The following is a 72,089-nucleotide window of genomic DNA, read 5'->3' as shown; positions in this document are numbered from 1 at the left end:
TATATATATACACATACATATATAATCACTGTTTACACACACAAACTATATATATGTGTGTGTGTGTGTGTGTGTGTGTGTGTGTGTTTGTGTAAAAAGTGATTTTATGTATGTATATATATATATATATATATACACACACACATATAATCACTTTTTTTTCTACATAAAATATATATTATATATAATATATATATGTAGTATTAGATATAATAAATACTGGCGCTCAAACTCGAAATAGGTGAGTAAATAATAATATGAATAACCAATCTTGGTGTACACTATTCTTCATAAGAGTAGGCAGCCTCCCTCTCAATTTTCGGATGGTACTCCGATCGAGAAATAAACAATGTTAATATAGAAAGAGGGAAGATGGCGCCAAATACGGTAGTGTTAGCTGGTACAGATCGTCCAGACAGTCAATATTACTGTATATAGAAATGCAAATACAAAGTGTTCATCATGTCAGGCTGGTATAAGCAGTATTAACCAATGTTCATAATTCCTGAACATATGCCGAAATACAGACAGAAGGAAGCAGAAAGCAGCGTTTCAGATGTATCCGTGACAATCAGTAGCAAGTGATAGGTGGCAACGTACCAAAAAGATATAAATAAACAGCTTATCTGTATCAGAGGTGCTTGGAAGTGGACTCCAGTCAGCTTCAAGAGGTCAGGAACAGGCGTGTAGATATCTTATGTAGGTATATGGTAACTGGATCATCAGCCACAGCACAGTCACTGCTCACAAACTCCACTCATACGGTGTATTAAGAGAGGAAAAAGCCATATAGTGTAGTACTTATGTGCAATAATTTATTCAGCATGTATCATAATAAAACACACTCACAATGTAAACAAGGTATAAAAGCTTATCTGTAATCCTGTGGACATAGGATACTGCTACACGTTGTAGATCACTGGGATATATAGGAAGTAGACACCAATGGGCTCCGCACAGAAGTTCTCAATGGGGTGACTTTTCAGGGATCAGGTAGACAGTACAGCCTTATGTTTACCAGGAGTAGTATATGGAGAACAGCCTCAACGCGTTTCATCGTATAGACTTCGTCAGGAGGAGTATTCTAGAACAGCACTTATTGCTGTCTTAAATAGCGGTGGCGGGCGCCATTTTGCGCATGCGCAGTACAGCGCGATTTTCGCGCATGCGCAGAACACACTTCCGGTTCGGCGCTTACAATGTATGTGTAAGAGGGAAGTGTAGTGCCTGTTATAAACAGGTATTTGGCCATAAAGGACACAGGAATGGTGTGTATAGAGGATATCTAAAGGTATATGCCCAAAAGGATGTATGGGCTGGAAAAAACACTTATAATCGATGGCGGTGGCCATCTTGGAATGGGGCAAAGTGTACAAGAGTGGAGGGATAATGGATTATCACAAGTCAGCATGTGATTCTAAAGTCAGATGGCGGTGGCCATATTAAGTCAGGGCAGGGGAGTAAACTATGATAGAGAACTCCTGGCAAATAGCCCAAGGTGCATAGATATGAATATGAATAACATTACATATCAGAAGTACAATATGACTAGGAAATATTCCTCTAAGGACTAAATATAACATACTTTAAAATCTATTTTTAAAAATAGAGATTCTGCAGGATATCCTGTAACAAGACAGGCATAACCGTGTGATTATGTAAATATATATGAGGTAAATACAATCCTTTTAGGCAGAATATATAATCAGCAGAGACACATACATAAAATTAGCTGATAAAATATAAATAAATATATATAAAATAGAGATAAGAACTAGAATAAAATAATTATAAATAATGTATAAGCATACAGGCATATATTATCATACAATCACAAATGTGTCAGTATGATGCTTCATAAAAAGATATATAAAGGTATCAGTCGTTAATAAATATGTCAATACAGTAGATTAAGAACTTATATAGTATAAGTCTGAGAGAATTATAAAAAAGGTGCTATCTCATAACCTTCATTTAGCCCAGAGGGGCTCAATGTATTTAACTGGAAAATCCAGAACATTTCCCGTTTAGAGAGTTTGCCTTGGATGTCTCCTCCACGTGGTCCCAATTGGACATGTTCAATAGCTTTGAATGAGATAAACCGTGGATCTGAGTTATGTTTTGTGAGAAAATGTCTGGATACTGAGTGGCTTTGAACTTTGTTTTTTATATTGCGTACATGTTCTTGTATTCTAAGTTTGAGGGGCCGTTTCGTTTTGCCCATATATTTCAGACCACAGGGGCATTCCAGTAGGTATATCACAGATGTTGTGACGCAATTTATATAATTTTTGATATTAAATTTCTTGCTATTGTCATGATTATAAAAAATCTTTCGGTCTTTATGTGCAAATTGACAAACATTACAATGGTTGCATTTGTGAAACCCTGTAGGAGCAGGAAAGGTTGTTGTGGTGGTAGCTTGATTTTCTCTTAACATACTGGGCGCTAGGATATCCTTAAGGTTTCTATTTTTTCTGAAGATAATATCAGGTCTTTCTGGTAAAATGTCTCTCAAAACAGGATCCATTCTCAGGATACCCCATTGTTTGGTAATAGAGGTTTGGATTCTTTTTTCTTCACAATTGTAGTTCGTAATGAATGGGATTTTGTCAATCTTATCTGTCTTATTCTTATATTGTAGTAACTCGGTTCTTTCTACCTGTAAGATTTTGTCGCTAGCCTCGTTAATAAGTGAATCAGGGTAACCTCGGTTTCTGAATCTTTCAGCATATATAGAGAGTTGTTCTTGGCATTGAAGTTCGTTACTGCAATTTCTTTTAATCCTGTGGAATTGTGAATAAGGGATATTGTCTTTCCACCTTTTTACATGTCCGCTTTTGTAATGAAGATAACTGTTGGTATCTACAGTTTTAATGTAATTCTTTGTTTCTACTTTGGTATCTGTCCATGATAATACTAGATCCAGAAACTCAATGTGTTTTGTATGGTGGTTTGCAGTGAACTTGAGATTATACTCATTTATACTGATATATGATAAAAAATTGTTGATTGTTAACACGTCACCTTCCCATACTATTAGAATGTCATCAATGTATCTTTTATATATTTTTATGTTGTTAGAAAAGGGGTTAGAGTTCAAAACTGATTCTGTCTCCCAACATCCCATAACCAAGTTCGCGAAGCTCAGCGCGAAAATTGTGCCCATCGCAGTCCCGCAGGTTTGGATGTAATGTGTATTCAAAAATTTTAAGCAGTTATGTGTTAAAGTGAACAGTATAAGGTCACAAATAAAATTCTTGTGTTCAAGAGTAAGAGTAGTGTCTGCGTCTAAAAATATATATATATTGTATTGGGGACCCATTAACTTACCTTTCAATTGCCTAAGTCTGACCCCCTACATGGAAGAGAGGACCAGGGAGGGAGCCGGATCCTGACCACAAAAGGTACGGGGTTTTTTCGGGGGTTTTTTTCTACAGGATTTTTTTTGTTCATTGCCTTGGGCCCCCTTTCCCCCTGGGCCCCCAGGCACCTGCCCATCGGGCCCAGTCGGAAAGATGGCCCTGGTTCATGGGGGGGTCATCGGGGGGGGACCCTGCCTGCTTCATTGTACTGGGCCCCACGATTTGGAGGATCTGCAGGAAACTTCATCTCTGCCACTCTGGTGTCTAAGCTTCGCATACCCTGCACTCCATTGCCGCAACCCCTGGTTCTTACTGCAGTCGACGGTAACCGTGTCAGCAACGGTTCCATCACTGACACTACTGCTCCAGTTCAGTTGCAGGTAGGGTTTCTCCATCAAGAGTGGATTCAGTTCCTGGTTATCCCACAGTCCGTTAACTCCATCATTTTAGGGCTACCATGGCTCAGAAAACATTCACCACAATTCGATTGGGCTCACGCTCAAGTTACCTCCTGGGGTTCCTCATGTTTCGATCAATGTCTCTCGAAAATATTTCCTCCTAACCAACTTCCTTGTCTCTCTCTGGACTCTCACCTCAAACTACCAGAGCCGTATTTAGATTTCATTTAGATTTGATTTCATTGATGTGTTTAGCAAGACCGCTGCAGAGACTGTTCCTCCACACCGAGCATGTGATTGTCCCATTGAGCTAATTCCCGGCAAAACCATTCCCAAAGGTAGAGTCTATCCCCTGGCTCTCCCTGAGACAAAGGTGATGTCTTTATATATCTCAGACAACCTTCAAAGAGGATTTATCAGAAAGTCTACCTCGCCAGCAGGAGCTGGATTCTTTTTTGTAAAAAAAAAAGATGGTTCATTAAGACCTTGCATTGACTACCGCCGTCTTAATGATATTACCATCAAGAACCGCTATCCGCTCCCATTAATTACAGAACTGTTCGATCGGATCAGAGGAGCCAAAATCTTCTCTAAATTAGATCTCAGAGGGGCCTACAACTTGATCCGCATTCGGAAGGGCGTTGAGTGGAAAACGGCATTTAACACCCGTGACGGGCACTATGAGTACTTAGTTATGCCGTTTGGACTTTGCAATGCCCCAGCAGTTTTTCAAGATTTTGTCAACGAGATCTTCAGGGATCTTCTGTATCAATTTGTGATTGTCTACCTGGGCGATATTTTGATATTTTCATCTGACTTACATGTTCATCGTCTCCATGTCAAGACTGTTCTTTCTCGTCTCCGGAAACATTCCTTATATTGTAAACTGGAGAAATGCCTTTTTGAGCGTTCACAAGTTCCATTTCTAGTGTACATAGTTTCAGGCACCGGCCTGCTGATGGATCCGCAGAAAGTGGAGGCCATTGTCAACTGGCCATTACCTATTGGTCTCAAAGCTACCCAACGCTTTATCGGCTTTGCCAATAATTACCGGCAGTTCATTAAAGGCTTTACATCCATTATTTGTCCTATTACAGCTTTAACTCGAAAAGGTGCCTGCAGCAAACCATGGCCTGTCGAAGCCATATTGGCTTTCAAGACTCTTAAAGAAGCATTTCTTTCGGCCCCTATACTCAAACAGCCAGACCAGGGGAGACCATTTTTCATTGAAGTGGACGCTTCTTCTGTCGGAATTGGAGCAATACTTTCCCAGAGATCTTCTTCAGGAACATTAGAGACTTGTGGATTCCTGTCTAAGAAATTCTCTAGCACTGAACTAAATTATGGAATCGGTGACAAGGAATTATTAGCCATCAAGATTGCCCTTGAAGAGTGGCGCCACTTACTAGAGGGTGCCTTACATCCCGTCACGGTCATGACAGATTATAAAAATCTTACTTATCTCCAGGAGGCACAATGTCTTAACCCCCGTCAAGCTCGCTGGTCTCTCTTCTTTGCCAGGTTCCAACACATTCTTACCTTCCGTCCCGGTTCCAAAAACTCCAAGGCCGATGCTCTCTCCAGGTCCTTTGATAATACTGGTATTCTCACTTGTTTAGACAACAAAATGATTCTAAATCCAATGCAAACAGTGGCCATTACCAATTCTTCAGTGACCTCTCCCCCTCCAGGGCGTTCATTTGTGGAACCTCATCTCCGCTCTAAACTACTATGTTGGGCTAACGAGTCCAAATTTGCCGGCCATGCCGGTTACAAGAGAACCAAAGAATTCCTCTCCAGGTACTATTGGTGGCCTAAACTGGCTTCAGAAGAAAGTTAATCCTTCTCCAAGAGGGAGGAGGGGAGGGGGTACTGTCAGACGCCGTCCCCGCTGATTCCCTCTCAGACGGGGAACGGACGTCTGACTTCTCTGTCGGCTGCCGCGGGACTCACTTCCGGGTACTCGGGCGCATGCGCCCTGTCCTCAGTCCCGTTGCTAGGCAACGGGACGCCGCTTCTCCTTCCTGTGACGCCTCCTCCTCTCCGCCAATCACTGCAGTCAGCCCTCTATTTAAACCTGTCTCTGGCGCCATTAGGGTGCCAGAGTAACAGGTTCACCACCAGTGTTCCTGGCTTCCACACTCCCTTGTTTTTCCTGAGTATCCTGCTTCCTGTTTACTGTTGTGACCCGGCTTGGCGACCATCCTCTTTCTCTGTGTGACCTATTCTGTACCGTGACTTCGGCTTGGCGACTACTCTACTGGATTTCCCTTTTGTACCTGATATACCTGATTGCTGTGACCCGGAACCGTCTGACCTCTCTACGCTACACTGGTAACTGGCTAATAGGACCGCGACCTGCGTGCTCTCTGCTGCGAAGTCCAAACCTCCTTGCGGGGGTCCCTGGTGAATACCAGGGGCACGTTAGAATCCGCGCCTGTTTGGCCAGTTGCGCTAATACCGGTTAGTGTCTATTTATCTTCAGCCTTCATAGGCCTACAGCGTGACAATGACGTTGGAAAGATGATGTGGCAGAGGCCTTAATTGGGCTGGCCCACAGAAGAAATTGGGGTCCTTTTAGAAGTGGACACATTTGCACTCCGAACTTCACACACTTCAGCCAGATAAATCACATCAGTCCAATGTCTTGGTACCATCTCCTGGGGTTAAACTACTGCACTTCACACATTTCAGCTAGATAAATCATACCAGTCCAATGTCTAGTTTAACTAGCCTCAGCTACATTTTTTCTCCAAAAATAAAAATAAACAAACAAAAACAAAAGTCCTGCCTGTCCAGCTTCTAACATAACACACAGGTACTCCCTCTCTCATGTGAAGGACCTTGTGTCCCACAAACATACACAATACAGTTCTTACTGCTCATACATTGCAGTGTCTCTCAGGAGACATCCAACCTCCTCCCCAGGTCTGAGAGTCTGATTGAGCTGCTTTGCAGCCTTTTGCCAGCCCCACACAGGTACAGCTCCTGATTACTAGCAGAATGAACTACAACATATTCTGGTAAAGTGGAAGACCTGGATTGGGCCTTATGAATGGAGCACACCCTTCTCTCTCCATTCATTCTTCTGGGACCCTTATACCGGCTGTTCCTGTAGCCAAACACACTGTTTTTGTGTGGGAAGGAGCTTCCCAAATAATCTCCCTGGGGTTTTAAAGCATGCAAGACAGAAAACCTGAAACACATACTCTGCAATTCACCACTTGCCTAGTGTTTCTGTCACAGCCCATATCTTCAGCCTCAAGATGCATCCAGGACAAAAACAGTAGAATTTGTGCCAGTCAAGCCTGTATACTTATGCCCCATGATAATGTAGAGATGTGGCTTAATAATGTTATTAAAAATTGTGAAAGTTGCATTTTCAGTATAAAATATAATTAAAAGCAATCACAAATTCAAAATACAAGTACAAACTAATTTAATAAAATTCGAACTTCTGTTGCTTTCCCCATAAAACAAAATGAGACACTTCATTCTTGCAGTAGTCCAAATGGAAAGGTCAGTTAAGTAATGCATATAGACTTGATGTAATAGAGCAACATCAAGGGAAGGGGTGGCAAATTTTAGCCCAGGGGGCAAGACTGGACTCAGCAGCCTATTAGGAACATTTTAAAAGAAAAAAATGCAGGTGACCCAGCGATCAAGCCCAAGGTAGCCCACTATGGGACAGGCCCGGGGGGCAAATACCCCCCAGCCTGCTCCTGGCCACATCACTAAGGAGCAATCGCTAGAACAATCAATATACAATCAGCCAATCAGAAAGGGTTAGATAATATTGCTGATAATCATCATCATCATTACATATCATTGCACCAGTCCTCTGCAAGAGAGATGCCTCCAAAAAGGTGCATCTGTGAATGCACCCACATGTAACGGTGCTGCAATTATACTGTACTCAGCATACACTTGCCAGCCCTACATTTTCCGGTTCCAGGCATAAGCAGACACGAGTAAATAGAATGCCAATATCTACATACGAATGTATGCATATGCATTTGTGGTGCACTTGTGCAGTACAGAAATGCGCATACATGCTAACAAAAAAACAGATGTACTGTATGTCTAACTCTAAGTGAGCCCCATTGTACGCTGATGGAGAGGTTAGTTGTATATACATGTTACTAGAGCAGTAGAACTCATCTTTTTTCTAAGCTGGGGCCTGAAGTCTTGGTGTCAAATTGTGCCATTTTCTGGGATCCTAAATGTATTGCACATCAAGAGAACTGGGGCCACCCAAGTTGTACCTCTCTGTATTAGAGTGTATATAGCAAACAGTTACAGATAGTATAAGGGTTGTCCTTTCACCTCTAAAAAATACTCCAAGGAATTCTGAACTTGAAGTAAACAGGAGAACAAGTAAAATATATTTTCAAAATTGTAATTTAGTTGTTCATCAGTATCCTATAATTGAAGTAATTGTTCTGTTTAGCACTTCCCTTTAGTTGTTTTACTTCTTAGTCATGAGGTATTATGCAACTGAAAAGGAGAAATGTGTTGTCTAATATCAAATATAAAGTACTTACCTGAAAAGACAGACCCCATTATTCCTGTTCAGTGTCTATAAGTAAATAAAGATTCATATTAAGCATCATGTGATATTTGTCACTGATTCTGAAAAAATACAATCAAATCCCATTTTACAATTTCCTGAAATTGACATCTTTATCATGTTTACTCATTCCCTAATGCATTTCAATATTACCCTATTTACGGCTCCGTCTTCCTGCCTACTAAAGGATTTTACCAGTTTATTGTACATGTTTGTCATAATATTGTAGAGTAGTTTTTTTGCTTTGTGTTACTGCAAGTTAGGACAGTAGTTCATGGAAAGTTTCCAAATATTGTGCACTACAATAGAAGGCACTGGACATATTTCTTAACCTAGCATTAACATTTTATTTTATTGTACCAATTTGCATGGAAAGACCACCATATGTAGATATTTTACACCCTTAACAGAATAATCCATGGTAACAATGTTTTGGATGTCGGTAGACTATTCTCTAGTTTTACACCTCGCAGAATAACTGTATCAGTTCTGCAAAGATTTTAGGTGGTTAAAAAGAATAAAGCCATTTCGAGGCCTACCCAATGAACTGGTAAAAAAACCTAGCTGGTTGTAACTATTTGACTACATTTGACCTAACAAAAGGGTATTGGCAAGTCCAACTTACTTCCTTAGCGGAGCAAAAGACCGCATTTTTCACCCCTGATGGTCTCTTCCAATATGTTTTGTGTTACTGCAAGTTAGGACAGTAGCTCATGGAAAGTTTACAAATATTGTGCACTACAATATAAAGTACTGAACATATTTCTTAACTTAGCATTAACATTTTATTTTATTGTACCAATTTGCATGTTCATGGAAAGACAACCATATGTAGATATTTTACACCCTTAACAGAATAAACCATGGCAACAATGTTTTGGATGTTGGTAGACTTTTCTCTAGTTTTGCTCCTCGCAGAATAACTGTATCAGTACTGCAAAGATTTTAGGTGGTTAAAAATAATATCCCAGTTCAAGGTCTAGCCAATGCCATCAGTGGACGAACTGGTAGAGAATATAGCTGGTAGAAACTATTTGACTACTTTTGACCTAACAAAAGGGTATTGGCAAGTTCCCCTTACTTCCTTATTCAAGCAAAATACTGCATTTTCTACCCCTGATGAAGTCATCCAATGTAAAGTTATATCCTTTGGCTTGCATGGGGCACCTACCACCTTCCAAAGGTCCATAAATAAATTTCAACAACCCCATACAGCTTCTGCAGCCACTTACTTACGTGACATAACTTGCCAAAGTTGAGGCAGTCTTAACTTCTTTGAGATCTGCGATATTGACAGCTAATCCAGAAAAGTGTGCCATAACTATGAAAGAATCCAAATATTTGGGATACTTTGTTGGGTGAGGGCAAGTAAAACCCCAACTAGACAAGGTGGAAGCAGTGAAAAACTGTCTAAGACTGGGAATGAAATCACAGGCCATTTCGCCACTAAAGCTGTTCCACTTATGAACATATTAAAAAAAGGTTATCCTGGTCTGACTTTGCACAGGCTGCTTGGTCAGATCTTCATTTTGCATTCTGTTCCTCTCCAGCACCACAAGCACCTGACTTTAACCAGAGCATGAACACCTTTCAGTCAATGCACACACAAACAACTTCTTGCTTTAAACATTGCTCTATGTCAGGATGGCAAAGTAGCTTATAAAATAAAGTTCCACACACTTTCTTGTGACCCTAATAATATGTTATACAGAGACCAACTCCCTAGTCACAGGCCAACTTGTTCAGCATTGACCAATGCTGAACAACCTACATAATGAACAACTCAGGCTTAAATCATTATCATCATCATCATCGTTATTTAAATACACTCCTCAAAAACTCACCAGCCCTAGTTTGATGGACAAGTGGCACTCCCACCTTGTCTCAAACCTCTACAATCTATTTTGCACGCTGCGGCAAGACTGATTTTCCTTGCAAATCGTTATTCCTCTGTTGAATCACTCTGTAATTCTCTACACTGGCTGCTTGTTTTGTACCGAATCCAATATAAAATACTCTTACTAACCTACAAGGCCATCAACAAAGCTGCACCAACATACATCTCCTCTCTTGTCTCAAAATATCTCCCAACTCGGCAACTCCGTTCTACACAAGATCTGCGGCCACATTCACAAGAGCTCTCAATGTCTACACGAATTGGAAGGGGATTCTTGGCTCGTTAAGCATCAGCACTTCTGACACCAGTTGTAGCATGGGTGTATATGATGATATACACACAAACAACTTCTTGCTTTGTACTTTGCTTTTCTTGTCAGGATGACAAAGTAGCTCATACCATAATGTTCCACACACATTTTTTTGTTACCCTAATGCTACATTAACCGGGACCAGCTCCCTAGACTCTGGCCAACTTATTCAGCATCGGTAATAACTATATATTTTTTATGATCCCTGGCTATGTCTGACTACAATTCTGGTTCTGACCCCTGGCTACATCTTACTACAATTCTAGTTCTGACCCCTGGCTACATCTGACTACAGTTCCGGTTCTGACCCCTGGCTATGTCTGACCATTTGTGGTCCAGTTACCTGCCTGGCTGACAAATACTCAGCGCTCCCTTACTGTCTGAGGTGGTCATGCCCGGAGAAAGCCTTGACAGCGTTACCATTACCGTTTATACAACCCATTCTGTTTTCTGATGTCTGGTGATATATCTCTCTGGTGTTCAGCTACTCCACATCCATTCTGGCTTACATCCTGACCATCAGTTGGGCAGCTCCACATAAATGGAGTGGTAAGAACTTGGATTGACTTTTGTACTGCTTCAAGTGCTATTATGGTCAAGTGATCTGATGAACTCTGGGTCTGTATCAGAATACTTGGTATACTCTGGACTTTGTTATACACTGCTAATAAGTACACTGTGACATTCCTCTGTACCATGTCTTCTGATTTTGTTTAATGTCCTGCTCTGTTATTGGAACTTTCTTTATCCTCATGACATACAGAAACAATTCAGAATAAGATATGACATGGAAAAATAGGATAAAGGACACTGCCCTTGAAGGCTTACATTCTAGAGAAAAGGTGTAGTGAGACTATAAAGGGACATTAAGATTAGCAGTCCAGATGGGTAGCAGAGGAGGTGGAGGCTAAACAGTAGAACTGGAAAGAGGGTGGGTTGACTTAGGAAAGGATATTGGGCAGGGAGGATGGATAGGAAGGGGAACACTGGTGGAGAGTAAGGATAGAAGGGAAGAATTGCCTAGTAATAATTTATGCATTCCCATGTATGTGATTTATCTTTATCTCTATCTATTCTAAAGTGGTTCCACAGTATTTCAGATTGAATGATTGGTTGATTATATAGAGTATATATAGTATAATATATAGATTATATTTTGAGTGCCAGAAGGAGTAGGACCTCTGGTGTACTGCTCAGTGGAAAGAGACATCAAGAGGTTTGAGATTCGATTACTACTACAGATAAGCGATTTTTATTTATTATCTGGTATGAACAATTACATCCATGGGGTATTTTGGTGTTGATTATTATACTAAAATAATATTACACAAGTGCTGCTTTCCATATGTATCTTGTATATGGTGTGGAGCCTTGGACAGTATCCAGGTGCAGCCTGTGAAGCACACAACTTTTATATACCTTATCAAAGAATCTATTTGGTACGGATATACAATATCACCTTTTTTGGGCTAAAAATTCCAGAAATATTATACTATCAGGCGCTTTGCTTTCCTTTTATCCTCTAGAAAATATATATATATATATATATATATATATATATACACATGCAGGGCCACCATCAGGGGGGTACAGGGGGTACTGTTGTACTGGGCTCGGGCTCACCAGGGGGCCCGGCACAACACACACTTACCAGGGGACCCGCTGTATTTCCGTCTCCACTGCAGTCCGCTGCTGTTCGCCGCTGTCTTCAGCCTAGCTGTCACCGTGACAGCCAGGCAGCAGAATGCGATCGCAGGGGAGAAGCAATGATTCCCCTGCGATCAGGCAGCTATCAATCGTGAACGCAGGGGAATCATTGCTCCGCCCCTGCGATCATGTGATCCTCATCCTCCCTTCTCCCTGATGGTGTGGTGTGACCTGTCGTCACACCACTGTTCCCGCCGCCGCTGAAGAAGAAGGAGCAGCGAGCAGCAGCTGCAACATCTCTAACTGTAAGTATATTTTAAAAAAAAAAATTCAGATTTTTCTGTGTCCTAGCTGATAAAACAAACAGGATATTTGATATCCACTTGAGTCCAATCTGTTGGAGGTACCTGGCATGAATTCAGGCTTCTTCCAGATGGATGTGTAGAGTTTGGTAAAAAGTAGATGGAAAATTCCCCAATATAAGAGATCATAACTTGAAGCAAGGAAAACCCCCAAGTATGGAATCGTTTTTTGTTGCCATTTCAGCTTGATTTGAGGCATTCTCTAACCTGAGGGGACTCATGTAGAAGCATGTCCTCTGATTCAGAGTAATTTTGTACAGACTGGGTAGAGATATTTTTTGCTATGTTAGGAAAATAAGTATTTTATCCATAAACAAAATCACTGGCACCAGTGCTCCCTACATGCACTCCTTGTTAGGGTCTGATCTGATGAGCAATGCAGGTGGTTCACCCCAGGGAGAAAATAAGGGGGGGGGGGGGTGTAATAGACATGGGCAGGCATTTTTTGGAGGGGTGGGGTGGGTTCATTGTGGGGGGGGCCTGCCTGCCTCATTTGTACTGGGCCCCATGATTTCTGATGGCGGCCCTGTATATATAGATATATATATAGATATATATATATATATATATATATATATATATATGTAGTAATAGATATAATAAATACTGGCGCTCAAACACGAAATAGGTGAGTCGATAATAATATTAATAACCAATCTTGGTATACACTATTCTTCATAAGAGTAGGCAGCCTCCCTCTCAATTTTCGGATGGTACTCCGATCAAGGAATAAACAATGTTAACATAGAAAGAGGGAAGATGGCGCCAAATACGGTAGTGTTAGCTGGTACAAATCGTCCAGACAGTCAATATTACTGTATATAGAGATGCAAGTACAGAGTGTTCATCATGTCAGGCTGGTGAAAGCAGTATCAACCAATTTTCATAATTCCTGATCATATGCCGAAATACAGACAGAAGCAGTGTCTGCAATGTTTAAGTGAAAAATGTTTTAGTTATCAATAACAGTCTGCGCATTTTAACAACTTTTTGAATAAGAAAAATAGGTTCTCCAAAACATTAAAAAATACAAGCAGAATCTGGTCCTCCCTCAATTTTGCATATAATGGCAGTAGCAAGGCATATGAAGGAGGCCTTTAAAAAAGTGCAGATATCTTAAAGGATAAGTCCGATTTTAGGTCACTGCTGCTCAGAGTTGTGGCGACTCCCATCTGATTCCCACGGGCTCATCACCACTCACATCTCACTTTATTGGTATAGAACACTGGAACTTGGGTGGACCTAGAGAGAAGGAGAGCTATCCCAGTTTTGAAAGTAGCACACTGGTTGCACTAATTTTGGAATGTTGGGGACTGGTATTTTAGTCATACTTGCCTACTTTCGGCAAGTGTAGTCCGGGAGAAGGCCGTGACTAGAGGGAGGGAGGGGGCGGTGCTCGGCCAAACGCATCATTTTGGCCCAGTTCCCGTAACAAAAAGACGCGATTCACCGCGCATCGTGTCATTTTGGCCAGGCAGTTGTGGGATGCGGGAGACTTGCCTGCTCTCCTGGGAGTCCGTGAGACCAACCCGAATTTCGGGAGTCTCCCGGACATTCCGGGAGAGTTGGCAAGTATGATTTTAGTAAATAAATGGGAACTATGCAGTGATAACTGTATAACTACATACTACTGTTTTGAAATGGCAGGCATAAAATAATGTTAGCATAGACACCACTAGACCTGGCTGTTAATGAAAATCAAAGTGCCAGGAAATGTATCATTCAGTTCCTGGCACCCTGATTGTAGCACAGGAAGTCCTGTGAAATCACACCAGTAACGTCAAAAGATTTTCCCCAGCACACTGTAATTCAGGGGAATCCTAAATCAGGTCTCTTCAGCCTACTACGACTATTGAATTCATGAAAACAGGATCTAATTGAAACTATTTTGAAAACTTTACAAAAGCAGAACCTTTAAAAAAAAATAGTGAATGCCTATTTTCCCATATGGACAAAAAAAATAGACACTTATTTCAATACAAGTTAACCCGTGCATGATACTCATGCATTCTAGTCAAATCAAGCTACTTAAGGTGTTAAAAAGGTTCTTGTCATGCATTTGGGCCATAGCCCAGGCCTCAACCACCAACCACTCCCCACTGTCACCCCCGGCAACCACCAACCACTCCCAACTGTCACTTCTCCTTCAAGAAATATATATATGTTTTTTTTAAATCTTTATAAACACTTTTAACAATTAACAAATTAAATTAACAAATTAAAAACATCTTAGTATACCAAATTTCTTTCTGAATTTTTTTTTCCACACACACTAAGAATTTAGTAGGTCCACACACACACACAGACAGACTAACACACGCCACTAGACATTTATATTATAGACAAGTTAACCCGTGCATGATACTCATGCATTCTAGTCAAATCAAGATACTTAAGGTCTTAAAAAGGTTCTTGTCATGCATTTGGGCCTAGCCCAGGCCTCCTCAAGGGAAGAGCGTTACTTCCCGATGCAAGCGCCCTTTTTAATGTGTGTTCATGAGGTAAAATTACCTCACGAAAATGAGTTTGACCCCTCAACTCGTAAATTTAGCCTTTACCACCCCTCCCACGGGGGGAAGGGGGGATGATGGAAGTTAACTGACTTGACTATTCTAATTTTTTTGTCAAATATTGTCAGTATACCAAATTTCAGGTCAATTGGATGAGCCCTTTCTGAGAAAATAGTTTTTTCCACACACACACACACACACACACACACACACACACACACACACACTAACGCACGCCTCTACACATGTGTGTTCATGAGGTAAAATTACCTCACGAAAATTAGTTTGAGCCCTACCAACTTTCAGCCATTTTTGAATTTTTTGTCCCACACACACTAAGAATTTAGTAGGTCAGTGTATAACTCTGCCCAGCAGGTGGCGCTGCAACTTGGTTTTTTTTTTTCCACACATACACACAGACGCCACTAAGCATTTATATATTAGATAGTGCTGTTTTGGAGAAGGCCTAAATTGCTGGCCCTTGACATCTACAAGCCTCTACCAGCTGGGATCCAGTCTTGTGTGAGACAAAGAACATACAGGAGAAAAGCTGCAGCTCGTCACACGCACAGGAGAATCTGACGTCTGGACGGCTAAAGGTCTGATAAACATCTCACTCTTCCTCAGCACTTGGAAGTGATTTATTTATACTATTAAGCATCACTTTCTGAGACTGTCTATCCAACTGTGAAGTGTGGATGTGACTTTATTTTCACTATTGCTGTTTTTTTAGTCCTTGAGATTGTGATTGTTGGTTGCAAAATCTAGTTGCAGTTATATATCTGCTAAGGACTGTATGCTTATTTTTATATTTTTTTAAATATCTCTTCAACCAACTAAGAACACACTACCATCTGAATAATTGTTGCCAGCACTCCTTCACAAGTATACACAGACAAATGTCAATCTACAGCTTCATCTCCAAGTTATATTGCAATTCTAATTGAAACACAAAGATTGGTAACATCAGATGTTTTCTGACAATTACTTTATGGACATGTTCATAAATTAAATTAAAATGCTTTTTAGCACTATATGCCTTATTGATATAGCAATTGGCCATATTGCTTATAATGGTATTATATTCAAGGTTTTTATACAAGAGCTCTTGTTACATGTATATTATAAGTGATTTGTGAATAAATATAGTAATCTTATATTTTATCCATACATCTTCTGAGTGTTATATTTTTATAAGTTCTTTAGAACTACATTCATCGCTATCTAGTGGTTCTTGTCCGCTGTCACAAACTTTTTCTGCATTTTTCAATTTCTGATTAGGGGATTACAGACCCCTAGCGACTGGCAGTCTCCACTCACTAATTACATAAACTGCGCTGAAAGGTTGTTAAATATTGTTTATGATTTGTTTCCTGGTGACCTCAATTGACTCTTTGTGCACATACTGGTGCTTGGCCATGTTATCAATGTAGCTAAATAATTAACAAACTGACAATTTTCACCTTGCAATAGCAACTGGCTTTTTAAATAATGTATGACATTCATTTCTTGGTGTTTGTTTGTAAGGTTGTAATTGAGCTAGCATCCATGACCCTGCCTGATATTGAATTATCTGTCTCACTAACCCTATGAGAAAGTACACCTTTCTTTTTAGTATACTTATCAATAAGCATATCATTGTTGAATGGCAGCTGCATCTACTTACATGACTGTTTCATCTTCACCATCACTTCTTGATACAACTTTACAAGCAGTTTCTAAAAATAGAAATACCCCAAGAATCTATAAACACAGATTGTTTTCCATTATGCACCACTAATAATTTTTTTTCACACATTACATTTTTTTAATTCTAATAAAAAGTGGAATGAGAGTGCAGTAATAAAACTTTGCTTCTTTACCACTGACACTAGCTTTGCTTCTTTTCTTATATAGTGTACTTAGCAATGTTGGTTTGTCTTTGTGCTTTTTTTGATCAGATATAGGATTATGGCTATGCAGTAGATTTCAATCCTCATTTGACCACCTTTGTGCATTGGATGAAAGTAAATGCTCATCCTAATCATCTCATTGAGGATGACTAACGCATCTCAGCACTGCAGTACTGTCTACAATGCTCATCCTCAAACTACTGCAAATTGTCATTGGCACTTAATTGTAATTTCAGATGTGATTCACGGTTACCAGTACTAGAACCTTACATATTGTCCTCAGAGTTTTTATAGTCCTCTGTGTTATAATTTGATAAGAAAATAAGTGAGATTCTAAAGTTTCATTGTAATCTGAACTGCGAACAAAAGCTAACCAGGTTCATAATTTCATGTGTTTCACTCATATTTACAAAACCTCTTGTTTAGCTTAAGGGAAGCTTACCACATTTTATGTAAATTATTTTTTTTGTATCAGTCACTGTGTTGTAGAAAATACACTAGTCGAGATGAGAAAGTATTGGCACATATATTTATGGGACAAGATAACACTATCTTTGGAGGAACAATAATTATGCAAATGCAGATGGGAGTTAGGCGGAGTGAAGATATTCTTACTTAAGCAAATAAGCAAATAATAATCTTTTTGTAATGTAGAAACAATTTTTCATTTTGCTTAGCAAGATGATTATATTGGGCTACAGGGGGGGGAAAGGGAACGTTTTCAGAGGTGTTCCGAGCTGCACTGCTGGGCACATGACTAAAACACGTGACTTTTGCAACAGGTCTAAGGTGATGGATTTCGGGTCTTGTCCTAAACATTTAATGGGACCAGATTTGTGCCTCCAAGTTGCAAGTTCCAAGAATCACATTTCCAAGCACACCGAGCAAAGTAACAAAAAAGCATCACACACACAAGATTGTTACTGGTAATTGTTTGGGATCCCACACTCTTGTGCGTAATATAAGGCATGAAAAGTACATTTGATTAAATGAGGTGGCACTAGAGAGGTAGGAGGTGGAAGTTTGATGTGTAGTATACACACTTGTTCTGTGAGACTCTAAAGATTACTCGGCCTATCCGTACCTCAAAGTGCACTTCTAGTTTGTGGAGGTGTCTCCAGAGAGCAGAGAATAGGTGTGTACCTTAAAGTGCTCTGGGTGTGCCTCAGGGGCGGATCTAGGCAATTGCTCTACCCCGGGCGATTTTAGGGGGGGGCAAATTAGGCCCCGCCCCCTTTCTGATTTCTAAGGCTGCCGGCGGCTGCACAGTATGTGAAGGTCCGCTCGGCAGTGACAGTGTGCTACCCGGCTGCTCTGATTGTGTGTTTAAAACACAATCAGAGCAGCCGGGCAGCATACTGTCACTGCCGAGCGGACCTGCACAGTGTGCAGCTGTCGGCAGCAAGCCCCTGCTAGGGGGGGCGATTGCCCCGATCGCCCCCCCCCCCCTGGATCCGCCACTGGTGTACCTTCCAGACAACCTGGCAAGCATCGGGTGAGCTTTGTATATGACCTCCTCAGATAGCAATCAGCACTTATGACATGCAGGAATAAAAATAGCATTTTGTGCCAGGCAGCATGTTTGATAAACCACTTGAGATTGTAATGTATTGCCTGGGTATTTAATAAAGATGGTCACTGACCCCCGTGTTTTGGTTTTGGATTCGGTTTTGGATCTGGATTACCGCCGTGTTTTGGTTTTGCAAAACCGCCCTTGCGTGTTTTGGTTTTGGTTTTGTTTGGTTTTGTTTTGCTATTTTTTAAAAAAATAATTTTTTTTTGGTCTAAAATAACCTAGTGCTCCACCAGTCTCTTAGATAAGTGAGGTAATTCTAAAGCTAATAAATTATGAAAAAAACAGTTTATTCCCTGGTAGGCCATCCTTAATGCGAACACTTGTCTGCAAATTATACAGTCAAACCTGGTTGTCTACCTCCTCCATCTTTGATTATTGGCAATGTAGCCATCGTCTTTGGGTGTATATTACACCCTACACTTGTAGTTGAATATTAAAAAAGCAGCCTGCACAGACTGTGGATCTAGAAAGTAAAATTAAATGGACTACGGTACTTTGGTGGCTATCTATGCCCCCCACGCCCTCCACTTGTAGTTGAATAGAAAAAAAGCAGCCTGCATAGACTGTAGAACTAGAAATTCGAATATACAAAGAAATGGACAAAGGCAGTTTGGTATCTGTCTGCATCAGATCCCCTCTCCACTAGGAGTAAAATAGAAAACTATTCAGCTGTTATATAATCTAGAATATAAATAGAAATTGAGAAGGGCAACTTGGTATCTGTCTGCATCATAATCATCAACATCCTCATTAGCGCCCTCGTCACCTCCATAAATCTCCCCCTCATCCTCTTCTATTTCCAAAGTGGCATCCTCAATTTGTGTATCACCGGCTACACTCGGGCTGTTCGGGTACACATCAGCAGAACTGCTGAAAGGGCCCTTCTTTATGGGTACGCTAACAGAATGCTCATGATTAGACATCCCACTGTTGGATGGACTCTCCACAGGGATTGGTGTCATTTGTGAATCAGAGCAAACATTATCCTCTAATGCCTTACTGTTATCTTGCAGCTCGACTTTGACGCGTAACAGTAGTTGTGCACCAATTGTAGGCTCGGTAACTTTTTGGGATCTGCCATGAATAGCCAAAGGTGAAGGCCTCATTCTCTCTTTCCCACTGCATGTGTAGAATGGCATGTTGGCAATTTTTTTTTTTATAAGCACTTAACTTTTGCTCAGTAACACTTCTTTTTCGCTTCAACACAGTAAAAAAAAAAAAATTATTTTGTTTTTTGGACTGATTTCGAAACACTGTGTAGTTTGACATCGCCTTGCCCAGATGACGTACTGGGAACACTAACATCAGGACTGGTGACAGAACCTGGTTGCTCATTCTGATCATATGTGGACTGCTTTGAATCCATTCTGAGCGCAAAGCACTTGTAGTGGTAAAAATTATTTGGTAAGATACTGCTGACAAATATGACTTTTGACAGCCAGAAATATTTATGCACAATTATGGGAGACACGCCAAAAGCACTAGGGAGGGCTAAAAATTATTTGGTAGATACTGCTGACAGATATGACTTTTGACAGCCAGAAATATTTATGCACAATTAGGGGGGACACCCCAAAAGCACTAGGGAGTGCTAAAAATTAGTTGGTAGATACTGCTGACAGATAGTAATTTTGACAGCCAGAAATATTTATGCACAATTATGGGGGACACCCCAAAAGCACTGGGGAATGCCAAATATTACAAAAATAAAATGAACCTCTATCCTCCTCTCTTCTCTAGCGATTTTTGTTACAGCAATTGGAATAAGAAAATTGTATTCTCTGTCCCTGCTCTAATCAGCCTGTGACTACACCCTGCTCTCTCCCTCTGTCAAATGGAGATGGATTGCTGTGAAAGCGTGTATTTATAATCTTGAAGTATCGCAAGAACCGAGCCACGAGATCCGACAACGTCACAATAATGTTCGGCCTCGATTTGGATTCGTAGCGGGCGGGAGAGTACCGAGCTACTCAGCTCGGCTCGGTACTCGGATACCCAAAGTTCGGGTGGGTTCAGTTCTCGGGGAACCGGACCCGCCCATCTCTAGTATTTATACATAGATAGCTAATGGTACTAAGTGGAGAAAAAGTGTTTTTGTGCCAGTCATTGCATTGTACAAAATAGGTCTGAGATAGTAAGCAATGTGTTTCCTGTCTTTTTCAACATCTATGTGGGTAATGACAAGTACAGGAACCATGAGTTCTGCATATATTACAGGAAATAAAAGGGGGCATGACTACATGTGCAAAGAAGAAAAAAACTTTGCAAATCTTTTGGACTGTAATAGATGTGAGACAAAATTGCAGTAACTAAAGAGGATGTTAAATAAAAAATAAACAAATCAGAAATGTTCAAACTGGTGTAAGAAGATTGTAGTATTAAAAGCACCACTATTAGAAACAAGCGCATACATTCATATGATAAGTAGAAACTGTATACACACTTTGAAAATATGCATTAAATAGTGTTGATAGTTTAAATTTAAAGTAAAAAACTGTTTGGGAAAAGTCGATGTGAAGAAGCCATGGAAAACTAAAAATCACTCACTAACACAAAGAGAAAAAGAAAAAAGGTAGCAATTGCCAGGACAGTAGTTATAATAAACAAATTATAGTATATAAACTATACACAAGTGTTACCTTGTCTAAAATATATAAGGGATCATACAAGCAACTCAATAGATGCTGTAGAAGCATGATCCACTGGATCCTGAAAGTGATTTGCCTATATGATTTTGCCTTCAATGGCAAACATACCCTTATTATTTTCATTTTATAATTCATGAAAATAAATTATGGTTTTATATATAATATTTTTTTTTTGCAGAGATCTTTATTTCCCCTTACTAATATGAGTGAACACTGTCATTCTGCTTGCATGATAATAGTAAACAATATCCAAAGACTACATTAGAAGACTGGGCACATTTTATGAAACATTTTAGGGTATCTGTTTGGCATTACCAAACAATAAGTTTAGAACAAAACCTTTTTTAGAAGTTTTGCCCAACAAAAAGATACTTACAAAATACAGTACAGTATTTAAATTATTTTTACAATCAAATCAATTTTACCTAAAATATTAAATACAATTTAAATTAAATCAATATTACAGTTAATTATACTGATTTCAATACAGTTAATAGCATCACAGTACAAGCATCTATTTCAAGCAAACAATTATGCATTATACATTTTTTTAAGTATTGTAATTACTATTAATGCTTACATAGCTGCAGAGAAAATACTGTAGAAATGTTATTTTTCCTTGCCTGTTAAAGTCTTCTTTTGAATGGACGTAGATCCTGAAGATGAATTCCAGTGATGTAACACTTCTGAATTGTATAAAGACATTTAAATAAGTGTCAGTGTTTCTACATAAACCACGTATTACATGTTAACTTCCCGGAACTTGCCACTTCTCCTTCTGTAGACAGTTGCTCATATGACAGCTACATTTTCCCAATATTTTAGTGTTTCCTTGCTGCTTATTTGCTTTTCTTGTGACCTTTAAATGTTCTTTCTTTTGTATTCAATGTATAGATGTCTATGGACTTTTATTGATACCCAACCATGTCTGCCCACGTCCTATATTAAAGTAATGATGTTGTAATATTAGATCTTATGTTTAGAAAACACTGCACTTTCAATTTCTGTGTTATGGTATGTTTCTGCAGTGTTAACATTATGGGGTTCATTTAAAGTTGGACTTATTTTAAAGAAATACATAAAAACATTTGTATTTACATGCATATGTTGTGTGGGACGCAACTCGAGATAAGTAAAGCGTAGAAATAGCATTGGGATGTGCAGAGCTGTCATTAGAAATTGCAGGACCCAGTACCAATGAAACAGGCAGCCCCACCCCCTCATGTTAGTATAATATTGGTTCTTAAAGAGTCACATATGGACATATACTCATATATATCTCATAGTGTTTCACCCATTTCCCCTACTGGAATAACTGTCATTCTCTAAAACAAGCGTGTCATCAATACGTGGAGGGGGTACTGCAGTGCATACACACAGAATAATATTCAGGTGCCAGTACTTTCATGAGATATCCTCTACCTCCACTTCCATAAAGTAGGACAAGTAATTGAAAACTGAAAGAAAAGGAGAAAATTAATGGCATCAGTAAAAAAATGAACCTATCCATGGAAAAGAAATAGAAGTTTTCTATCTTGGTGTATAGGGAAATTAGATTATAAAATGCGCCTTATGTAAATACCTCACCAAAACTTTTGAGATATGTTTGTTGTTTGAATGCTTGTACACCCTTAACTGAGATTCAGTTATTTTGGTCAGTGTGAGACAGTACACATGAAATCCATTGCAACTGATGACTGTTCTCAATGTGTAGTATGTTGGGGTGGTCTGGTAGAGGCATGAAAAGCTGCCGTTATCAGAGCACAGGAGAAGCCATTATAGTTACTTTTAAAATAACATTACTTACCCATATGTTGATTGATGCAGCCTTTCTGCTGCTTCTTCTTACAGCGGTGGTGGGAACATCAGTGTGACGTCAGGTCACACAATCAACAGACATGGAGAGGGGGCAGATTACATGATCTCAGGGGCAGAGCGATCATTCCCCTGCGGCTGTCACAGTGATAGCCAGGCTCATGGCAGTAGTGGGGACGCTGAGGAAAACAGCTCATTGGTAGACAGTGGGCAACCTGGTGAGCCCGGGCCCCATACGCCGGTACCCCCTGATGGCGGCCCTAGGGTCTTGACATGACGGTGTTAGTAAATGCTAAAATTATATGAACATGATAATGTAATGAAATGTCATACACAAGAAGAAATAGTGTGTTTACAGTGTTATTAATAAATGTGAAAGTCACATTTTACATGTAAGATGTAATTAAAAACAAACACAAGTTAAAGGAAATAAAATTATGTAAAATTAATTGAAATTAAATTAAATACAAATATATGTTGTTTTTCCCTTTAAATATGCAGTGGCAGTCTCCTATTCTGCAGCAGACCAAATGGAAATGACAAACAGGGCCGCCTTCAGAAAAAATCGGGCCCAGTACTGGCATCAGGATCCGATCGCAGGGGTGGAGGAATCATTCCCCCTGCGATCATGTGATCTGTCACAGGCAGAGCACATGATCGCAGGGGGAATGAATCCTCCACCCCTGCGATCGGATCCTGGTGCCTGGCTGTCACGGTGACAGCCAAGCTGAAGACAGAATAGCGGAGACCAGCGGCGGGCCCCAGGTAAGTCTGTGTTGAGCTGTTATACCGGGCCCCCTGGTGAGCCCGGGCCCGGTACAACAGTACCCCCCTGATGGCGGCCCTGATGACAAATAATGCAAATAGACAGCCATGATTTTATATCACATAGCCACCATGCACTAGGGTCAATATGCAATTAGCCAATCAGAACTGGCTAACTAGAGCTGCTGATAGTCAACATCATCATTGCATATCATTGCATCATCCTTCCAACACCCCAAGAGATATGCCCCCTGAAAGGTGTATCTGAGTACACGATCACTTATAATTGAGAGACATTTACATGATCATGCCCTTACTGTACTCTGCCTATACTTAACTACCCTTGCTCAACCCCATTTCGCAGGAAACACAAGCCAACAATATCCAATTCTACATACAGACTTCTGTGCACGCATGCCCAGTATGCAAATGTGTTTCTGTCACAAAAAAACAATTGCTCAATTTATATCATTATCTCTTGTATAGTGCTTGAGAATTTGTTGACTCTATATAAATGTAATAGCCCTGAGACTAAGCACTGTTTAGAGGACTGTGCCCCATAGTTAAGATGATGGATGGCTAACAGAAAGTTGAGCTAGAATAGAAGTAGAAGGTAGCATAGGTAAGAGAACTTGACTTAGTCTGTCCATAAGCATTTTGTTGATAAACATTTCATATAGGGAGGTATTAATATATGTAATAAACCTAATATTTACCCACTTACGTCACTTGTAATGGACATACTGAAAACTGCGTTTTTAAAGTGGCAATGGGTGGACCCACAGCCTGTATAATGTAATCCAGGTGGTAGGTCCACATATAGCCACTTTAAAACCACAGTTTTCAGTATGTCCATTACAAGTGATGTGAATTGTTAGTGTATAGGTTTTGCAAAGTCGCTTTTTACATTTGCAGGGGATTTTAGCTGCCGGAAATACTACTTGTCACTTACATGGTTAGTCGCTATCATTATTTTATCGCTGTTGCACTGATCGTCATTTTTCTGTCAGTGTGCAGTGTATCGGGTTTGTAAGTGCCGCTTACATGACTCTCACCGTATGCAAACAGTCAATATTTGCAATGTTGACCCTTCTTTTTGAAGACCTCTGCAATTCACTCTGGCATGCTGTCAATCAATTTCTGGACCACATACTGACTGATGGCCACCCATTCTTGCCTAATCAATGCTTGGAGTTTGTCAGAATATGTGGGTTTTTGTTTGTCCACCCACCTCTTGAGGCGGGTGGACAACAAGTTCTCAATGAGATTAAGGTCTGGGGAGTTTCCTGGCCATGGACTCAAATTTTCGATATTTTGATCCCCGAGCCACTTAGTTATCACTTTTGCCTTATGTCAAGGTGCTCCATCATGCTGGAAAAGGCATTATTCGTAACCAAACTGTTCTTGGATGGTTGGGAGAAATTGCTCTTGGGAGAATGTTTTGGTACCATTCTTTATTCATGGGTCTGTTCTTAGGCACAATTGTGAGTGAGCCTACTTCCTTGACTGAGAAGCAACCCCACACATGAATGGTCTCAGGATGCTTTACTGTTGACATGACACAGGACTAATGGTAGCGCTCACCTTACCTTCTCCGGACATACTTTTTTCCAGATGCACCAAACAATCTGAAAGGAGATTCATCAGAGAAAATTTACCCCAGTCCTCAGCAATCCAATTCCTGTACCTTTTTGCAGAATATCAGTCTGTCCTTGATGTTCTCCCTGGAGAGAAGTGGCTTCTTTGCTGGCCTTCTTGACACGAGGCCATCCTCCAATAGTCTTCGCCTCACTGTGCGTGCAGATGCACTCACACCTTCTTGCTGCCTTTCCTGAGCAAGCTCTGCACTGTGGTGCCCCGATCCCGCAGTTGAACCAACTTTAGGAGACGGTCCTGGCGCTTGCTGGATGTTCTTGGGTGCCCTGAAGCCTTCTTCACAACTATTGAACTTCTCTCCTTGAAGTTCTTGATGATCCGAAAAATGGTTGATATAGGTGCAATCTTACTAGCAGTAATATCATTGCCTGTGAAGCCCTTTTTGTGCAAAGCAATGATGACTGCACGTGTTTTCTTACAGGTAACCATGGTTAACAGAGGAAGAACAATGATTTCAAGCACCGCCCTCCTTTTAAAGCTTTCAGTCTGTTATTCCAACTCAATCAGCATGACAAGGTCATCTCCAGCCTTGTCCACTCTCACCTGTGTTAACAAGAGAATCACTGACCTGATGTCAGCTGGTCCTTTTGTGGAAGGGCTTAAATGCAGTGGAAATGTTGTTTTTTGGATAAAGTTCATTGGCATGGCAAAGAGGGACTTTGAAATTAATTGCAATTCATCTGATCACTGTTCATGACGTTCCGGAGTATATGCAAATTGCCATCATCAAAACGGAGGCAGCAGACTTTGTGAAAAATAACTTTAGGCCATGACTGTATACATGGATCAACCACAACATTAAAACCACTGACAGGTGAAGGGAATAACATTGATTATGTTGCTACACCTGTCAAGGAGTGTGTCACGGTTCAAAGGGTTGAATCCTATGGTTTGTCTAGATTTGCACTACTCAAGTAAGGCGCGGAGTCTAACGAGGAGGCGGTGTTCACCAGGGACCAGCCGCAAGGCGGTTTGGCCTTTGCTGCGTCTATCTCGTAGCCCTCACTAGGAGTACCAGGCGAAACCCCTTAGAGGAACAAGCAAAAGATGACCAGCAATGGCAGACAACACGTGGAGAAGCATAGAAAACAGGTCTGCGGGTGGCAGGTTACCACTGGGATGGTGACTGGGACACTAGGAAGTGTCAGTTCTGCCATCAGCAGGTTACCACTGGAATGAAGGTGAAGTACAGAGGTTGAGTCTCAGCTCTGCGGAAGACAGGTTACCACTGGGATAGCGGCAGGAACACTAGGAAGTGTCAGTTCTGAAGTCAGCAGGTTACCACTGGACCGGAGGTGAAATACAAAAATAGAGTGTCAGCTCTGTGGTCAACAGGTACAGGGGAGCCACAATTAGCACCAAGGCGGTAACTAAAAGAACCGGCACCAAACATCCGGGGGAGATGCCTTTTAAACTTTGGAGTCAAAATCATCAACCGATAGAAGAGGAGCGGAGACCCGAAACGAAGATGGCGACGGCCAGGACGGAGCAAACGGACAGTGGAGACAGGTAAGAGTGCCGGGGATTGGGTATGCAGTCCAATTGCCCGGCGTGTGACAGAGTGGGATATATTAGGCAGCAAGTGAACAGTCAGTTCTTGAAGTTGATGTGTTGGAAGAAGGCAAAGTGAGCCAGTGTACGGATCCGAGTGTGATGGTCTGGGCAATAGACTGCTGGGAAACCTTGGGTCCTGGCGCTCATGTGGATGTTACTTTGACACATACTACCTACCTAAAGATTGTTGCAGACCAAGTATACCCCTTCATGGCAACTGTATTCCCTGAAGGCAGTAGCATCTTTCAGCAGGATAATGCACCCTGCCACACTGCAAATGTTGTTCAGGAATGATATGAGGAACATGAAAAAAAAATTAAGGAGTTCCCATGGTCTCCAAGTTCCCCAGATCTCAATCCGATTGAGCATCTGTTGGATGTGCTGGAAAAACAAGTCCAAGCCATGGAGGCCCCACCTCGCAACTTACAGGAGGTACAGGCTCTGCTCCTAATGTTTTGGTGCCAGATACCACAGGACATTTTAGAGGTCTTGTGGAGTCCATGCCTCGACAGGCCAGGGCTGTGTTGTCGGCACGAAGTGGACCTACACAAATATTAGGCAGGTGGTATTAATGTTCTGGCTGATTGGTGTAAAATATATATATATATATATATATATATATATATATATATAATATATATATATATATATATATAATATATGTATATAATCTGCCCTCCCCCCCAGACACACACACATCCCTTACAGTATTTCTTAACTTTAGCAAATGCAAACTGCGTTCCAGACGGCCGACAGGAGCTTACCACACACCAACGAGCAGGTCCCAGCTCACCACACACCAATGAAGCAGCCGACAAGTAGAAGGAGGCACAAGGTAGCCCACTATAACCAACTGCTCTTCTAAGAGCTAATGCGCAAAAGCTATCAATTAGCATTCTCATATACCCACATATACCTCACACTACCACCAATAAATTCACCCTAAACAGCAGCACACACACACACCCACACTGACCATTAACCATACATAGCTTAGAGCCTATACATACACATCTACAATACACAGATAAGAACCCAAACTGCAGCTCATACGAACCTGTAACAGCAATAATACACACACCTATTTACACACAACCAAGAACTGCTTGCATATAGAACATAAACACAGAAAAGAGCTATAAAACCAAGAGCTATAAACACCAGGCTGAAACCCTCCAGGGCAAGCCAAGCAAGAGCTATAATTCACCCAGCAGAGCAAATCAGCTGGACACAGAGCTTTAGTCACTCAGCAAAAGAGCTACAAACGAATTAGCAAAAGGGCTGTAAACACAGCGCTATAATTACTAAGCAGAAGAGCAATAGAACCCAAATAACAAAAGAGCTATACCTCTCAAAACACATAAGAGCTACAACTCATTCCCACAGAAGATCTACACTACCTCTAGGCTTAGGAGCTATAACGCACCTATTGACTCTTTATCCTCCACCCACAGTATTCATTAACACTCTTCCACCCTCCTTTTCTCCAACACAGGACAAGACCTACAGCACCAGCACAACGGACCTCTCTGTTGCCTTTAACATTTTTGATCACCCTTTTCTCTGAACACCCTTCTCTCCATTGGCTTTTGTGGCAGTTCTTTCCCGATTCACTCTCTACCTTTCCAACTTCTTCTTCATGATCTCTACCTCTGGAACATATCCCTTCACTCTCATTATCTGTTGAGGTCCTGCAAGGCTGTGTTCTTGGCCCTCTTCTCTTGGTGAACCAACTTGCTTACTCAGCCTCCATTACCACCTCAACACTGATGACACACAAATCTACATCACCTCCCCTGACCTCTCCTAAGCTGTACTGTATCGTCTATAATCAACTATTTCTCTGCTATCTCCATATGGATGTCCCAACACTAGACATCACTACCTAAAGCTCAATATGTCCTATACAGATCCTATCATCTTTCCTCCTTCCAGAGTCACTACCGCCCCTCAAATCTCCCTCACCATCAACGCCACAGTCCCTCAGTCTCCCAAGCCCGCTACCTTGGTGTTACACTTGACTCCTGTCAAAGTCAAACAATTGGACTAAGTTGCCTAAATTGATTAATATTGCTTTACTGTGTGATTGCGATTAGTACGCTACGTCATACCGGGGCTAATAACACAACTGCACAGGTAAAACAGCACATACACTTACATTCATATCTACATTGGTAAATAGGACACATTTATTAAAGTTCCAACCCACATTAATTTATTAATAAACAGACTAGAGATTATTCATACATAGATAAAACTACAATAAGGGTATTTATGGTTCAGGTCCTCAGAAATATATGGAGTTTGGTCTCATATTAATCCATATTTTACCAACAGAAATCTGTTACCAAGAAGGGATCGATCGCACATAGTGATTGCTAGTTATGAATAGTATGAGATTAATACTCAAAAGCACTGTCTGTGGGTCAGTTTAAACATTTTTTTTTGGCGGGAAGACATGCATGCAACAGTTGGAGTGAGTTGCCCTACCTTTGGAAAGAGGATCAATTGAATGGACTTATGACCAGCAGTCTACTGGAACATCATAAACCCTGGACCAATGAAGAACTTTCTTAGTGTTATCTGTGCATACTTCATCATTGTTAAACTGGCCTTTGATACCAAAACAGGTGCTTTGACAACAGGCATCAGCTTTGACAACTATTCCTGGATCTAGGGTGCGCTGCGTATCGGTTATAGTTTGCAACATTCTTAATGTATTTTGCTGCATTTTGCTATTAAATCTCTTTTGTGCTTTGGAACTACATTGATTGCATTGAACAATATTTATTGAGGACGATAGACATGGACATAACACTCCACTCTTTGCTTTATTTCACACATCCAGTCTGTCTCCCTTTCCTGTCACCTCCAACCTTTGAAATATTTCTTGAATACCACCTTTTCTTAACTAAGATGCAATCTAAATTCTTCTCTCATCATCTCCCACCTTGACTAGTAGTAAAAACTCTAAGGGGGGTATTCAATTGTTGCCGTTAACGCGCTAAAACAAAAAAAAACGAGCGCTCTAAAAATATTAGCGTTAATACGGTAATATGCGCGTAAATACCGTTAATACGGTAGTTTACTCGCTGAATTTCATCTCGCAGCTCAGGGAGCTGCGAGATGAAATTTAGCGAGTAATTACCGTATTAACGCTAATATTTTTAGAGCGCTCGTTTTTTTTTTGTTTTAGAGCGTTAAAAGAAACAATTGAATACCCCCTTAAGGGGCATAATCAATTGTTGGCGTTTTCCGCCGCGGAAAAAGTATTATCGTTATTACGGTAATACTAAGCCGGATTTCAGTTCGCAGCTTCCTGAGCCGCGAACTGTCCCAAAACACACTTGCCAGGATACGTAAAGCAGGCAGAGAATCCGAAGTGCCGTAGAGTGGAGATTCTGGCATGTATGTCCGTTAATGATCCCTTTGTTGTGAGCGAGTGAGGGAAAGTGCTCGGGGCGATTGTAAGCTCCCCTGCTATAGCAGATGTGCCACCTCTCGGATCCCCGGACACTGTCAGTGGCTGCTGAAGCCTGACCTGACCTGCTTGGGAGGAGAATCACATGAACGAAAAGTGGCACTGTGACACGTACCCAGGTATGACTTTCTCTCCCTATGGCATATCTCCATTGTTTGTCACTACGCTAGTGGCATCACCCACCCCCTGTAATCTTCCCTTAAGGCCCCCAGCAAGAAGCCTCCTATAATAAACTGGGAGAGAAGGGCAAGATTTACCAGAAAGCTCAGATCTCAGTAACTTGCACCCAATCTGACAAGACTAACTCATATCAGCAACTGCTTTAACCACTGAAAACCCAGCTGTCCCAGCACTGCAAAATTAACATAGTCTACTATTCGAATATCATTAACTGTGTGGGTCTCCTGCCATCTAGTGGCGATTTATCAATACTGCAACCAATAAAGTAACCCTGCTCAAGCCTTCCCTAGCTTTCACATTCACAATAAATATGTAAAAGAGATAACAACCCTCTTACCCACCAACGCTTTGAGCCCTCCAGGATCAAGCACCCAGTATGCTGAGATACTAACGAGGCTTTCTTAACCCACCCTTGTCTGAATACTGATACTGCACTACTAACCCTGGCATCTTGAGTCCTGCTGCAACTCCCTGGTGCGATACACGGTCGCGTCTAGCCACTGTCTTACTGGTCTCATCATGGCTCCGAAAAAACAGAGAAATAATAAATCCATACCTGCCATGAATTATTTCAGACCTGTGACGACGAATAAGGAAAAGAGAAATCCTCCCTCGCCAGTGGCTTCACTGCTCTTGGAAGCTGGTTCTTCCCGGTCCACAGAGACGACAGATTCTCCTACGATTCCTGCAGCACAACTTGATCCTACTGCTCCCCTAACGGTTGGCGCTATGCAAATGATGATTTCTAAACAAAATGCAGAGCTCACCACTGCCATGAAGGCATCTATACAAGAACTCAGGGAGGAATTCCAGGAGATTGGAGATCATACTAATCAACTAGAACAAAATATGAGCGACCTTGCACACAATACCCTGCGTCAGGTACTTGACTCCCTGCGAAACAAGATGGCAGACATGGAGGATCGCTCTAGACGTAATAATTTATAGATCAGAGGAGTCCCAGAAACAGACTCAAACGCAGATCTACAATCGTGTGTTCTGGCAATGTTTCGAAAGCTACTACCCTCGGCTTCGGAGAGAGGTCTACTTATCAATAGAATACATAGGCTACCCAAACCCTGGTCCTTTTGTGGGATCCTTACCTAGAGGCACACTCCTCCAGATGCATTTTTTCAATATGAAAGAATGTCTCTTGAGATCAGCCAGGGAGGCAGACAACACAGAGATCCAAATGTTCCCAGATATCTTTGCAGCTACTATTACCAAAAAGAGATCCTTTCAGGCTGTAACCACAGCTTTGAGGAGCAATGATATGCTATATCGTTTGGTATTCCTTGTCAAGCTCATCATACAGAGGAATAACTCTACCCACGTCATTACCTCACCTGAAGAGGGCGCCCAACTATTAAAAGGATGGGACATCACTTGCTCGTCTGGCCCTTCACACTGTCACGGGCACTAGGAGTCTTTACCCAGGGATCACCAGGTGATAGGCTTACCAGAGCAGTATAGATGGTAATATGGTACTCTGGTAGCAGGGTGATCACGGAACAGGAAATAGCAGATGATGGAGATGCTCAGGAAAGTCTATGACTAGCAGCACTGGTAATATGGATGTAGAAATACACGAGGAACTGTATGGACAAAGGACACGTGAGGGTAGTCAGTGGTCTGCGGTAGCAAGTTGTACCACTGCTATAGTGAGGAGGAATGTCCAACAGAAACGAGGAGGTGATGAGAGTCAGCGGTCTGCGGATAGCAAGTTGTACCGCTGTCTGAGTGAAGGAATGGAATCCTAGTGGAGGTATCCGGGGAGTCAGTGGTCTGCGTTAGCAAGTTGTACCACTGCTATGTGAGAGGATACTGGAACAGGTGACACAGGAAACAGGGATCAGTGGTCTGCCTCTAGCAAGTTGTACCACTGAATATATATGTGAGGAGGAGCACGGGGAGAGACTGCAATACAGGGGATACACGGGCACCTTAAACTTGATCCACAATAACATGCACAATATATTAATGACTGAACAGCACTGCAATAATAGAAAGTCACTTGAGGTAATCCGGCACAAGATAACACAGTCAATGATGGCAATAGTCTCAGCGGATAGTAAACTCCAGAGGAGAACAAACTCAGTCCAGCAAGATATGCAATACACCAGCACAGTCAATGAGAAGTATGCATACCGTGGTTCAGGAGCAGGCTGTCAGACAGGAGTGCAGAGATACCTGAACGGCTGGAGGCCGGCAGGATGCGAAGTCCCTGGAGGGGTGAAGCGGTAATCAAGTAGGTGCAGCGCACAGGTAGGTAGACCAGCAGGGGAACAAATACTCAGGAAGCAGTAGTATGTAGGACTGGACTCCTGGAGGACCCTGAAGAGTAGCGATGATCTAGATGAGATGAAAACAGTGAGGCGCAGATCCGATGCAGACTGGCGAGTAGAGACCAGCGGGAACACGGAGAAGCACGGAGAGCGGGTCAGCTGTTGTAGGACGAGTAGAACTGAGAAGTAGCAGCAGCAGGACTCTGCAGATACACGGAGGTAGCGGATAGCAACCAGCAGGTGCAGCAACGATGAAAAACGGGAGAGCAGAGCTGAGCTGGAACTGTTGAGCACGGAGAGTAGCGAATAGGAATCAGTTGTAGCAGTCTCGAGGAAACACGGGAGAGATGAGATGAGCTGAAGACTGAAGCGCACGGAGGCAGCGGATAGGAATCAGCCAAACAGTCACAATGAAACACAGGCGAGTTGAAGTGGATTGAAGACTGTAGTGCATGGAGGCAGCGGATAGGAATCAGCTAACAGTCACGATGATACATAGCAGAGTTGAAGTGGTTAGGAAACCACAGGAGTAGAAGTGGTCTGGAAACCACAGGGGTAGAAGTGGTTTGGAAACCACAGGAATCAGCAGCGCTGAATACACGAGGAAACACAGGAACACCTTCAGAGGCTCATGGGGAATGAGACTCCAAGATCAGGCAACGTGGTATTGACCACAGGTGCTTAATATAGGGAGTGTTGCCTGATCTGCCAATTAAGTTAAAGGGACAGGTACTGAAGGGTTTGAAAGGGCTGCGCATGCGCAGACCCTCAGGATGGAGGACGACCACGGTTCCTAAATGTACGGGAAGAAGCACTCATAGTCCGGTGAGTGACACACACACTCGGTCCCGAATCTCTACTGTGGAACAGACTCAACCGGGAGACACCCGAGATGTTTTGGTTTTTTTTTTTTTGTTGTTGTTTTTTCTCTTTCTCTCAGGAACCCCATAGTCCATGACAATGTGGCTTTCGTGTGGCCTATATCTCTACCTGAGCCTACTCGGTTGGGAGCTCGAGGTCTCGCTCCGGAAGGTGTGCCCGTTGACTCTCATGTACTGTTCGATATAACTTGGGGGCCTCTCCTTGTAAGGCCATAATTTGGTTTACTTACCTCTGATGCTCCCCGCCCTTCCCTCCGGTCCCGAGCACCTAGAGCTGTAATCAGAATCTGCAGCGGATTGGACTGTGTATTCACAGTTTGCCTTTGCGATGTTTAGTTAATGACCCTCCTTGGTGTCTCACACTCTGCGATCTGTTGTACTGGTTAAATATTAGGTAATGAAATGTTTATATTTCTTTGGTCACACAAAGTTTTATATAAGGGTCTGTTTTTTGAGTTTCTGCTATATAATACTAAGATTTCTTAAAGTTTTGAGCTCTTTTACGTGACTTATGATGCAACTACTTTTTCTAATTTGGTGGGGTTCCATTCATTTAATGTTTATATACTGTTTACATTTTTCTTCATTATTTCAGTTCTCTCTCTCAAGTTGCCTTCCCTCTACTTGATACGTTATATCTTAAGGTGTGCTTTTAGTTTTAATGTCCCTCAGACATTGGTGGGGCTTGCTCTGCATGCAAGCACTGCGCTCCAAATTTTACCTACTTTGCCGATTTTTCCCCTAGGCGGCAAATACACTAACCCACTTTTTGGGTTACCCTCCCCCTTTCCCTTCCTTTCCTCTCTTAATACTATGTCCCCCCCACCTCCACCAGCAGACAAACCTGCTCTGACATGGCAGCTTCCTCCCTTATCACAGGTTTCTGACACAACATCCCCTAAAGAGTGGCATATAGTTAAATTCCTTTCACTAAACGTTCGGGGTCTTAACTCCCCCGAAAAAGCATCTGACCCTTAATTTCTTTTCTAATTATAAAGCCAATGTAGTGGCACTCCAGGAAACCCATTTCGCATCTGGGGGCCCCCCCTATTTTGCTAGATCGTCATTGCCCCCAGCTGCTATACAGCCAATGGCCTCCTCAAGCGTAATGTGGTGGCCATCTTAATCAGCTCCAAAACCACATTTGTTCTTTCAAGATAAGCAAGGCAGATTCATAATTTTAACTGGCCTATTGGAAGATAGGGTGGTTACAATTGTCTCCCTGTATGCTCCTAACAAGCCAGATTCCCTTCCTTAAGGCAGTTCTCCGGGAGGTTGCGAAGGTTAGACAGGGAAGCCTGATTTTGTTGGAAGATTTCAATCTCGTTTTAGACCCACGACTAAATAAGTCTTACCCATCCGGTACAACACCTAATCCAGACACCACTGGCCCATCTTTAGCCTTCCATAAGCTGATTGTTGAATATGACCTATATGATGCTTGGCGAATTTGTGCTCCAGCCACAAAGGACTATACGTTCTTTTCACATGTCCATAACACCTATTCTCGCATTGACATGATACTCAGTGATAAATGGTCCCTCCAACACTCCAAAACTGTCTCCATCCTCGCAATCACATGGTCTTATCATACCCCTCTACTTTGGGTGTGGTCCCCCTCTGCCCAAACCACCCCACCTAGACAGTTGCTCCTTTCTAGCTATCTACTCACAACCCTAGCGAGTAAATCAGCCCTCCAGCAAGCCCTTACTCTTTACATGATCACTAACAAAACAGAAGACACCTCTATATTTACTTACTGGTGCACTCTTAAGGCAGTCTTACGGGGGACAGCGATACAAGCAGGAGCTAGACTGGAAAGGGCAAATATGGCCCTTCAACAGCAGCTTGAAGCCAAGCTCTCCACATTGGAGGGTGCACTAGAGTTGACCCAAGTTAAGCAAAAACTCCAAAAATTATTTTTGGCTCGGACCCAAGCTGCACTTTCCCGCCTCCGACATAAATTCTACACCACAAGTAATAAGGCAGGTAGGATGTTGGCAAGGAAGTTTAGCGGGCAACAGGCCAGAAACAGGATCCGGCGTCTCTCCAACTCTGAGGGCCTAAAGATCTCGAACCCCCGCGATATAGCTAATCTTTTTGCTAAGTATTATGAGGGCCTTTATAATCTTAAAAACGACCCCTCCACCCCACAACCCCACAACCCACCCCTAGCCTTATCCTAGACTTCCTACAGCAACTTAGCCTCCCATAATTAAATGCGGCCGCCATACATTAAGTACCCCGTGGACCCTCCAAGAAGTATTTGCAGTGATAAAAAAAAACTTACTGAAATGTAATGCTCCTGGGCCGGACGGATACATCAATGATTTCTATACTACCTTCAGTAAAGATATTGTCCCCATATTAGTTAATTTATATAATGCTGCTACTGATTGTGGCCGGTTCCCGTAGATGTTAGAAGCCCAAGTAGTGACGATTCCGAAGCCTGGCAAAGATGTGACTGACTGTCACAACCGATTGCCCTTCTTAATATGGATCTGAAGATCTTTGCTAAATTAATAGTTAATAGCCTTAGCCCTCTGATACCTGGCCTGGTCCATCCTGATCAGGTGGGCTGTGTCACGGGGTGCCAGACCTCTGACAACATGAGAAGTCTCTTAAATATTATATGCTTCTAGATCTCAGGATGAACTGTTGATGCTTTCTCTGGACGCAGAGAAGGCATTCGACAGATTCCATTGAGGGTATATGCGGCAAGTCTTGCTAAAATTTGGCTTTACTGGTGGTATTTTGAAGGCGATTTTGGCAGTGTATAATGGTCCTTCTGCCGGTTCAGCAATGGGTTCCTCTCTGATAATTTCCCCATATCTTATGGTATGGGACAGGGTTGTCCTTTGTCCCCCCTCATGTACATATTGGCCATTGAACCTTTGGCGGAACGTATATATCACTGAAATGCCTACAAAGGTTTTAATTTCTGGGGAACCGAACACAGTCTTTGTTTGCGGATGATGTGCTGCATCTTATGTCTGACCCGGAGGCCTCATTATCGAATTTACACAAAATACTTAATGAATACAGCCAGGCGACCTATTATAAACTAAACACCACAAAAATGGAAGCTCTCCCTTTTAATCTCCCCCAAGTGTCCTTCACGCACCTGTAGGCTCGTTTTAAATATACTTGGAGGGAACAATCACTCTCCTATCTTCGGATCCACATCCCGGCCAATATTTCTAACGTATTTGAACTGAATTACCCGCTTTTGATTGCCCAACTCACTAAATTATCAACTACATGGATGGGATATGAGGTCTCCTGACTGGGCAGGTTAGCGGCGTTTAAAATGATGCTGCTCCCCAAACTCATGTATATCTTTAGAACAAACCCATATCTGCTCCCTAAGAAATACCTAGATGCGCTATACTCGCTTATGCTTAAATACGTTTGGAGGGGTAAGCCCTCCCGTTTGTCGTTCACTCGAATGGAAGGCAAGGTGGACTTGTATTACCCAACCTAGTAAAATATCAAGAGGCATGTATTGTTTCTCAGATTCGAGACTGTGTCCTTCCAGCTCGACACAAGCACTGGGTAGACTGGAGCGTGTCCTTTGCCCCTCATTTCCTAAAGATGAATTAATCTGGCTCCCTGCCTCTCCGAGACCTCATCTTTCCCAGCCCCCTCCTCTATCCGGGATTCCCTTAAAGTGCGGGATAGGACGGTGGGATCTTCCTCAGACTTTGTTCCCCTCACCAGTAATATCTCTCTCCAGTGTCGCTGCACTCATCCCCGACCTGGTTCTCTCTAATTGGATCTCTGAGAGTTTCTGCTCCCTGGCACATTTGTTTGGTGCGAAGGGTCTTTGCTCCTGTGCGCAATTGCAGGACAGCTTTGACCTCCACACTATAGATTTCTATAAGTACCTGCGGCTGCGACTTTGTATCCCTGACCTTTTGCGCAGGTACGGCCCGGTGAGCACCCTTCCACCTCTTCGCTACTCTAAACTGACTGACTTACCACTCTCACTGTTACGACTAAATATACTACCCAAATAAAATGGGAATCCGATTTAGATACATCTCTTTCTCCCACCCAATGGGATTTCATTTATAACAATTTAGCCAAAATGTCGAAATGCACAAACCATCTGGAGACATTTATGAAACTGTTATACAGGACCTGCCTAACCCCAGCCCGCCTGCACAAAATTTGTCCCTTTCATTCACAGCTTTTCTGGCGTGGCTGTGGAGAAATTGGTGATATCTTCCATGTGTTTTGTTTGGTCCTGCCCGACAATTCAACCAATGTGGAGTTTAGTTTTTCAACTTGCAGAAAAAGTTACGACGTTAAAATTAACCCCATCTCCAATTATTGCAACTATTCCCCAAAAAACTACTGCAATATCATAGATACGTTTGGGGTCATATTATGATTGCTGCTAGAGTGGCCATTGCACAGTAGTGGAAACAATTATTCCCTCCCTCCATTGGCAAAATTGTAACTAAAATCCAATTCAGCTACGACATGGAGACGCACGAGGCCCCCTACTCCATGGCCCTTTCCTCACCCATTGTAAAGTGGATGTCTTGGCATAAGTTTGCTACTGATGGTGAGGGGGCTAAGATGCTCGGCCCACCAGGCAGATTGAACATTGCTACTCTGGAACCCCGTGTACAGCCTTCTCAAGCCCCGCCATAAGACATGCAATAGTTTGGCCCTAGAGTAGGTAACGCATTTATTTGCCAGAAGTTTGCCTTATACTTAACTTTTCTCTGCTGATGTCATTTACAATCCTGAGTGTAAATATCTTGTGATATATCTGCTCCCCACTATGTTCCCCTTCCTATTACTTTCCTTTTCTGTACCCCCCTTCCCTTACATTTAAATAACCCAATAAAAATAATTCTGTTAAAAAAGAATTTGCATTTACTACCGCATATGGCCAACATCACAAGAAACTTGAAAAAATTGTAAAAGAACATTGGAGTCTTCTGCATAAAGTTCCTGTGCTACACAAAATACCACCTGACAGACCAGGTTTTAGAAACGAGCGCCTACTTTGAAGGAAACCCCCGCAAGGCGGTATGGTCTTAGCTGCACCAAACCTGCAGGTCGCGGTCCTGTGAGTGTACAGCAGAACGATGTGGGGGAGCCAGGTTAAGTTGATGGGGACGATGGAGTCCATAGACAAGTGGTAAAGATACAGGAACAACAATAATAAAGGCTGATGGTCAGCAGCCAATGAGTCACTAGGAGAATAGGTGCTCTGCGGTATAACAACGAGAGAACAGGAGTTGTCACAATGGTGTACTCAGGAGCAGGTAGTAGAGATACTGGAACAGCGGAAGTTCAACACTAGACATAGGCTGAGCACACTGAAGAAGCGGAGGCAACTCAGGACAACCGCTAATGAATCACAGATGTAGTTGCGGCTCTGGGAGGCAGCAGTGAGAGAACAGAGGCTGTCACTATGAAGTACACTGGAGATGGTAATAGAGGTACTGGAACAGCGATAGTTTTGTGGACTTGTAGTTCCACAAAACAAAATGGCGTCCTGTTTTTTTCAACTATTTTTCGCCGGTATTACCCTACTACCCACAGCCCAGGGGTAGTCTGGAAGAGCCCTAGTGCTATCAGCACTGGGCTGGGTGTCTCTAGGGGAGGGGGGGGGGGGGCGCACTCGTTTTGTTTTCGGCGGACCCCACTCCCTAGGGAATCCAGCCCAGGGCTAAACAGTCTGGGGTTGGTTAGTCATTATGGCAGAGGGACCCTTGCTGCATGTCCCCCCTGCTATAGTGCCTACAACCCCGGCTGGTTTGCCTAGTGCTGGTTAAGTGAAAATCAGGGGGGGGGGGGGACCCGACGCAAAATTTTCCCTGATTTTCACGGAACCAGCAGTAGTCAGGCAGCACTAGGGTTAAGTAGGAATAGAAGGGGGAGCCGACGCTTTTTTTATTTTTCACTTTCATCTAGTCTTTACCATTTTTACAGCTGCCGGAGCTCACCAGAGATGACCAGCGATTTTGAAGATCAGGGTCAAAAGCACAGCTTGATGCATTTCAGGTTTTTTTTTTTTTACTAAAATCGCGGGTTATCACCCGTGATTTTCCGCGATTTTAACACGCTGTCAAAGTCGGACTTTGATACATTTACCCCCAGATCTCCAGACCATCCAGGAGGCAATGGAATAGATTGGTGTAAAGAAGCTTTTGGGCCTGAGTCATTAAGGAGAGCAAAGGGAAGAAAATAGAAAATATTGCACATGGGCAAAACCATTTTGCATTGGAGGGGAGGTAAACTTAAAATGTGGGGACATATTTATAGTTGGGGTAGGACTTGTCCTAGATAAACTGTCAATTTCATTGTAAAAATAAAGTGTTTGTGTGCAATATGACAAAAAATCAGCCAGTACTTTTTTTTTTTTTTTATGTGCAAAAAAATACATTTGCACCCCTTGCACTGTAGTATGGTTTGTCAAGGATCAAATTTACTCCTTTTTTGCCTTGCTCTCCTTAAGGACTCAGCCTCTTTGTGCCTCTGCCTCTCAATAAACAGTTACTAGAGATTCTATGTCCACCTTTCAGGCAGTGTGCAGGGCTGCAGACAACTTCAAGTCGATGGAAGTAAAAGGAAGAACAGTTAGGGGGGTATTCAATTGTTGCCGTTAACGCTCTCAAACGAGTGCTCTAAAAATATTAGCGTTAATACGGTAATTACTCGCTAAATTTCAGATTAAATTCAGCGAGTAAACTACCGTATTAACGGTATTTACGCGCATATTACCGTATAAACGGTAATATTTTTCGAGCGCTTGTTTTTTTTTGTTTTAGCGCATTAAAAGCAACAATTGAATACCCCCCATAGAGTAATTAATCCTCTTCTGGCAGAGACTTGATGCACACCAAAATGTTAGTGAGCACTCCTCAGACTAGTATACTATATTTGAATGTAAATTTTACTTTTCCTCTGATTATTTTGTTATTTCAAACAACCTCGGTGCAAGAATTTTACATCTAGCTAGACAAGACTATCATGTCTAATTTTTATACCTATACACGAAAGACAATAGTGACAATAGAATCAGTGTATAGAAATATGTATTTAAGAGTTATACACAATACAGTTGTTGAACGTGTCAGGATCCATAGCTGTATAATTCTGCAACATAAAAAATTCAAGTGCTTGCTTGTACAGTCTTTGATAGGAGCTTCAGATCAGAGATACATTTGGCGATACTCTCTTTTTGCTAAAAATAAAGAAGACATTTATTTACAACACAAAATAAAAATTTCATAACATGCAGAAACAAAGACAGACTGGATTGTATAACTTTATAGGTAAAAATGAAAACCTGCACATTTCAACCTACAATAGTTAATAAAAGACTACCATTTAGAACTATCCTTTTGATCTTCAATTATTTAATCTTGTTCACACCATATGACTTATGTCTTGAATGAATGTTATCAGCTCTAGTTTGACCATAAATTGTGGATTCCCCCACTTCCATCCAACTAGCAGATACCAACACTGCCATACATCTGTAGCAGTCAGTTCTCCTGCCAGAGGATATCTAAGAAACATGAATTTCAGTGCTCAGATACTTTGTGTTAAGGGGGAGCGGCTGTCAGAACATACACTCTGGACTTGTCATAGAAAACAGTTGAAGTGTTGGTTATTTAAGTTGTCCGTGTCGTCACCTGTAGAACTGATAGTTTCAGTTTCCAGTGGGGTCTCTAACATTGAGGAGCCCAGACACCAGACTCGGATAGCTAAGGATTTTTACCTTCCAATACATCCAGCAATATTTATAAAAAGATACGACAAGGGACAACCAAGTTTCTTGCAACTGAACATACACCAAACACAAGTAGAGAGAAGTATTACATTACCTGTTGTGCAGAAATGCTCTGTACCACATTGTTTTCTACCCAGCTGATCATATGATCCTGCTCCTTGCGGCGCAGAAGATTCTGCAGAGCCACTTGGTAGTCTAGACGCTTCTTTACATCATTATACACAGTCAGAAGCCTCTCCCTATAGTTGATTTCCAGAAGCATGGTCACGTTGTTCTGTGAATTTACAAGAAAGGAAAAATGAGCCAAACAAAAAGAAAAAAGAAACAAAAATAAAAAGAAAACACATGTATTTGTATTAACAGATAAAGCAGTAAACGTGTGCGGGTATGACTTTTATAACCTATCAAAAAGGCATGTAAAGGGGCAGTTAGCTGTCCACTGACTTTAACATGGTGGAAATAACAGCACCGATTAGTATCATCTATTGAGACACACAATTCTCTAAATTAAATTTCAAAATGATTTGTGATATATACATCATATATCACTCACCATTCTGACAGATTTCATCATGACTATTTGATTCCGAGGACGACAACGTTTGAGTTTGGACAAATGAATGTCCTAAACGGACACTATATTCCCCTATGTATTGGGGATATCACAGTGTAATATTAGAACAATATTTGAATGTTCATAACAAAACCAATAAAATTAAGATATAAAAAGGTTTTATTTACAAAAATAAGAGAATGGGCATATAATCTAATTCTACTATTAAATGTATACTTAATTAACTCCATTCAAATATAATTTTCTGTAACAATATATAAAACTGTACCAGTGCCAAACTGTAGCCACTCAAAACACTTAGCAAAGCACTTAAAATCAGAACTAGGTTAAGGACCACAGATAACCATATGTGAAACTGAAATGTAACAAACTAAATTCACACTTATTTGGCATCAATTTGCATTTAAAAAGTGGAAACAGTCATATTGTTTACAATTAGCCCAGGAGTGTCAATAGTTCAGCTCTCAAAATGGCAACAATGTTGTAATATTGGCTTCTAATTGACAAAACAAGGTTTCCATTAGGTGTCCCTTATAACAGAACCTGCAGTCTCAACCCCTCAAGATTGTTTACATGCAATCTTTAGTTGGAAACATACCCTTTTAGCATCAAACAGATAGTGTCGTCCTTCAACTCTCCATTGTTCTTTCTTTTCTTCCTCAATAGCAGATTCCAGGTCTTTAATTGCAGCACTTTTCACGGCTTCAGCTTTAGAAACTTTCTCCTGGAAAAATGGAGAAAAACAAATGTTAGTGTACATTAATGTTTTTAGTTGTAAAACAATAAAAAATAATCCAGGTCAGGCTATCTCAAACAGTGGTATAACTATCACTAAGTGTACCTCTGCAAATTTCAAGATGTACGTCAACCAATTAAATGTTAACACATGAATTTACTATATTAATAAAAATATATCATTATCACTTAGTTATTTTTTCCAAAAAACACTATGAAAAACCCTTATGAGTTAGAAAAGTCTGATGGGTCTATTCTCTACCGCCAGCACTTACATCTTGTTTGATATTAGAAATAGGTCAGCTGCCATAACACTCAAACTGTGGATTCCACAATTCTACAAATCGATTTTAGGTGATGTCAACATATTGTCATCAGATTTATCCTCAAATGTCTAATGGAGCAGTTAGCAGTCATCTGAATGACTTGAATATCAAGAAATTTAATTTAATTATATAAAGGGAAAATTTTAGCACTGAGTAGCACCATCTACTGGGACATGCACTTATCTTTAATTGAAAAATCAAAGTGATGGGTTATATGATGTGAACTACCAGTGACACCTTGAATGATGAGTTACTCTCATCACTCCTCATACTCTTCATCCCTATTGAAGCAAAGAGACTCATTATTAGCATGTGTGCCACAAAGAAGTTTGTTTGCTGGTGTATATCTTCGACAACCCTGCACAACTGGGATGAAACCAAGGCGAGGTAGACCAGTTGGTCCCGGTCGGACCTCCTGTTGGTGTACGCTGGGCAGAACTTTGACCCAGGGAACCTGTCCTGGGCCTTCCACTGGCTGGATTTGAATGACATTTAATATAAAAAAAAATGACACTGGGCAGCCACCTCATGGGTGTGTTGAAAGAGCTGCTAAGCTGCTAGTTATTTTTAAAATGTTGACAGTTACATCCAACTCACTGATAAGCTGAAGATTCAAATCTGGGCAATGCCGCTTCAGCTACTTTTTAAAAAAAAAAAAAAAAAAAAAAAAACTCCAATTAGGATGCAGAAAAAGCCTATTTAAATAATTCCTTGTTGTAGCAGTGGAATCAAGAGCCACCATTGGCAGTCCAAGACCAGTCTGATATAGAGTGCCCAAAATGCATAGCGTGCAAAATCACAGTACATAAATTTGTATTACCATCAGCAATAATCAAAGGGTTAAAATGTAAGTTTTAGAGCGATATCAAAATACAGACAGACATAGACGTGTAAGAGAGAATGGTTCACTTACTTCGTTAACCCCGTCAATAAATTCTGCCACTTTATGACCAAACTTCTTGATAGAGTAGACAAGAACCAGTCCCATAGAAAGCATTGCGACACTTTCATGATTTATTACATATATTTCTTTAGACAGGAGATAGACAAGAAGACCAGTACCAAACATGTACGGACCTAAAAAAACAAACAAAAAAAACAAACAAAAACACAGATGAAAACATTTTTAAAAACAGAAAATGACGGAGAATTTAATAATCCACATCATCTTAAACTGCAGCAGATAGAGTTAATGGATGTTAACAAATTGCAAATCTTGTAACCAGGACATCAAGGAATTAAACTAGGTTTTATTATTCTCGACCATGAGTCACAACTATTTAAAAAACAAAACAAAAAAAATCCCTTATGCACAATTATAGTGCTGGTCATAGTGACCAATTGGTTTGACAAGCACTGATGCAGAGTTAATTCTTCTGTGAACACTGTGAAAGAACTACTGGTAGCAAACACTCAGAGCTGCCTCCCAGTTGTCAGCCATTTTAGACTCAGAGAGGCACCCTCTACATACAACAAAAAATGGCTTGAGACAGGATCGAAATGTTGTGTGTTCTAGTTTACTTGTGAAATTAAATTGGTTTATAACGCTGTACAAGATCTTGAAGAGCCATCGTTTTTTGGTATTGTTTAGCACAGGTTTTTATGGAAACAGGCTAGATTTAAAGAGAGCTTCAGTTACATCACCTTCAGCCCTAGGAGTGACCAAGTTTCCTTAATTCTGTCAGACAAGTACTCTGCAAGGCCCCTTTTCTGTGTATGAAAATATTTGTACTAGATGTGCCAGGAGAAGACGTTGGGTTGTGTGCAAACAGATTAATTGAAATTGTATCTCACCTATTTTGAATTTCATTTCTAAAGCTATAGATTCCAAATTTTCTAAAAATAAACTATAAGTTTTATGTCCAATATGTGCAAAAAATGAACACCAGGGGGTAAATGTATGACGCTCCGGGTTCTTCAACACCTGCTAGTTCGGCGTCTTCAGGCCGAACTCGCGGTTGTTGAAGAACCCGGAGCTTCATACATTTACCCCCAGAAGTACATTGAGAATATGTTTTAACTCCCTTCTCACGGGACTGGCACAGCCACAACAGCACTGATGAAAAATTCACACACACACAAACACACAAACACAAAACAAAGACAAAAAAAGCTGCAAAATAAAAATTCAAAACTGTCCGTTTGTCCCTGGAACCCATCCATTTCCTGAAACCAGCAAGTTAAAAAGCAGATTTTAGGTTTTAGAATTCATATACCATATTGCTGGAAGTTTGCATCAAAGACTTTATTTTTTTATTTTATTTTTTTTAAATAAAACTACAGAAACATGGATAACAGCTGACTATCTCACACAAAACCAACATACCTAGTTCAATAAAACAAAACAAGGTGCAGTGGAATTTGGCTTCTTGAGGTGGGAGCAATGAGTGTGCCCCTGGAAGTTTGGTATTCTTTCAAATTGATCAAAGATCCTGGAGAGGCTTATATTAAGCTTGAGTAATAAAAGGATGCTCCATTACATTGGAGGAGGGAGATAAAAGACATTCATAACAGGTTGGGGGAATGAAATAATCACTGTGATTGTAGTCAAAAGCATGAGGACTCACATATGCTTGGCATTCCAAGCTCTGCTCTTAAGCAAAGCGAGTTTCAAGTAGTAGGTACCGTTAAGAGTTAGTGGAACTGATGTCCGATATATAAAAAGGCAGAAATTTTATAAAGAATGAACTTAACAAAAAAAATGTATATTAATATTCACTTGTCGTTTAAAGATCTCTTTAAATCTTCAAGTTGCTTCAGTGAAGATGACTGTATACACTAATATAGGCTGGATAGGCCACCTGTAGCCAACAAAGAAACGTATAAAACTAATTAGGCAGAAGAAAGGTGCCTACACTGAAGGGGTTTTATTGTTTAAGCTAGGTGCAATTTGAGGAAAAAAAAAGTAAACCTTTTAAAAGTACACTGAGTTTTCCTATACCTTCAAGCATACTTTAAGTTCAGTTATATAACAAATGTGCTTAATAATTTTGCTGACCTGTGACTCCTGTCTTGGGATAAAGGAACTGAAAGAACTCTTCAGGAATCAGTCCATGGCGAACTTTTCCTGGCTTCTCTGGTAGAGGAGCGACAGGGGCCAAGGCAGGCTGCCCAGTGTGGAAAGACTTGCATGTATTCAAAGCGCTGATATTGAATAGAAAATAAAATAAAAGAAAAAACACATGTAAGTTTAGCAGATAACACAATTTGAATGATAACATCTAGGATAGCTCAACGATTTTGTATGTGTACCACTTTAAACAAACAGGAAAAAAAAAACAACACTCAACCGATGTTAATGTTGGTTTGATTTTCCCCATTGCACAGGCAGACACTGAAACAAGGTAAAAATTACCTACATTAACAGTGTACTCGCAAATCTTACAAATTGCAACTTTATTAAAAGTTGTCAAAAACATTTCTACTAGGCATCTCATAGGATTTTATCTACTTCATTTACAGTTCACATCAATAAGCCTTAATCCATGACTGATGTGTGAGAAGATAACTCATCTGTGTTTTACAATGAAAAATACAGTAAATGCAGTTAGATAATGGAGAGAAGTAATAGCTTATTTATGAAAGGTTTATTTACAATTTATCAATTAAAGAAAACAATTTTATCCAAAGAGGATATAGCGGCCAACATTGCTCAATGAAGTAAACCTACAGCAAAACCATAACAACCAGTCAGCAACTAGCTTGTACGTGCTCAGGCAGGATAGACCATAAAAGCATAAATCTTATGAGATGTTGTGGCATTAGCACAGGTTTTCACACTTGGGCAATATTAGTAAATAAATCCCTGTCTCTATCTGTAAATCCCGTTCAATGTTTTCAAATAGGAAAGTCTAGGGAAATGACTAGTTTCACTTTGGAAATCACTCTTCGAATATGATCCATTACCACATGCGCTCTTGGAGCAGACACTGAAACAATCACATATACTAGGACTATGCACACAGAAACAGGCACCATCTAAATACCCAATTCCACTTACCAACACCTCCCATTCCCATATGTTAACTTTCCCACTTGCAATCACCTCTTATCCAGGTATGCACAAATCTCGCTCATCATGGCAACTAACGTTCCCCATTCAGCCCCCCTCCCTACTGCATTCTACAATGCATCTACTGGAACGTAAGCTCCAATGGGACAGGGGCTGATGTGAGCAAGTTCTCTGTACAGCGATGCAGAATTAGTGAAACAAAATAGAATAAATATTAGCGAGACAGTTTATTCATTTTTTTTTTTTACTGTACTTACCCAAATGTGAGAGGAGCAGATTTCTTCAAAGTACAGGCTGTAAATATAAGAACATAATTAGAAATATAATTGAATGATATTACATTTCTTCATACATTTAGAATATCTGTTTTTCCTCTCTCAATGTTGCTATGGGATAAATGGTTATGGTTTGCCGTGCGCAACATGCACATTACAAGGTAGATTTACTAAAGTTTGTTAAAAGGAAAAGCGGAGTTGTCAGCAATCAGATTCTAGCTATCATTTACCTAGTACATTCTAGAAAATGGTAGCTAGAATCTGACTGGTTGCCTTCAGCAACACCTCCACTTTTCCTTTTTAGATGCTTCAGTAAATTCTGATCAATTTAGCCCAACACTGCATCATCCTTCATAATAAAAACAGAGCAGATTGGACCAGGTGGAAAGTCTGCACAACTGAAGACCATTTTGGTATGGGAGTGGTTACCAATTGACAACATTCTATGGCATTTTCTGTAATTCATGCGTAGCACAATTTGTCACAGACCCAACCTTTTAGCAACTGGCCCCAATCAAGAGAGAACCATGACCATTACTACATACAGTACTTTAATAAAAATAGGATGTGCCAACACTAAAGAAAAAAAAGTGTTTAATACTGCAGAACACTGGTTCTTTTAAATAACATACAACACTACTTTGTAACACAAATACATATATACCATCATTAACTTTGTATTACTGAGTATACAGTAACCTTCATTGTAACTAGGGATGAGCGCGCTCGGATTTCTGAAATCCGAGCCCACCCGAACGTTGCGGATCCGAGTCGGATCCGAGACAGATCCGGGTATTGGCGCCAAATTCAAAAGTGAAACTGAGGCTCTGACTCATAATCCCGTTGTCGGATCTCGCGATACTCGGATCCTATAAATTCCCCGCTAGTCGCCGCCATCTTCACTCGGGCATTGATCAGGGTAGAGGGAGGGTGTGTTAGGTGGTCCTCTGTGCTGTTTAGTTCTGTGCTGTTTAGTTCTGTGCTGTTTAGTGCTGTGCTGTTTAGTGCTGTGCTGTGCTGTGCTGTGCTGTGTTCTGCAGTATCAGTCCAGTGGTGCTGTGTGCTGTGCTCTGTCCTTCTGAGGTCAGTGGTGCTGCTGGGTCCTGTGCTGTGTCCTGTTCAGTCCAGTGGTGCTGTGTCCTGTGCTCTGTGCTTCTAAGGGCATAGTTATTTCCCCAATATTCCCCTGTGTTTAAAAAAATAAAAAAAAGTTTTTTTTATAAAATACCAAAAACTACTTTAATATTTTTTAATTACCACAAAATTTTCACAACCAATCCTGCAGTATAAGCCCATTGGTACTGCAATATTACCAAGTTCACACATTCAGCAGTAAAAGTCCAGTGGTACTGCAATATTACAAAGTTTACACATTCTGCAGTATCAGTCCAGTGGTGCTGTGTCCTGTGCTCTGTCCTGCTGAGTTCCGTAGTGCTGCTGGGTCCTGTGCCGTGTCCTGTTCAGTCCAGTGGTGCTGTGTCCTGTGCTCTGTGCTTCTAAGGGCATAGTTATTTCCCCATTATTCCCAAGTTTGTAAAAAATAAAAAAAAAGTAAAAAAAAATAAAAAAATTAAAAAAAAAAAAAAATATATAATAATTATAACCAAATTTGCAAAACCAATCCAGCATTATAAGTCCATTGGTACTGCAATATTACCAAGTTCACACATTCAGCAGTAAAAGTCCAGTGGTACTGCAATATTACAAAGTTTACACATTCTGCAGTATCAGTCCAGTGGTGCTGTGTCCTGTGCTCTGTCCTGCTGAGTTCCGTAGTGCTGCTGGGTCCTGTGCCGTGTCCTGTTCAGTCCAGTGGTGCTGTGTCCTGTGCTCTGTGCTTCTAAGGGCATAGTTATTTCCCCATTATTCCCAAGTTTGTAAAAAATAAAAAAAAAGTAAAAAAAAATAAAAAATTAAAAAAAAAAAAATATATATAATAATTATAACCAAATTTGCAAAACCAATCCAGCATTATAAGTCCATTGGTACTGCAATATTACCAAGTTCACACATTCAGCAGTAAAAGTCCAGTGGTACTGCAATATTACAAAGTTTACACATTCTGCAGTATCAGTCCAGTGGTGCTGTGTCCTGTGCTCTGTCCTGCTGAGTTCCGTAGTGCTGCTGGGTCCTGTGCCGTGTCCTGTTCAGTCCAGTGGTGCTGTGTCCTGTGCTCTGTGCTTCTAAGGGCATAGTTATTTCCCCATTATTCCCAAGTTTGTAAAAAATAAAAAAAAAGTAAAAAAAAATAAAAAATTTAAAAAAAAAAAAATATATATAATAATTATAACCAAATTTGCAAAACCAATCCAGCATTATAAGTCCATTGGTACTGCAATATTACCAAGTTCACACATTCTGCAGTATCTTGTGCTACATATAATGGAGACCAAAAATTTGGAGGATAAAGTAGGGAAAGATCAAGACCCACTTCCTCCTAATGCTGAAGCTGCTGCCACTAGTCATGACATAGACGATGAAATGCCATCAACGTCGTCTTCCAAGCCCGATGCCCAATCTCGTAGTACCGGGCATGTAAAATCCAAAAAGCCCAAGTTAAGAAAAAGTAGCAAAAAGAGAAACTTAAAATCATCTGAGGAGAAACGTAAAGTTGCCAATATGCCATTTACGACACGGAGTGGCAAGGAACGGCTTAGGCCCTGGCCCGTGTTCATGACTAGTGGTTCAGCTTCACCCACGGATCTTAGCCCTCCTCCTCCTCCCCCCCCCTACAAAAAATTGAAGAGAGTTATGCTGTCAGCAACAAAACAGCAAACAACTCTGCCTTCTAAAGAGAAATTATCACAAATCCCCAAGGCGAGTCCAAGCGTGTTGGTGGTTGTCAAGCCTGACCTTCCCATCACTGTACGGGAAGAGGTGGCTCGGGAGGAGGCTATTGATGATGTAGCTGGCGCTGTGGAGGAACTTGATGATGAGGATGGTGATGTGGTTATTGTAAATGAGGCACCAGGGGGGGAAACAGCTGATGTCCATGGGATGAAAAAGCCCATCGTCATGCCTGGTCAGAAGACCAAAAAATGCACCTCTTCGGTCTGGAGTTATTTTTATCCAAATCCAGACAACCAATGTATGGCAATATGTAGCTTATGTAAAGCTCAAATAAGCAGGGGTAAGGATCTTGCCCACCTAGGAACATCCTCCCTTATACGTCACCTGAATAACCTTCATAGTTCAGTGGTTAGTTCAGGAACTGGGGCTAGGACCCTCATCGGTACAGGGACACCTAAATCCCGTGGTCCAGTTGGATACACACCAGCAACACCCTCCTCGTCAACTTCCTCCACAATCTCCATCAGATTCAGTCCTGCAGCCCAAGTCACCAGCCAGACTGAGTCCTCCTCAATACGGGATTCATCCGAGGAATCCTGCAGCGGTACGCCTACTACTGCCACTGCTGCTGTTGCTGCTGTTAGTCGGTCATCTTCCCAGAGGGGAAGTCGTAAGACCGCTAAGTCTTTCACCAAACAATTGACCGTCCAACAGTCGTTTGCCATGACCACCAAATACGATAGTAGTCACCCTATTGCAAAGCGTATAACTGCGGCTGTAACTGCAATGTTGGTGTTAGACGTGCGCCCGGTGTCCGCCATCAGTGGAGTGGGATTTAGAGGGTTGATGGAGGTATTGTGTCCCCGGTACCAAATCCCCTCGAGATTCCACTTCACTAGGCAGGCGATACCAAAAATGTACAGAGAAGTACGATCAAGTGTCCTCAGTGCTCTTAAAAATGCGGTTGTACCCACTGTCCACTTAACCACGGACATGTGGACAAGTGGTTCTGGGCAAACGAAGGACTATATGACTGTGACAGCCCACTGGGTAGATGCATCCCCTTCCGCAGCAACAGCAACAGCTGCATCAGTAGCAGCATCTACAAAATGGCTGCTCATGCAAAGGCAGGCAACATTGTGCATTACAGGCTTTAATAAGAGGCACAACGCTGCCAACATATTAGAGAAAATGAGGGAAATTATCTCCCAGTGGCTTACCCCACTTAGACTCTCATGGGGATTTGTGGTGTCAGACAATGCCAGTAACATTGTGCGGGCATTAAATATGGGCAATTTCCAGCACGTCCCATGTTTTGCCCACACCATTAATTTGGTGGTGCAGCATTACCTCAAGAGTGACAGGGGTGTGCAGGAGATGCTTGCGGTGGCCCGCAAAATTGCTGGACACTTTCGGCATTCAGCCAGTGCCTACCGCAGACTAGAGGCACATCAGAAAAGCTTGAACCTGCCCTGCCATCACCTCAAACAAGAGGTTGTGACGCGCTGGAACTCCACCCTCTATATGCTGCAGAGGATGGAGGAGCAGCAAAAGGCCATTCAGGCCTACACAGCCACCTACGACATAGGCAAAGGAGTGGGGATGCGCCTGAGTCAAGCGCAGTGGAGACTGATTTCCGTGTTGTGCAAGGTTCTGCAGCCATTTGAACTTGCCACACGAGAAGTCAGTTCCGACACTGCCAGCTTGAGTCAGGTCATTCCCCTGATCAGGCTGTTGCAGAAGCAGCTGGAGAAAGTGAGGGAGGAGCTGGTAAGCCATTGCGATTACAGCAAGCATGTAGCTCTTGTGGATGTAGCCCTTCGTACGCTTTGCCAGGATCCGAGGGTGGTCACTCTTTTAAAGTCAGAGGAATACATTCTGGCCACCGTGCTCGATCCTCGGTTTAAAGCGTATGTTGTGTCTCTGTTTCCGGCGGACACAAATCTACAGCGGTGCAAAGACCTGCTGGTCAGGAGATTGTCCTCTGAAGAGGACCGTGACATGCCAACAGCTCCACCCTCATTTTCTTCCACATCTATGGCTGCGAGGAAAAAGCTCAGTTTTCCCAAAAGAGGCACTGGCGGGGATGCTGATAACATCTGGTCCGGACTGAAGGACCTGCCAACCATTGCAGACATGTCTACTCTCGCTGCATTGGATGCTGTCACAATAGAAAAAATTGTGGATGATTACTTTGCTGACACCATCCAAGTAGACATGTCAGACAGTCCATATTGTTACTGGCAGGAAAAAAAGGCAGTTTGGAAGCCCCTGTACAAACTGGCTCTATTTTACCTGAGTTGTCCCCCCTCCAGTGTGTACTCGGAAAGAGTTTTTAGTGCAGCGGGGAACCTGGTCAGTGAGCGGCGAAGGAGGTTGCTTCCTCACAACGTTGAAAAAATGATGTTTATAAAAATGAATAATCAATTCCTCAATGAAGTACAGCACTGCCCTCCAGATACTACAGAGGGACCTGTGGTTGTGGAGTCCAGCGGGGACGAATTGATAATGTGTGATGAGGAGGAAGTAGACACTGTAGGGGGAGAGGAATCAGAGGTTGAGGATGAGGACGACATCTTGCCTCAGTAGAGCCTGTTTAGTCTGTACAGGGAGAGATGAATAGCTTTTTTGGTGTGGGGGCCCAAACAAACCAATCATTTCAGTCAAAGTTGTTTGGTAGGCCCTGTCGCTGAAATGATTGGTTTGTTAAAGTGTGCATGTCCTATTTCAACAGCAGACCTCTCAACTGCAGCTCATCCCTCCTCTGCGGGGATAATGTCTCCTGTGCTCTGACACGTCACTCTGTGTACTCTCAGCCTCAGGATCTGACACTACAGCTACCATGCCTCTTGTAGCAGCCCTCACTCCAGGGCCTCTTCCATGTGCAGTGTCCCCCTCTCTCTTGGGTTCACTATAGTGGCATGGAGTTCTCCCCCTCATCCAGGGCACACATTCCTTGCCCTGGCTCAGTCACCACGCTCAGACTTCCAGGCAATGCTGGGGGAGCCTGGGAGCTTCCACCCCAGGTCCCCAGCTACAACTCTCCTCTCCTGTGTCTTCTCTCTCTTTCTGACACTTGAAAGATCGTGCCTTTAAATGAAAAAGTCAGTCTTGATTGCACGACTATGTGCAAGTGCAACAGGGACATTTTTTTGGGTTTACAAAGTCAAACAGTAACACTACGACCCTGTCTGTCTGGGGTCTGTCAATGACGAATTGTCTGGAGCATGTTTTGAGGAGGTATTGTGGCCCCGGTATCAAATTGGGTACCGGGGCCACCCCACTATGCAGTCCAGATACTTGTTTGGTGGAATTCCGACACGTGGAGGGTTTTTTAATTATATTGTGGCCTCGGTACCAAATTGTGTACCGGGGCCACCACACTACGCAGTCAAGATACTTGTTTGGTGGAATTCAGACCAGTTGAGGGTTTTATTATTATATTGTGTGGACCACTCTATCTATACCACACTACAACTCTATACCACTCTATTTCCTACTTTAATTCTATTTAATTCTATTTCCTACTTTAATTCTATTACTAATTAATTACCATAAAGAGGAACCAAAAAAACCAATTTTACCAAAAGTATAATATGACTTAGACTTACAAACACTACACTTGAAAGATCGTGCCTTTAAATGAAAAAGTCAGTCTTGATTGCACGACTATGTGCAACAGGGACAGTTTTTTTCTTTACAAAGTCAACTAATAACACTTGGACCCTGTCTGTCTTTAACATACTTAATGGGATCTCAATGACGAATTGTCTGTAGCATGTTTGGAGGAGGTATTGTGGCCCCGGTATCAAGTTGGGTACCGGGGCCACCCCACTACGCAGTCCAGATACTTGTTTGGTGGAATTCTGACACGTGGAGGGTGTATTTATTTTATTGTGGCCCCGGTATCAAGTTGGGTACCGGGGCCACCCCACTACGCAGTCCAGATACTTGTTTGGTGGAATTCTGACACGTGGAGGGTGTATTTATTTTATTGTGGCCCCGGTATCAAGTTGGGTACCGGGGCCACCCCACTACGCAGTCCAGATACTTGTTTGGTGGAATTCTGACACGTGGAGGGTGTATTTATTTTATTGTGGCCCCGGTATCAAGTTGGGTACCGGGGCCACCCCACTACGCAGTCCAGATACTTGTTTGGTGGAATTCTGACACGTGGAGGGTGTATTTATTTTATTGTGGCCCCGGTATCAAGTTGGGTACCGGGGCCACCCCACTACGCAGTCCAGATACTTGTTTGGTGGAATTCTGACACGTGGAGGGTGTATTTATTTTATTGTGGCCCCGGTACCAAATTGTGTACCGGGGCCACCACACTACGCAGTCAAGATAGATAGATGCGTATCATAGATAAAGTACATTCAGTGGTGTGGGGCAAATTGAAAAATATTCAAAATGCACTGACATTATCAAAAACAAGAGGTTGTCACATGCTAAAACTCCAACATGTATATGATGGAGAGGATGGAGGAGCAGCCGTATGTGTAGTGTAATGCAGACCTGTTGAAGGTTTTTTATATATTTTATTGTGGTGCCCAGTGCCCACTCCTCTACGCAGTCCAGGTACATTTATTGGTGCGAATCAAACAAGTTGATGGTTTTCTTATTATATATATTGTGGTGACCCACTCCTCTACGCAGTCCAGGTACATTTATTGGTGCGAATCAAACAAGTTGATGGTTTTCTTATTATATATATTGTGGTGACCCACTCCTCTACGCAGTCCAGGTACATTTATTGGTGCGATTCATAAAAGTTCAGGGTTTTTAAGATATTGTGGTGACCCACTCCTCTACGCAGTCCAGGTACATTTATTGGTGCGATTCATAAAAGTTCAGGGTTTTTAATATATTGTGGTGACCCACTCCTCTACGCAGTCCAGGTACATTTATTGGTGCGAATCAAACAAGTTGATGGTTTTCTTATTATATATATTGTGGTGACCCACTCCTCTACGCAGTCCAGGTACATTTATTGGTGCGATTCATAAAAGTTCAGGGTTTTTAAGATATTGTGGTGACCCACTCCTCTACGCAGTCCAGGTACATTTATTGGTGCGAATCAAACAAGTTGATGGTTTTCTTATTATATATATTGTGGTGACCCACTCCTCTACGCAGTCCAGGTACATTTATTGGTGCGATTCATAAAAGTTCAGGGTTTTTAAGATATTGTGGTGACCCACTCCTCTACGCAGTCCAGGTACATTTATTGGTGCGAATCAAACCAGTTGATGGTTTTCTTATTATATATATTGTGGTGACCCACTCCTCTACGCAGTCCAGGTACATTTATTGGTGCGATTCATAAAAGTTCAGGGTTTTTAATATATTGTGGTGACCCACTCCTCTACGCAGTCCAGGTACATTTATTGGTGCGAATCAAACAAGTTGATGGTTTTCTTATTATATATATTGTGGTGACCCACTCCTCTACGCAGTCCAGGTACATTTATTGGTGCGATTCATAAAAGTTCAGGGTTTTTAAGATATTGTGGTGACCCACTCCTCTACGCAGTCCAGGTACATTTATTGGTGCGAATCAAACAAGTTGATGGTTTTCTTATTATATATATTGTGGTGACCCACTCCTCTACGCAGTCCAGGTACATTTATTGGTGCGATTCATAAAAGTTCAGGGTTTTTAAGATATTGTGGTGACCCACTCCTCTACGCAGTCCAGGTACATTTATTGGTGCGATTCATAAAAGTTCAGGGTTTTTAATATATTGTGGTGACCCACTCCTCTACGCAGTCCAGGTACATTTATTGGTGCGAATCAAACAAGTTGATGGTTTTCTTATTATATATATTGTGGTGACCCACTCCTCTACGCAGTCCAGGTACATTTATTGGTGCGATTCATAAAAGTTCAGGGTTTTTAAGATATTGTGGTGACCCACTCCTCTACGCAGTCCAGGTACATTTATTGGTGCGAATCAAACAAGTTGATGGTTTTCTTATTATATATATTGTGGTGACCCACTCCTCTACGCAGTCCAGGTACATTTATTGGTGCGATTCATAAAAGTTCAGGGTTTTTAATATATTGTGGTGACCCACTCCTCTACGCAGTCCAGGTACATTTATTGGTGCGAATCAAACCAGTTGATGGTTTTCTTATTATATATATTGTGGTGACCCACTCCTCTACGCAGTCCAGGTACATTTATTGGTGCGATTCATAAAAGTTCAGGGTTTTTAATATATTGTGGTGACCCACTCCTCTACGCAGTCCAGGTACATTTATTGGTGCGAATCAAACAAGTTGATGGTTTTCTTATTATATATATTGTGGTGACCCACTCCTCTACGCAGTCCAGGTACATTTATTGGTGCGATTCATAAAAGTTCAGGGTTTTTAAGATATTGTGGTGACCCACTCCTCTACGCAGTCCAGGTACATTTATTGGTGCGAATCAAACAAGTTGATGGTTTTCTTATTATATATATTGTGGTGACCCACTCCTCTACGCAGTCCAGGTACATTTATTGGTGCGATTCATAAAAGTTCAGGGTTTTTAATATATTGTGGTGACCCACTCCTCTACGCAGTCCAGGTACATTTATTGGTGCGAATCAAACCAGTTGATGGTTTTCTTATTATATATATTGTGGTGACCCACTCCTCTACGCAGTCCAGGTACATTTATTGGTGCGATTCATAAAAGTTCAGGGTTTTTAATATATTGTGGTGACCCACTCCTCTACGCAGTCCAGGTACAATTATTGGTGCGAATCATAAAAGTTCAGGGTTTTTAATATATATTGTGGTGACCCACTCCTCTACGCAGTCCAGAAAGATACCTTGTTGCAACGTTTTGGACTAATAACTATATTGTGAGGTGTTCAGAATACACTGTAAATTAGTGGAAATGCTTGTTATTGAATGTTATTGAGGTTAATAATAGCCTAGGAGTGAAAATAAGCCCAAAAACTTGATTTTTAAACTTTTTATGTTTTTTTCAAAAAAAATCCGAATCCAATACCTTAAATCCGAACCGAGACCTTTCGTCAAGTGTTTTGCGAGACAAATCCGAACCTCAAAAATAACGAAAATCCGGATCCAAAACACAAAACACGAGACCTCAAAAGTCGCCGGTGCACATCCCTAATTGTAACTAATAAGGTCATTTAAAAATGGCTGGATATTGTTATCCCAATGTAATCTCTTACATTTTTGTTTAAAAACAGATACCTGTTGCATGTCTATGCAACAGTAACCAGAATGTTTTGCAGGTATGTAGACATAAAGCAGATTAACTTTCAATGCAACCTCTGGGCTTGAAAGCACACACGGTACAGCTACAAGGTCATGATTAGTAGACTATAAAACTAAGCTCAGACAATACAAAACAGTAAGGTTAACCGCAATTAAAGTGCATTAATCCTGCTGAAATTGTATCCCATGCATCATTGCACCGACTTTTAAAACAAGGATGTAGAAAGCATACTGTGAAGCTAAAATACAAAATATACACATGTATATCGGCCAAAGCAGTCCTTAGGAAAGGCTAGGGTAATCCGATGGCCTCCAGCTGATGTAGAAGAGGTACACATATAAGCATGCACTGCCAGAGCATACTGGAACTAGTAGTTCTATAATCACTGAAGAGATACAAGTCGTCTACTCCAGCCTTAAGGTGGGTATTATTAGTATATCTACTATATGCAACACAAATTAATGTCTGCTCTAACTAGATCAAAACATTTTGCTGTATATGAAACATTGCAGTCTCCACACGTGTGATTAATAACAACCAATGAGATGTGGGGTAATGTATAGAGCTAATAAAGACACACAACTTGCCGTCCCCCTGATATAAGACTAAGGAAGTCCATGCGGACACTACCGGCTGCCAAGGCCTCTGAGGCCATAAAGCTCCAAACCACAGCACGAAGATTACCTACACAGGTTCCACAGAGCACTCACCCGAAACCAGGGCGACTCTGGACAACATGATGCGGGACTATTTTGACCGATGTTCGACAAGGAAATGGGCAGCCTCGGCCGGTCACTCCAGTGCCCTCAGTGTCCCTGACAGCAGCCCAAGAACCAATATGGCGCTAGACACACCCACTTCTACGTCACATGCGTCAGTACGTCTCCAGCGGCCACATTACTTCAGGGCAAGTATCAAGAGACTATAAGTCAGCCATCTTAAGTCAGGGAATATCTTGCAGGAATTTTTTATTTAAATATACATTCTCAAATACGGGTATTTCTGTTTTGCTTAGGAATAACGCATACATTAAGTACATAAAGTAAGTCAGGCTATCGGGCTGAATATTGCACTACAAGTCCCACCCTGCCCTTGAAAGTCACATAATATCAGAGAGCATATAAGGTGACTCACTGTAAATACCTCTGGCTGTTTATACTTTGTGTATTGATGATTGTTGTATAGTCTGATAAACTGGCTTTTTATTGTACCACATTAAAAATGTCTATCAAGGCACTTTCCCGGCTGTTGGGTCATAGGCAGGCCTGAGAAGGCGTGGTCTGAGTGACGGGTGGGCGTGTTCTGTTGGCGCGGTGCTTATTGGGAAGGAACGCGGTTACCGGTGTTAGGATTACACGTGCGGGAGAAATGAGCACAGAGAATCCGTGGCAGAGCCCTGTGAGGGCCCCTGCCTGCATGGAGCTACAGCTGGAAGCGGTGCGGTACCGCCGAGGTAAGGACCTGGGGCTGGTTGTGGTCTCTATTAGAGGAAGAGCAGCAGCATGGGACAGTGGCAGCAGTGCTGATACCAGTGGATTACACCATGTAGTGGATGAATCCAAAGCACGATGGGAGACACACATGTCAGATGTTACATCCATAACAAAGGGGATCAGAGTGTATTAAGGCTGGTTATTTAACAAGGACCACCTCCCCCTCCCCTCATGTAGTTACTTCTATACTAGGGAAGATGTCATTAGGGTGCTTGACTAATACTGTGTGTAAAAATACACAAACATTATTTGTGCAATCTGCCATTACATTTTATCTAGAATATTGTATTTGGCACTGTTATTTCAAACATGTTAAAGCAGTAATCCCAGTTACTTGTTGAACTTTCACTTGTATGCTCCTTCTCCTTAGTGGTGCCTGCAGAAAATGGTGTTTCCGGTGGCTTCTCTTTTTATTTTAGGGTATGGCACCCTCAAAAGTTGCTGGTGAAAATGGGTGTGAGCAGAGGAACCAATAGGAAGTTGCAGGTGCCTGTTATTGGTCCCATAAAGGTGCAAGCAAAAATTAGTGAAGATTAATGTATGATTTTAAGAAGGAACATCCCGCAAGATTCCTCACTTAATTGAATCTGCCCCATTGTGTAAAATGTCTGCAATAGGCACACATTATATCCAATTTTATTTAACTCCCCTGTGCTCATGCCTGCCCACCAACAGGTTACTGGTGTGAATAGCTATTCACTTTAATGATCTTAGACCACTGATATCGGACATTTCACTAAGCGGTGAGTGGAGAGCCTATGAGTGCCCAGGCCCCTGAAGATGGAGACACTGCAATAAAAGGAACCAGTAAGATGGGCCTGCTGCAGCTTACATTGTTACTAATAGGGCTGTTCATTTTTAGTTATTTTCAAATTCATTTTGTTGCTCTGAAACAAAGCAATACAAACTTAAACATCAGTGTACATGTTATTGAGATTGTGTGTACATTAACATTATACAATCTAACTTATAGACCATGAAAGGCGACTTTGAAAACCTCACATGACAATGAGATGTTTGATACACATCCATATTTGTTAAATATAAACCAATAAACATGTATATGGTATACACATAAGAACAAATTGAACACTTGAAATGGAAAGCATTGACATGCATAATGCGTTCTACTGTTGCTGTGAGGGAAAGTACCCCCCTCACCGTACAGTACAATAGGTGGGTCTTCAGCAACAATTTGTAATTCATACCATGAGGTTGAGGAGAAATATTTAAAGATTTGTGATTTAATATCCAGCGAAAGCAAGTCTATGTAACTCTCCCACATTTCAAAGAAACCTCTAACTTTAGATTCCCTAGCAAGTGAGGCAATCAAGCTAATGATCTGTGATAGGTATTTAAAAATAATTCGGGATATATAGATGCTGGTATCAAATGGCATGATATATCGAAGTTCTTCAAAAGAATGTCTACTGAGGGACCCACCCCCAAGATATAAGATGACCCCTCTTATGGAATACATGCAAACTCTGGCATATTTTAAAACATAAACTAAGTTTAAACTCTCACAATTCTCTCTTTCAAACATTCATGGCCTGGAGTGATAATGGTATTACTAATATACGTTGTTTGCTGGATATTCCCAATAATCAGATACCCAGTCAGTGGCAAAAATTTAATTTTCTTAGTTCCCTTTACATACTTTTGATGCGCAGCTCTGTATTGCCAATGTAATTAGGGAATTCTCACTGGATTCCCTTTTGTTACATAGCCCTCTTCAATGTAAAGCTAGCGCTCTCCACTATAACTTCATCAGAGATCACATTGAGCATTTCAATGTCACAACAGGTATTTGTCAAAGGTTACGCTTCTTTCCAAACCTAACAGTAGGGCTGTTCATTTTTTAAATCTGTCACTAACAATGTGGGTTGAACTTTGCCAGTATGCCATGAGCAACATCTGGTTAATTTTCTGATGATTCAGAGCTCCTCTCGCTTTCAAAAAGAAGGAAGACCACACAGTTTACTCTCTTGGCCAACATGAAAATCTTCCATTTTAACCACAATATAATTTTTGTTTTGCAGATGGTAAAATGCTTCTGGCGGCTTCAAGCCTAAATGCTCGAACTTGGGGAGGTTCGATTTGGGTTTACAAGGATCCTCTTGGAGCCCCTAATGAGAACCTCTGTACAGCTGGAGTCCAAACAGAGGCAGGTGTAACAGATGTGGCCTGGGTATTAGAGAAAGGAATCCTTGTTGCTTCGGACTCTGGTACGTGCCTGTTTATATTTGTATTAATGCCATTTATTTTCTACTTGTCTCTTCATTAAAACTATATATGTGTGTTTCCACTTTAATCCGATGAAACAGAATATACTCGCATACTTAAGTGCAGCATTCAGCAGGTGTGCGACACCATAGAGACTGCTGACTTGCATATCTAGAATATTATGTAATATTAATAAGGGTCTCCAAATTCCCTATACCGCATTCCACTTAAATCTATCCTTTAGCACTGCATTACATTTAAATACAACCGATGTTTGGTACACAATTTTGTATGTTTACTGTATGTCGGAGAGCGCTGAAATTCTAAGCATTGCCTGCTATATTAGATTCCTATAGCACAGGGACATCCCTTCCACACACGTCCATTGGTTATTTTTACATTGCCTCTTTCTGTTCTCAAACCTATTTTTAGTAGCTATCTGTCTTTTCAGGCGCAGTGGAGCTGTGGGAGCTGCTGGATAATGACTCTCTACTTGCTAATAAATTCGCCAAGTATGAGCACGATGACATTGTAACAACCCTAAGCGTATTTGCTGGGGGGATTCAGGCTGTTAGTGGAAGCAATGATTTCAGGTTGGTTTCAGAGGACTATTTTGTAGCATCCACTCTCATTCGTCGTTCTCTCCTTAATGGCAATATTTGTATTGTTCCAGTGTGAAGGTCTGGGATCTCTCTCAAAAAACGCCCCTAAAGTCGTATAAAGGTGAGAGTGGACCAAAGCTACAGTTAAGGGTTTAGTGTATTTATTTTTCACTTTCATTGCCTTTATGCTTTAACTTTCCTTGCTGGTTTATCAGACGTGATATTAGCGCTTTATCACCTTTTTAATAGATTTGAAAGCAGTGTGCTAGACTTGTTGCTAAATTTATAAAATTGGAATATGCTGGCAGCTATTTTCTTGTTGCACAGCATTGACAACATTTCTATTTATTTTAATTTTTGGGGGTATAGACTCGGCTGAGGGTTTTAATTTAAATTTCATAAAAGCTTCGGCTAAATCCTTTTGGGCCAGTAAGTATACATCAATTTGATTTATTTTTTTTCCTATGTTTCATAAATTAGATTTCCCTAAAGCTGGGTACACATCTATGCAATTATCATGCAGATCACATGATTCCTGACCATTTGTTTAGATATTGCAAGAGTGCATACGCTCCCACGTTCATGTTTTATTGTCCAACATGTCTGCCAATAGCTCCTTCAATGTATTGCAGAGGCAGATATCTGTAGAGTGTGTAGAGTCACAATATTTTCACAGATGGTTAGGAGAGATGAGGTTGCAGATCTGAAGGTAAATTGTTTAGGTGTGTACACATGAATCTGTATGCTCATTAGGACTCAATTGTTGGGGCAATCATTACAGAAATTGATGGAGTTGAAGATGTTGACTTGGTCTCCAAATTCCCCAGATCTCAATCTGATCAAGTATCTGTGGCTTGTTCTGGACAAACAAGTCTGACATGGAGACTCCATCTTGCAACTGACATGACTTAACGGATCTGCTGCTAACGTCTTGGTGCCAGATACCACAGGACACTTTCAGAGGTCTTGTGGAGTCCATGACTCAACAGGTCAGAGTTTTTTGTGGCAGCACAAAGAGGACCTACACAATATTAGACAGATGGCTGGCTGGTGTATGTCGGCAGGGTTACATTAATATTGGTGGACATATATCTTTTTGTGTGTATCTCACCCCCGTTTGCCACACTGCAGTTCAACAAAGTGCTGGTGCTGAGGTAGTCAGTGAACCCATGGACTAAGCCACAAATCACGCAAAATTTTTGAGAGCTTAGTGATGAGCCTGATGGACAGGGCTAACAGGCGGGATGGGGTACACCCGCTGCTACTACTGTCCCGTCGATGCCAGCAACTAATTGGACAGTGAAGTTGAGTATCTCTCCAATCGGAGTAGATTGTCTGGTGGGGCAAGATGGTGCTGCTTGTGAGCTTCGCTTTGGGAGTGGAGGCTGGTAGGGGGTCTGATCCACTGGATCTGTGCCCTTGGGGATCTGGTGGGTGTGCAAAGGTTTGGACACACAAAGAATGTAATTTAGAGCTTGTCCTACTTGGGCCATCAGTGTAGTTTAGAACATTACTGCGAGTAGGTACTAACTGATTCTGTTTGCTGCAGCTTTTGTTCACATGTAAATTGAAATCAGGGTTTCCTTTTGGACTCTTAATTGCTTGTTACACATTGTGGTAGTTATCCGTACCATAATGACCTCGAGTGATTTACAGGAAACTGACATCACGTTTTCTGTTGTAGAGGTGTAATGGGGTCTAAAGAGACCCAGATCATGTCTCCCAAAGACCCTTAGAGCTATAGCATGCATTTAGCTGATTTTTACATAGTAATGAACGTCTCATATCTTATGTTATTGTATGTCAACCCCTGCTATGCTAAAAGAAAAGGGGGAGAAAAAAAACCCACGAATTATATACATAATAAAGCGCACATTTACAAATCTGGTGTCCACGTTCATGGAAATCGCAGATTAATGTAATGGGTATATTCCCTGCGTTGAATTTGTTTTTTGTGTAAGTAACCAAAGGAAAAATGTGTGTGTATATGTATGAACTATGGTACCAAAAGGGAGCCCACCTGGAGAAAAAAACTAAATTGTCTCATGTAGAGGTAATAAATAAGCTATTCCCAATGCAGTGTGTCAATGGGATAAGTGGCTTAGCCTTCTAATGTGCTGTTTTGGCACAGACCCCTGGCAGTGAAAGGGTGGGTGGTGGCATAACTAAATGAGACCTGGGTGTGACAACCGGACAAGCATTTTATCAGAATAATATTGGTTTTATTGTAAGAGTTCTGTTTACACGATCATGTAGCTAAATTTCTTGACAAAGCGCTGAGAATATTTCTGAGGAATTGCTGAGTGAAGTTTCTATTTTAAATGTATGTCCATCTGATCAGTCGCTTTTATATAATTGTCCGTTTTGAATAGTAATATTAATAATTTTATGTGGTTTGTTTTGTTTGGATTTTTTTCGTGTTTATTTCTTTATTGTAACCACGTTTTGGCCTCTTTGTTTTGATCTTTTGTTTAGCACATTCTGGTCACGTAAACTGTGTGTCCACTTGCCCTGGAAAAGAGACAATCTTTCTGTCTTGTGGTAAGGTAAGGATCATTGGTATTAAAGTAATTCTATCGTTTTCAAATAAGCATTGCCCAAGCAATTGTATTGTGTTTCTAACGCACAAAGTGATTTCTTTTAGCAGAGTAAAAAGTTTAACAGTTCAATACATTGTAATATAATACAGTACAGCCAATACCAAAAGTTACATACATACCGCGCTCGTATTGCATGCGCTTCGCTGCGCTTCCACGGGTCCCAGTAGACAGTATATCTGTTTAGATAACTGTGGTCAGAGTAGACTGAACACTGGGAGAGCAGCTATGATCATATATACATTTAGTGTAACAGAGTGAACAATAGAAAACACGTGGCTTGCTTCTATAGGTCCAGACTTTGGGTGGGTCTAGGGTAAACAGGTCATAGGCTAGTTCAGACTAAGGAATCCAAAGGTGGATATTTATTCCCTAACATCAATAACTAGAGTATGCGATCTCTTCGGCGATGGAACCGGACAGCTGCTGATGTCTAGGGGTTTAATATGATACTAGACATGACACCTTTCCTATAACCTGAACCTTAAATATCACTGAAGTGCACATATAATCATATTATATAAACTAATAATAAACCAAATCCTATCTGCTCATAAATTACAGTGTAACGGAATCAATATGAATTATATAAATAACTAAATGTTGTAATGCAAGTGTGTACGTGCGTATTTTACCTTGCGATCGCCGTATGCCACGTGTAGCGTGGCATACTAAGTACAATCGACCAATAAAACAATATTAACCAATATACTTTCGTTCATCCAATCATACGACTTCGACATCGGTTACTTCCTATTTATTTTGAGGGTCCAGCAGCACATACAGTAAATGACCTGACCAGTAAACTGAAGCATTTTCTTGTTTGAACTGTGTGAGATGGACTGCTAAAGATGTGTTAATAAATGGGTCCAATACTCTTCTACATTATCTGTTGTTTTTTTTCAGCCACTGCTATTTAGACCTATAACTATATCATGGTGACCCTATTTAAACAGCCCATACACCAAAATGTGCAGTCTAATCTAGTAAGATGAATGCTTGGGTTCTGAACATTAGACTGTTTGCTCTAACATACATTACACAGTTTGACCAGATTCATTATGGATCACTTATAGTTCTATCTAGCTTATAAAGTCACTTTTTTTTGTTTTAATGTATAGATCTAGGGATCGATTGTTACACTTCATTGTCATCTCTGCTATTCCAGAAACCTTATTAATTGCATTTTTTTTTTTTTTTTGTCTTTTCAATTATTTAAGGATGGCAGAGTATTATTGTGGGATACGAGAAATCCTAAACCTGCTAGGCGGATCAGTAAGTAATCTGCTATGAGCAATTCCTGTATGTCATTCATGCAATAGTGTACAGATGTTTACTTGTCAGCTACAGAATACCCATTTGACATAAATATGAGATCAGTTAGAGTAGATCATTGTAAGAAGGCGTAATGCAGGTTGTATGGAGTGGAAAGTTGACACCACAACTTTCTGCATTAGTTTGACACTATCTTTATATCACTACTATGCACTGTTGAGGGAATCTGTTTCTTACCCTGACTTGGGAGTAAATGTATCAAGCTGAGAGTTTTCCGGCGGGTTTGAAAAACCAATCAGATTCTAGCTATCATTTATTTAGTACATTCTACAAAATGATAGCTAGAATCTGATTGTTTGCTATAGGGAACATCTCCACTTTTCAAACCCGCAGGCAAACTCTCAGCTTGATACATTTACCCCTTGGTCTATGGCCTCCTACTTGCCTCCATTCCCATCTGCACATCAAGACACTGTACTGCCACATGTAACCCTGTCCTTACTACCATAATTACACAAGTGAACAGGTACAAAATTAGTCAATGCACCTTCTGAAATAACATTGGCTGTTGTAAGTATTCCATTGGTCTGATTGGCTAATAAATCTGGTACATTCCAGATGAGCAAATGCAGAGTAATAAACTGATGATCCATATAAAAAGGAAAGTAGTTTGTTTCCATACATGACTGCAGTAGAATCTACACATTTAGGATGTAGAAAGTTGATCTTCCAGCTAACAGTAGAATGGCTTGGGACATAAACTGAACATGGTGATCTGAATTGGATAACAATTGGGAAGCATTTCTTTGTGATTTTCTAATATAATTTTTAAAAAAAAACTAATTTAAAATAGGAATAAGACATGTTGGTGTCCATCACTAATAGATAATAGATTTAAATACATTTACAAACAGCCTAGTGAAGAAGTAAATACTGCAATGTGTGTTTTTGAAGTCACATAGGACCAGAAAGATAACTCGTCTCTGTTTTTGCAACAAGTACACAACTGCAAATATCTGAATATTTCCAGAATTAAGCTCTTTAATTTTTTTTTTTAAGCAATTGGGAAAGAAGTTCCAAAAAAAGTTTTGAGCTATGTAGTCTACTTATTTAGGTCCCATATTTAAGTATGTTTGGGGAAAACCGTGTGTGTGGTGGTGGGTTTTTTTTGTTTTTTGTTTTTGTTTGTTTTGATGGGTGTCATTCTCTACTTAACATCATTATTTTACTTTTCACTTTTACAAATCTAATTTAACTGTATCTTACATATAGGAAAAATGTAGGTATGTGTAAACATATAATTTACAACCGTTAGTTCTCACGGCTACTTGTTTAGAGTGGAATTTATTAAAAAAAATACGTTTTGGGGGTTTTTTTTGCAACAATTTTCATTTTCCCTAAATTGGCTGATCACCATCATGGTTGCCCATTGAAATACTTTGTGGTTTAAAATACACTATTTTTTCAAATAAAGGCGTCTGAACCTAATTTACTAGTAACATCAAACTTTCTATGGTCATAAAGCAAATCTGTTGAGGATTATGTTGAATATAAGCTAATTATAATAATGTTTCTCCTATGCAGACTTTGGTGCCCCAAACATTACACCTACTGCTGTGACTTGGCATCCTGACAAAGACGATACAATCGCTTGTGGTATGTTTGTTACTTTACCATGTTGCAGTATAGTACATAATGAGCTTCTTGTGTGGAATAAAGTGCATTCCTAGGTGCCTTGGGTGAATTTAATAATTCTTAAAGCTGATTTATAAAAACTGCATTACCACTTTTATTCATCACTTGGAAATGGCTGCAGGGAGGGTGGGGAGGAAAGTTTAGGACAATAAGAAGATGCAAGGTCCATGACTATAGCTTCTCATTGATCTTCTGCTCACACTCCCTCCAAAAATGTCAAAGGCCATGTTGGAGCTATAGTGTGGCAGTAGACCTTTAAATCAGCTATTTTATTTCAGGGCAGGTTATTGCAATTGGAAAATACGTTTAGTAAAAGCAGGAGCACACCTATCCCACTTCTGATGGGCATGAGCTTATATGTGTATAGTGACATCCTCCATTGCAATATATACTTAAGGACATTTATTAAGTTGCAAAACTTTGAGTCTGCAGTGCAAGTGTTATTTAGTGATGTCGTGCCTGTTTTTGCATTTGCTGGCCAAGATCTGCAAGGATGTAAAAAAAAAAAAAAAATATTGTGGAAGGTCAAGTTGTATGGATTGTGGCATTCGTTGCTGATTGTCTGCTAGGTATGTTAATGTGCCCTGTTTGTTATGCATCCACATTAAAAAAAAATATTAAATTAATAAAAATCCTTTTTGCGGGTTTTGTCCATATAAGAATCAAGGTATGGGGAGAAGAAGTGACTACAGTGCATTTCTCTCCTTGCAAAACTTTGTAATAGATAATGATGATCCTTGGAGGTGGTGGAAACTTTGCTTTGGCCTGTGATTTCAATTTGCACCTTTCAGGTGCCATTTATTTGAGTAAGCAAGTAAGTAGTTTCCAAATGTAATAGATAAACACATGAAAGTGACACATGTAATAAAGGCCAGTTCTCACCTACCTCATGATTAATTTAAGGCCTACATGAAGCTAGATCAAGCAGTATTTTAAAAACTGAAAACTTGAGTTTGATGAATTGGGCTGTCCTAAGTGGTTAAAAATCATCATTTGAAAGCTCTGTTTATACTCTTCCTATCCTGTACACATCAAACCGGTCCCATAAGAGGTTGTGCTGCCTTTTTTTTTTAGGTATAGTTCGGAAATTCACAATAAAGGCAATGCTGTGGATGTGCTCTGTAATGCATGAAGGAACCAATTGGAAAGGGCATTTACAGAAGTAGAAGTGAATTTGCATCACAATGTTTTGTGGATCATAAATTAACTATACTGTCTCTTACTGTAAGGAAAAAACAGTTGGGAATTGTTATTTGTCCCTTGTCTTGTATATCGAAAGCATACTTCCCAACTATCCTGATTTGGAGAGGCTCTGTGCCAGCAGCCAGTGTTTATCCTGTCTTGCTGTGTATGTTGGGAAGTATGTCCTGTTCGGTGGTGAATGGGGTAGAAGTAGTGATGTAGAGGTGTCTCGCGCAGGAGGGAAGGGATGTTGGGTGTGGCTTAGTGCTTCAAATGCAGGAGGCCTCGCCCAATCTGTTGGGTTTTGCTTTTTAATAAAATTTCCATTTTAAAAGATGCAGTTTTTATAACCAGGACTTGATAAATATACCCCTTAGTCTTGATGGAAACTTTTTTTCAAATTGTGTTTGGCTGCAGTTGCAAAGTTGTACTTTAAATAGACTTGTTAAATTTGTAGCCGATTCAGATAACAGTCCTAACACTTTGTTTTTCGTTAACAGGTGACGAGACTGGCAATGTTTATATTGTAAATCTGAGCAGCCCAGATTCAGCCCAAGTGATTGCCTTACATTCCAGGTCTATCACAGGGCTGGCATACTCGCATCACAGGTAAGAAGAAACCTGCGTGATCCATCTCTATTATCTCTGTGCTATTTATTTATTTATTATTCTTAAGTATCATTTGGTAAGACTTTTTGTTAATTCTACAAACCTTAAACTGGCCGTTTTTTTTTGCTCTTTTGTTCATTGACCGCTGAGAAACATATAGTAGAAAGCACTTAACATTGCAACGTTATCTTTGTTTACCTTCTTTCTAATGCAAGCTACAAAAAAAAATGCGTGTTTTTTTTTTGTTTTTGTTTTTTTTTAACTTAATGCAATGTATTGTCTTTATTTCTAGCTCCCCGTTCCTGGCATCAATCAGTGAAGATTGCTCGGCCGTGGTCCTCAACGCTGACTCTTCAGAAATGTAAGTGCTCTGTCTATGGGACCATAATTTCTCCGTTACAGACCATTGTCAATAAATTCAATTTGAAACCCTTTTTTGCATATATTATAGAACTAGAGTGTTTCCATATAAACAAACTATTGTGTGTTTCCCATTGGCAGTATTTAGTAAAGTACTGCTTACGTTGTAGTATTCACATTTAAATTACTGTGTTGCAATAAATCTGCTCTAAATTCACGAAGTGCTGCTCGGTGGTAGTGGTTATGATCTTTCCACTACTAAGGACCTTTAGAGTGGTAATTCCTCCAACAATGTTCAGATCCCAATAACACAAATTCCAAAGATATGGAGATTAGACAAATGAGGGGTCAAATGTGCATTTCTAATCGGTTTGCACATACATACATACATACATACATACATACATACATGTGGTCTTGTTGGTTATGGAAATACACTGAGAGGTAAATGTATCAATCTGCTAGTTCCGAGCAGGTTTGGTTGCTATAGGCAACATCTCCAATCAGATTATAGCTATCCTTTATCTAAAAAATTCTGATGAATGTTGTACTTTCTGAAGATAAAGGCGCCATATCCATGTCAAAATGATTAAACAAATCATTTAAGATTGTTGGAATAATAGGAGTTGCACCTGATTATGTAAAGCAGACTCTATGGTAGTCTACTTTAAATCTCAAAAAATCATGTTTCCTTGACTTTTGCTTCGGCATGCACATTCTTCATCCGTATATTTATTTTTCTCCCCCTTTTAATAGTTTCAGGGATCTTTCTCATCAAGACTTTATAACGGGCGTGGCATGGTCTCCAGTTGATCTTTCAAGCTTCACCACTGTTGGTTGGGACCACAAAGTTCTTCATCACAGCCTTCCAAAGGAGAACAAATCAAAGCCTTCTGCTGATACACAGGGTTAAAATCTGAGTCAGTAGATCATAAAAAGGTTATGGTTATGAGGTGTGCTTGCTTAGAAGATCCTCAGAATAGGAGACTGAGTGTAGCCTTTAGCAGTGTAACTCCAGAGTTTTGCGTCCTACGTTGACAAATTGAGGTCTTCATGTATCTTATAGTTCTGCTATCATTCCAACAGTTAAGGATCTCTGCACCATTTATTTTTTGGGTTACACGTGGACGTGCGGTACTCGTGTTTGTAAAACTTTGATGCACTTAGCTCCTGAATAACTCTACATTGTCCTTGCTATTATTTTTTTTGTATTGATGATTTCAAAGAAAAACGAATTTCAGCTTTTGTGTGTCTTGTGTAACTTTATTTTCAACTTTACATTATGCTGTTCATTGCCACTTTATGTAAAGCAGGATTACGTAGAATTTTTTTTTTTTTAATTTAAGTGAAATATTTAAAATTAATTGGTCCATATGACACACTTGTTATATGAAGAAAACATTTCTCTCTCCAAAACTGATTTAACACCTCATTGTGTGGTTCAGTAGTTATTTATGTTCTATTGAACAAAAAAGAGAAAACAACTTTTTAATGCAATCACTTAACAATGTCACTTTGTGTTTGTGTCAGTATTTATGAGAAGCGTTGCAGAGACATTAAGTTGGAAAAATACAGCCACAACTTATTTCTGGCTCATGTAGTCTTAAAATATTTACCCCCTGTTGCCTCCTTTTACTTTATCCAGGATACTGACCCTTATTATCATGACCACTAATCTATATTCTCTAGTCTCTCCTGCTTAGTACTTGCATATAGTGCCCTTACCACTACAGAACAGCTATAGGTGAGTAATTTGGCCACATTAAAAAAGAACTATAAAGAAGAAGCGCACTGACTGAGACATTATCTTAATAAATGATGCCGAGTGTAACAGGTTTATAATGGCGTGTAGTAATTGAGTTGGGCTATAAAATGCCAGATGTTGAAAAGTTAGTTAAAATGTAGTGTATAATGGTGTGGCATGGATCAGAGAATTGGGAAGTCAATATAAAACTGTCAGTGGGATTTCAAAACCTAATTTGGCACACAGAAATAAATAGATTGACTTTTACATACCAAAACTATCAAAATGTAAAATCAAAAATGTTTTATAGCCCTTTGCAGAGGGGAAGCACATGTCCCAGCGTTGATACTTGATCGACGGCCACTTGTTTTCTGCTGTATTCAGTCACTCGGTTGATTGTTCTTGCGGTGTTTAAACCACACGTGGAAGTGACAGTGTCCCACATAGCTTCAGGTTACTGTGAAAGCTGATGTTCATAGGGTTATACACCTTTTCGTCTTGTCTGACTTTTTTGGATGCAAAGAGATGTGTATAGAGGCCATTTACAGCGAGCCTCTAATTAAGCTTAAGTCTTGACAAAAAAGAAAATACAAATTAAATTATTTTTTCACTTTGTCTTATTAGATTTTTATTAGTGTCACCAGTTTCATTTTAAATGCTAAATATTCACTCTAAAAAATGTAAATATATTGAAAATAATAGGTATGGGAAACTATACATAGAACAGTCAGTTGAATAGTGGAATTGTCAGTGATAAAAATCCTCATGTATTAATGCAGGGTTTCCCAAACCCAGTCCT

At 40.9% G+C, this 72,089-nt stretch overlaps 2 protein-coding genes across 2 annotated transcripts; one reads left to right on the top strand and one right to left on the bottom strand.

Moving 5' to 3' along the window:
- Window positions 1-40,836: 40,836 nt before the first annotated feature.
- On the bottom strand, window positions 40,837-58,367 carry ATP5PB (ATP synthase peripheral stalk-membrane subunit b). Its single transcript, XM_075196237.1, has 7 exons — window positions 58,218-58,367; window positions 47,459-47,495; window positions 46,188-46,333; window positions 44,103-44,266; window positions 42,727-42,852; window positions 41,649-41,828; window positions 40,837-41,002 (listed from the first exon to the last, which is right to left on the bottom strand). The coding sequence occupies exons 1-7, from the start codon at window positions 58,243-58,245 to the stop codon at window positions 40,931-40,933; spliced, it is 753 nt and encodes a 250-aa protein (XP_075052338.1). The 5' UTR covers window positions 58,246-58,367; the 3' UTR covers window positions 40,837-40,930.
- Window positions 58,368-58,779: 412 nt separating this feature from the next.
- WDR77 (WD repeat domain 77) lies at window positions 58,780-70,791 on the top strand. Its single transcript, XM_075196236.1, has 10 exons — window positions 58,780-58,960; window positions 61,043-61,228; window positions 61,678-61,819; window positions 61,900-61,949; window positions 64,304-64,374; window positions 65,646-65,700; window positions 67,285-67,356; window positions 69,078-69,186; window positions 69,479-69,547; window positions 70,303-70,791. The coding sequence occupies exons 1-10, from the start codon at window positions 58,876-58,878 to the stop codon at window positions 70,457-70,459; spliced, it is 996 nt and encodes a 331-aa protein (XP_075052337.1). The 5' UTR covers window positions 58,780-58,875; the 3' UTR covers window positions 70,460-70,791.
- Window positions 70,792-72,089: the final 1,298 nt, after the last annotated feature.

Source organism: Mixophyes fleayi, chromosome 2 (genome assembly GCF_038048845.1).
Source record: "Mixophyes fleayi isolate aMixFle1 chromosome 2, aMixFle1.hap1, whole genome shotgun sequence".
NCBI classification, from domain to species: Eukaryota; Metazoa; Chordata; class Amphibia; order Anura; family Limnodynastidae; genus Mixophyes; species Mixophyes fleayi.
The sequence above is the reverse complement of the archived record's forward strand: the minus strand, read 5'-3'. Positions and strand labels throughout refer to the sequence as shown.

Bases quoted from the DNA above. Each gene is read 5' to 3' on its own strand.
- WDR77 (XM_075196236.1), top strand. From the start codon at position 58,876: ATGAGCACAGAGAATCCGTGGCAGAGCCCTGTGAGGGCCCCTGCCTGC. The intron at 61,820-61,899 runs GTTGGTTTCAGA...GTATTGTTCCAG, and splicing joins AGTGGAAGCAATGATTTCAG to TGTGAAGGTCTGGGATCTCT. The intron at 69,187-69,478 runs GTAAGAAGAAAC...CTTTATTTCTAG, and splicing joins CTGGCATACTCGCATCACAG to CTCCCCGTTCCTGGCATCAA.
- ATP5PB (XM_075196237.1), bottom strand. From the start codon at position 58,245: ATGTTGTCCAGAGTCGCCCTGGTTTCGG. The intron at 42,853-44,102 runs GTAAGTGAACCA...CCATTTTTCCAG, and splicing joins TTATTGACGGGGTTAACGAA to GAGAAAGTTTCTAAAGCTGA. The intron at 41,829-42,726 runs GTATGTTTCCAA...GTAAATTCACAG, and splicing joins ATCTGTTTGATGCTAAAAGG to AACAACGTGACCATGCTTCT.